This window comes from Ceratotherium simum, chromosome 30 (genome assembly GCF_057802395.1).
Source record: "Ceratotherium simum simum isolate JZ-2026a chromosome 30, ASM5780239v1, whole genome shotgun sequence".
Classification (NCBI taxonomy): Eukaryota; Metazoa; Chordata; class Mammalia; order Perissodactyla; family Rhinocerotidae; genus Ceratotherium; species Ceratotherium simum.
This window is the reverse complement of record NC_141929.1, coordinates 24,037,618-24,109,706: the sequence shown is the minus strand read 5'-3', so window position 1 is coordinate 24,109,706 and position 72,089 is coordinate 24,037,618. Positions and strand designations below refer to the sequence as shown.

At 38.0% G+C, this 72,089-nt stretch overlaps 1 pseudogene; it reads left to right on the top strand.

The window, feature by feature from the left end:
• Positions 1–28,674: 28,674 nt before the first annotated feature.
• Positions 28,675–70,127, top strand: LOC101400086 (PSME3-interacting protein-like; annotated as a pseudogene).
• The last annotated feature ends 1,962 nt before the right edge of the window (positions 70,128–72,089 follow it).

The window sequence follows — 72,089 nt, the reverse complement described above, 5'->3', positions numbered from 1 at the left end:
AACAACTAAGCTTCTCATACATTGTCTGTGGGAATAAAAAACAGTGCAGCAACTTTGGAATATAGTTTGGCCATTCATTATAAAAAACAGTCACTTATCATATGGCCCAGCAATTCCACAGCTAGGTAGTTACCCAAGACATATAAAAACTTCTGAAGACTTGTATTCGGAAATTCATAGAAACTATCTCCATAATAGCTAAAACCTGGATACAATCCAAATTTTCATCCACCGGTGAATGTATAAAAATATTGTGATGTATCCATGCAAAGCAATACTACTCAGCAATAAAAACAAAGGAAGCATTGAGGTGTGCAACAACATGGATGAATCTCAAAGGTGTTTATACTAAGTGGACGACGCCAGATGCAAATACTACATATTGCATGATTCCATTTATAAGAAATTCTAAAGAGGATGCAACTATAGTGATATAAAGAAGACCAGTATTTGTCAAGGCCAAGGGAATGGTGGGAAGGATGACACTTTGCAAAACGGGCAAGAAGAGACATTTTGGGGTGATGGAAATGATCTCTACGGTTACACCACTGGATACATTTGTCAAAACACATCCAATTGAACACTTAAAATTGGTGACTTTTACTATATAAATACTTCAGCACAGTGAAGCAAGTTAAAACAAATTAACGTCTGTTCTAACTAACTCATGAGATGTTTGGGGCGAGAAATGGATTATGCATGTGAAATGTAGAGTGTCCCTTTAACCCAGGCTTGCTTTGTTAGGTAGGGGCATAGCTGAGATCCAAAGAGACCCTGTCCCTGATGCCTGTTTCAAAGCACTTCCCTCCTGCTCGTGTGGAAAGGAATATGATTCAGGTAAGTGTTCTCCACTGCCCAAGATTGTTTTTCGGGAGGAAGAAATCAATGTTCAATGCAGGCAACACAAATACTTCAGACATTTGCTGATTTGAGGTTACTTGGTGAAATATTAATCTTCATTTTCATTAAAAGTTTAATGTTTGGCATTGGCATTGCCAATAAATCTAATGGATTAAATTATGTGGAAGAAATCACAAAATATTGATCGTCATTCCAAGGCTGAGATGGAAATTACTTTTATTGAGATCTAAAAGTCTGTACCAAAGTCACTGACTTTAGAGGGAGCTCCACGAGCCTAGGGGAAATATTCCTCTTAAATTTGCAAACAATTTACCTTAGAGAATTAGAAGACTGCAGTCAGAACTTGTATTTTCAGTAGACTGCATGAGATTTAACCAGGACTTTTTTTCCCAAAAGCAAATAAAGTGAAGCAAAATAAAATAAGATATAATAAAATACATTAGGACTTTGCTACACAGAAAACCCCTTGAAACTTCAAGCATTTGTGTCTTATTCCAGATCCCTTATCTCCTGAAATAAGTCTTATTAGAAATTCCAGAAGATAAACCAATTAACTTCCTGGGGAGAAAAAAAAAAAGAAAGAAAAGAAGTCAAAATTTCTCATTTGTTATTGATGAATATAATCTGCATTCCAGGCAGCCTCTCTGAGCAAGCAGCGGTTTATCAAAAGCAACCTTAAGAGGGTATATTGGAAAAGGATGCTTCCTCATTTGCACATGTTTCAAAGGTGACTCCATCATCATTGTCTGAAAGACAGTTGCCCCTCAGTAACAAATGATTACAACTAAATGAATCCCAGAGGTTTGCCACTAATGTAGAACAAAAGGGTACGGACACCAACGGTGGCTCAAGATCTATTTTTCATCACTGCATAATGTTTTGCTTCACTGATCTATCACTAAACAACAGCTGCTGGGCTGGAGGCAGTGTGAACTCCAGGAGTGACAAACACCTCTGCTACTGACTGGGAATCTGGGCTTGCCTCCGGCCTTGAACAAAGTCAGCGACTGAGGAAGGAGGATTGGTGAGTTCATGTTACCTTGAATCTTCTGCAAAAGGATTGACTGATGCTCCACACATCAGCATGACAGTCTGCAGCAGACCGAAATCCTCCTGGATGTGCATTATTATCAGTACAGATGTAGCTCATCCCTCTTGGAGGAAAGAGTCACTGGGAGGACAACATTTTTAAAAAGCATTTCCCACTCCTTCTATAACCGTGGTACTGAAGATTGTCTTTTTTTTTTTTTGCAAGCCATTCACATTTAGGATCTCTTCTCCCCTTTTTGTCTCATGCTCTTACAGCTGGCCCTATGTTTCTCCTCTCTATCCCTCCCCTGATCCCATACTACTATCCAATACCTGCTTACAAAGTGGATTTTGCTTCATCTATAAGTTATCCTAATTAACAAGAATCTCTGTTTCCATTTCCAGATGTTGGAGAATGACCTTCGCATCTGTTTTCTGTGTGTAATTATTGCAAACAGCTAGAATGTTTAAAAAAAAAAAAAGGTTTTCAAAACGAATTAATTAAGAATCATAGGAAATATGAACACTTTTTTTTCCCAAAGAGGCAATAATTTTTTGTTATTGTTGAGAGAAAAAAGCGCATGAGAAAAAAAGAAAAGAAAACCTTGATTGCAGTGTGTATTACCATTATTTGAAACGAACATTCCTCTCATAATTTACAGTATTAATTACATTTTAGGATAGATTACTAATTCCAAGAAAAAAAGCCATATGTTACATAACACTTCTTAGGATACTGTTTTAAAAATATTTTTAGTGAGGAGACATGCTGTCAGTTCAGTATAGAAAATAACAATAATAGTTTAAAATTTAAGTGCCTAATAGCTTATTTTTCTAGGATGATAGAATTATCTAGCATTAACATTAATTACAAGAGATTGTTATGACAGAGAAAATACTTCTTATCCCTACCTTTCCTTCTCTTTCTCATAATGTTGAAATCTACTCTTTTTGCAATGTGATCAAGTATAGAAATTTTATAACTATACCATAGGTCCATCTATTCTTGATAACAAATGCAGTAATCTCACATTCTGCAAAACTCTCTTGTTAAAAAGACTCACTTGGGGCCGGCCCCGTGGCTTAGCAGTTAAGTGCATGTGCTCCACTATTGGCGGCCTGGGTTTGGATCCCGGGCGCGCACTGATGCACCGCTTCTTCAGCCATGGTGAGGCGGTGTCCCACATACAGCAACTAGAAGGATGTGTAACTATGACATACAACTATCTACTGGGGCTTCGGGGGGAAAAAAGGGAAAAGAAAAAAAGGAGGAAAATTGACAATAGATATTAGCTCAGGGCCAGTCTTCCTCAGCAAAAAGAGGAGGATTGGCATGGAGGTTAGCTCGGGGCTGATCGTCTTCACAAAAAAAAAAAAAAAACTTATTTGCCTTATATATTTAAAGCCACGATATATCCATCCATTCTTCATTTGTTTAGATAATAAATGAATCATGATGCACTTATGATATGTCAGGGACAGTATCAGACACTAGAGTTGCAAAGATAAGAAGTCAGTGTCCATGATTCAGGATTAGGTTTTAATAGGAAGACAGATTTGCAAATATTAAAACCACTGTATACCAGGTAATTGCTTAAAATAGACCTAATGCACAAGAGGAGAATGGAAGAAGAATCTTGATCCTTTTGAAGTAGATTTAAAGTGGAAGTAGCATTTGAATTGAGTTTTGAAGAATAGGTATGAATTTTCTAATTTCTAATAATTTTAGGCATACAGAAGAATATTAAAAAGTGTAGAGTGGGGCCGGCCCGGTGGTGCAAGCTGTTAAGTGCGCACACTCCGCTGCGGCGGCCCAGGGTTCGCCGGTTCGGATCCTGGACATGCACCGACGCACTGCTTGGCAGGCCATGCTGTAGCGACATCCCATGTAAAGTGGAGGAAGATGGGCACGGATGTTAACCCGGGGCCAGTCTTCCTCCCCAAAAAAAGGGGAGGATTTGCAGATGTTGGCACAGGGCTGATCTCCTCACAAAAAAAAAAAAAAAAAAAGTGTAGAGTTGGGGAGTGGATCTTAGTATGTTCAGTTACATAGAAACGTATTCAGCATTGCCAGATACAAATCTTTGAGATGAGATCTGTAATAAGGAGTAGGATCAAGGAGTGAGAGTAGATAATTAGCCTGGGAGTTGATCATGAAGGACTCCGTAGGCCTGATTTTGAAGTTTAAATACTATCTTTCAGTTGGGAACCATTGAAGGATTGGGGGCAAAAAAGGAACATTATCACTCTTCAAATATAGAAAAATTGCTATTGAAATATTTCTATGACAAATTTTAAAAAAATCTTTGAATAAGAAAAGAAAATATATGTATATATACATATGTATTTAAAAAATCCTGAGTTATAACATATTTATGTCGAATATATTATTTTCTTAGATGATTTTGATACTCTTTTCTTAGATGATTTAGATGAGCAATAGCGAAGAATAAATTGTCATGAATTCTTCATAAAAATGAAACATTTTATTCTGATAAGTGCATTAGTCTCAAGTTTGCTACCACATTTGGAAAAGTATTAATTGAGAAATAGTTAGCTCCTACTTCCCAAAACACTTACCTCCATACCCCTATTTATTTTCAAGCTTTCTGACTCTTTCCTTTATCCTGGCTACTCTCTACCCTTCTCTCATTTTAACTCCAGTTTGTTATTCCTTATCCTTCCAAAGTAGCATTCCTGACCTTAATGGAATTTTGAGTGATATAGACATGTAAAATGAATAGATAAGGCTGGACAACAAGATTTTCTACAATTAGGAAAATCTTGCACATAAAAGTGGTTTGTGGGCCTGTCTGGTGGCATAGTGGTTAAGTTCACACACTCTGCTTCAGTGGCCCGTGGTTCACAGGTTCGGATCCTGGGCACGGACCTACGCACCGCTCGTCAAGCCAGGCTGTGGCGGCATCCCATATACAAAATAGAGGAAGATAAGCACAGATGTTAGCTCAGGGCCAATCTTCCCCAGCAAAAAGAGGAAGATTGGCAACAGGTGTTAGCTTATGGCCAATCTCCCTCACCAAAAAAAAAAAAAAAGTGATTTGTATTTTTCCAGGTAAATGAGATAATACATGCAAAAACACCTAGCATAATGCTTCGTATAGTCTCTTGTAAATGAGTTAATGTATGTAAAAGCAGTTCACATTTTCTCAGGCAGATAGCACATGGTGATGGGGATTCACACTTCTGTGTCTAGGAGAGTTCAATGCCAGTGTGAGGACAAAGAACGAGAAGAATGCACCATATTGGAACGTGCATCCCATCTGGTATTGCATTTATATGTTCTCTTGTGACTTTATTTTTCTTTATCTCAAATAGTAAGATTTTAAAAGACCCCAGTATTGGAAATTGTGATCCAAGGAAAGGAAACAAGATGATTTCAAGCCTAGCTAACATGTTGATTTTTATGGATATATAATATGCAAATTCTAAGGTGGTAACCTGGTAAAGGCAACTATGCAATTGGCAGTTGTGCAAGTTCCCATATACAGCATTGAACGTGCACCTTAGCATGAGGTATCAGCTAAACATGCCGACAAGAACTTCAAGGATATAGGTCTCAGATTCTTTTACAGTTGGGCTCCAGGAATGGCTGGATAAGGAGGAGTCAATCAATCTCTGATCTCCTCACTTCTACCCACACCTACCCCCACACACGTTGCAGTCTTATTGAACTCTACCAAGAGCTACCAAAATCTCAATTCCCAAAGTCCTAGATAAGAAGAATTTGGATTAGGGTATGGTCCTAGGATAAGAAATATTACAGATAATAATAATATGCGAGATGGAGGAAGAAAGAAAGATGCCGTGACTTGGGGTCACGCAAGCAGTAGGACTCACCCTTAGGGCAATGTTTCTAAATTCTGTCAAGGGACATGTGACATAGTGACATAGTTTCTAGTTCTTCCAGATGGTGAGAGAAACACTACTGTTGAATATTCTATTCTGATCAGATTTGACACAGAATTGGTATTCATGTGTATGTTTATGTGAGAAGGTATGTTCCTTAGCAGATCCAATTATGGATCTACGATGGGAAAAGATGGGGAAACTAAATAAGAACTGAAACATTGTACAAGAAGAAATATAAAGGCAATCTCATGCACAATTAGTATTTTTCTTTGGAATTACTAACTCAAATTCACACTGCCTAGTCAGTTCCAACATTTTAAATGACTTAATCATCTATTTAAGTAAAGAAAATAACTTGAAAAATGTGATTGAACCAAGAATTGAATTGAATTAAATCAAGAAGGTAAAAACTGTATAGATGAATTCGGCATCGTAAAAGATACACATTCTCAATCATGTATCATTCCCTTTATTTCACAAAACACTGGCCTTACAGTTCTACTACCATTTCACAATGTGGAAATGTGGTGAGGACTATAGTCCTAACAGAGAATTCATTTCTGGATTATCTTGAGTTAGCTTACTTCTTTAGCTTGAATTTCGTACAGCAGCTAGTTAATTAATGAGTCTAAAGACACGGGTGGGAAACAGTTGGCCTTACAGCAGTCCTCGTTTAATAGAAAATACGTTTAGAACATTCAATGTGCCTGATTAGTCTCCCAGTTAGAAAATCCTGCTTCAAGCCACATGTGGTGAGGTTTAAATAATTTTTCCCTGCCCTTGGGGGTTTGATATTCTTAATGACTAATTGTTTTCTGAAAAAGAAAAGAAAATGTAATGTTTTCCAGTAGGAAGTGTAGTTTAGGTGACAATTGCAAATCTAATTTGGAGATCTGAAGTAAAAATAATTTTTCCCTTAAATTCATTTGGATAATAATGTGATGAGGGCTTACTATGTGTGTAATGCTGTAGAAAACTATAAAGATGTGCCTCCCATGGTCTTTGCCCTCAAACATTCTGCTGTTTCATTAAGGAGATATGCTCAAGGAACATGTATTTATACACATGCAAAATAGCATATAATCAACTCTTATTAATAGAGGTGTATTTTGGGGTGAGGGTAGTAGGTTAGAACCATGTCTGGAATTGTCCTTGGAAAACAGTAAACACAGGCCATGATTCTTTTATGTGAGACAAAAATCATAAAAAGATAAGTAAAAAAGTACCCCTCTATTCTATTCACAGAACCAGGATTCCACTTGCTGAGAAATAAATCTAGATAATTATTCCAAGATTAAGCCATAGACTCTGGATTCTCAAAATGGGGTGGGAAGGGTGGTATTCAAAATAGAATACCATTTCCAAAAGAATGAGGAGGAATGCTAAGTGTGCAGGAACATAGATGTCTACTAAAACTGGTTTCATTCTTGGCAATCCTTATTCATCACTGTAGGAGTTTGGTCTACTATGACATCCAAACCATGGGATCTCTTCTTATGAGTTGCTCCTTTAGCAAATTGTATGAAGAAGTTCAGAGTCTTGTCTCTACCTATTTCCATGGCTCAGACTCTATAACAAGACCCATTTGTGTAGGATAGGATCTAAGCAGATCTTATAAGATCTAAAATCTTGGCTAAAGAGTGGTGAAAGAAGACATATATAGCTAACTCTAGAAATGTCAAGTCTATGGGACCAAGTACAAATTTAAATTAATTTCAGTTCAAAGCAGCTGAGGTTGGACCAGAATAAAGCATGTTCCAACAAGAGGTGTTATGTTAGATTTAATCAATATAGTGTTGAAGAATAAACAGGAAAGTAATAATTGGAAGGCAAACAGGTGTTCAAGGATCTCTCCCATCACACTAGACACTGCATCACAATGGCAAGCCTTATTTCAGAGCCAAATCTGCTGATACGCAGCCTTACCTGTTTGTAGGTATTAGAAAAGGAAGAGGGCCGGCCCCGTGGCTTAGCGGTTAAGTGCGTGCGCTCCGATGCAGGCGGCCTGGGTTCGGATCCCGGGCGCGCACAGACGCACTGCTTCTCCAGCCATGCTGAGGCCGCGTCCCACATACAGCAACTAGAAGAATGTGCAACTATGACATATAACTATCGCCTGGGGCTTTAGGGGAAAAATAAATAAATAAAAAATTTAAAAAAAAAAAAAAAAAAAAGAAAAGGAAGAAATTGTGGAAAGTAATAGGAACTTCAGCTTGGAGATGTTGGAAAATAAAAGTCTGTAACATAGGTATGTCAAATACTGGAGGGTTATAAGAGCTTAAGGTTACATCACAAGACAAAAGAGAATAGAGACTAAAAATTAAGAGGTCCAAAGACATGATAGTCATTTACACTGTTCTAGGAATTTTGTGAACTGTAATACATGATCTGTGAGCTATCTATAAGATATTCACTATATTTTGTGTAGACAAATAGAAGGACTTGTACTCCTCATTTAGATTACACAGACTAACTTTTGCTACTCAGTACAAAAGAACCAAGAAAAACAACGAAAAAAAAAGTAAAAATCTTTGGGAATTATAAAACTTTCATTTAATCAATCATTTGAATCCTTTGAACCTTACCCTTCATTCTCTAACACAGCCTGGCAGAGCATTAAAAAAATTGAGTGACAATAATCTAACATGAAAAGAAAGAAATAGTTCCTTTATTCACAAACACTGTTTTAATAATTGTAGGTATTGCAATGATTGCAGGTACAAAAATGACTCCTTATGAGGATAAGAATAGATGTCTGACTGCCTAAACTCTACATATTTATAGGTACCACAATCTTCACCCCCACCCAGGACTTGAATCATTCCTGATCTAAAGAATCAGCAGGTTGGATCCATGTCTTAATCATGGGAGAAAATGTTCCTGGTTGAAAAGAGTCTTTCCAAAATAAGCTGCTACCTATCCTCCATCCTCTTTCCTTTCTCTGTGTAGTTCTATCTGCCTTAGTTTTCTCATTACAATCCGGTCACCCCAATCTGTCCCTCTCCCCTCTAGGCCTTGACCTGGACCCAAACCTCTTTACTAGGATCTTAAATTATTGTTTAATTTTTATTAGCTAACAAATTGTGGTACTTTTAAAAAAACAAATAGAAGTCTTGGAACCCTTTTGCTTCCCATCACCTAAATGGTAGAATTGACCCTGCTCGGATCTTCCGTGGTTCTCCCCAGATTGATCAAACACACAGACAGGGACACGGGAAGAGAGGAATCTAATATCACCATATTAAAGATCATGAATTGGACTGTTTGCATATTCATAAAACTCGAGAACTCAGCGCTCCAGCCTGGATAGTATGCCCAGCCCAGCCTACTCATTCCTTCCCTCTAACGCATGTGTCACTGCTGTGCTTCCTAGTAGAGCTTGCATGAGTGAATAAGGAGAAAGAACTAGGAAAAGTTGAGTCACAAATTTCCAGAAACTCAGAGAGAGACAGATTTTTTTCTTAAGCAAGACAGAGCTCTGTGATGGGAGGCTTCATTCTTGAGGTAAAATGACAGTGATTTTAAAACACAGATTTACCAAGATTTGTAGGTATCTGGATAAAGGAATTTTTTGCTCACAATTCTGCTACTGGAAGGGGATAAAACTAGATAAGCAACAACATTTTTAAAAGATTTCTTTGACAAATCTGTTTGTTTTTTGTTTTGTTTTCATTTTTGGACATACTACAAATTACACTGATGCTTGAAATTCACCAATAGTCTCAGGAGGTGATCAAATTTCTTGTATCAATTCATTCTCTAGTGACTATGAGTTTAGGTTGAACATGTAAATACTCTCTGCGTCAGTTTCCTTCATGGGAATCATGCTGATGGAAAGTTGTCTGAACAATCTTTCAGAACTTAATAAGGGTTAAAGAAAGCTTTACAAATAAAATATATCATTTCTTTAACCTAACTTGCCAGTATGAAACAGTAACTGAATATACAAAATATAAAAACTTTTCTACAGGGCATTTCTATTTGAAACTCCCCAAGGTCATAGACAGAAATAAATAAGACAGATTCTATTAATTCAATTCAGGAGATGGGGGAAATGAGGCATGGGAAAGTTTAGTTATCTGCTCTCATTTTTCTACTTTACATAGTTTTATAAGATGCAAATACCAAATAATGCAACTTGCAGTCAAGCACTTAAAAGATTATGCTCTGCAGAACCTCAGTTTGAGGGGATATTAAAAGGGCCAACATAAGTTTGGGAAACTCTAGTTTAAATATAATTAAACTCTAATGTGGGGGGTCCTAAAAAAAGATATGCTAGATTAAATTGTTTTTTATCTCTCTTAGCTAGAAGAGTTGTCAAGCTTCACAGATGGGCAAGGACAGAAAATAACCTTGAAATAGACTTCCTGTTTTTGCAAATAAAAAGTTGAATGGCTTTTCTGAGATATTTAAGTATAAGTTTAGTCGGCTTCACTTACCTAAGATGAAAGTGTCAAAAATTTTTTTTAGATGATTAACAAAGAACAAAATAAAAGGATGATTCTAACCTCATAGAATTTGGTCATCAGGGAGCAATAAATGTGTGTGTATGTGTGTGTGTGGCAGTGAGGAGAGCTATAACATTTAGAGTTCAGCCTGTTGTGCAGGAAGCCCTTTTGAGCGATAGTAACATTTCACTCCAATTACCACGGAAAGGTCTTCAACATGGAGGGCAAAGAAGCACTCAGCTTTTCTCACTACTTCCAGCCTGCTATTCAGGAGTAGCCTCATAGGTATGCTCAGCTCTTCAGAGCTTGGTAGACCATCACTTCCACTGGAGACTGTAACCCTCACCACTTGACTGGGCAGCCCCATCTGCTCCACCAGAGACACTCAGCTGCCATTGGCTTTCTGAGGCCCCGGTCCCATAGTGAGGATTTCAGCACTCAGCAGTACTGATCCAACACAACAAGTATCCCCATAACATAATTTTGAAGACAACAGGCATAAAACCTGATCTACTTTCATTACGCTAAAGCAGCAAACATACCTCTAGAAAGAGCGAGGGACGGAATTGAAAGAGCTAGTTAGTTGACAAGTTTTCAAACTTCAGTGAACGGAACTCCCAGCCTTTATAACAGTAGCTGTCTGCTTCTATCAAACCTTGTGGCTGCTGTGGGAACCAGGGATTTACCCATTTCCTACCCTTCAAGCTCTGCTTTCCAAGAAAGCTCCCTTCAGCACCCATGCTCCTACCTTCTATACCAAGACCGAAATGAGCCAGGCTGAGTTCTTCCTATTGGGAACTAGTAAGCTCTCAAAACTCTTGGGCACATAATGAAGAAGGGGATAATCTGCTATCATTATCATTCCGAGACTGATGGTAATATGCAATTTTTACCCCAAACTATAAGCTAAACAAATAAATGAACAAAGAAACTTCTGGTTACAATTTATCTTGAATACAGGATTTTTTTTTCAGAGCCTTAAATATGCTAACATGCATTTTAGAATGCATTGCAAATCTCCAAATAAACAGTGTCCTATACTTGCAAGCATTTCATCACGGAGTCCTCTTTTTAAAAAGCATCTCATGAGACACGCTTCAGGAGGTGTTGGATTCATAATTCTTTCTGAGCTCTTGATAAGCCATTGGTGAGACTATGAAGTGCTTTTTTCCATAGCAATTGTCTGGGCCACTGCTGTGACTTAAATTCAAAGCCAAGCAATGAATGGTTTTCCTGTTGATCTCAAACTGCTCAGGTTTCTTTATCTTAACCTTTTCACTTAGAACTAGATATAAGTAGTTTCATTCAGTAAACAAACACCTTACCAACTATTTCACTCAAAATAGCTCATAAGAATTATTTTAATTGTTGACTTAGGAAACAGCTAATTGTTAAGACCATAAGCACACATTTTAGAGAGCCATAGAAGTTAAACTTCTGTGTCCCTTGTGCTATGTTTTATTGGGAGGAAAATTGACCCTTTCCCTTCTTCCCCCAGTGTTATTACACTTTGTGTGGAATATTTTTACTAAACAATGCTTATTGGTTTAGTTGCTTCTATTATTTCTGAATCCTTAGGCAAATATTATCAAGGACCATTATGAACTCATGCTAGACTAAATTTCTCTCTCTCTCACTCTCTCTCTCTCTCTCTCTCTCACACACATACACACACACACAAACCCACTCACTCAGGTTTTATTTTTCCTTCCTCCAAGACATATCTCCTACATATATGTCTTTCCATTTCAGAAACACTTTTTGCAGTTGCCTCTATGTTCTTCAATATTACATCTGTTTACTGAAGAGGTGGCATTCGAGGAGATAATTAAACTGATATCTATTAATCAACCATTTTATCACTTACTCTATGAGAGACTCTGTGTTATATTTTAATCTTTATTACAATCCAAGCAGGCAAGTGTTATTATTACCTAACTTGATGGAGAAAATGAAATAGTACACAGAGATTATTTTACTTGCTGAAAGTCATGAGCCATATGGAAGGATTCCTGAGATTAAATGCAGGTCTACAGGTCTCCTTACACTTATTTTCTGTTCAAAATCCCCTGCATGCCTCAAACTCTCTGACAAATTGTCTTAACCTAGTTCTTTTTGACTTTGATTGGATCTCTATATTCAGACAGTCTCTTCCTCCTGGACAAATACTAATCAATCTTCCCTTTGGTCAAAGCCAGAAAATATCATCTGGAGACCACATAATTAAAAAAAAAAAAAAAAAAAGACAAGTAAAGCAAATCCAAGGGAGAATTAGAAACAAGATAAAGGATATTTGGTACTAAGCCTTTAAAAAATTATGAATTAATATTATTCCCTCAGGTTTTATTAAGGGAAGAAATAGCTTTCTAAAGAAAAGGCTTCTCTCAATTTTGTAAGTAACATTTTATTGAAAATGATTTACTTCTATTTTTAAAAATTTATTTTGCCTTGTCTTAGGAGGGTTCTTGATCAAATGATTTATTGAAGGAGTATTCTCAAGAGAAACTTGTGAACAAAGTCAGAGAAATAGGATTGTGCAGGAGAAAAAAGGTGGGTGAAAATGTATTTTCAGCAGAAGGTTAACCTCAGCCTGTTCTCACAAGGCACTCTGGAGTATGACTTGGTCTATAAAATTTCCCACTAAGAGGCAGGAGACTGGGCTGTATATGTTAACATCAGTCCCTTATTTTTCACGAAGTATCCCAGGAAGAAGTTTGCATAACACCTCCCATGACTCTCTGGGCTACATGGTTCCCATCAGCCAAAAGAAATCCTCCAGTGAAAGATGGAGATATAAGATGCTCTGGGATGTGTGCACCAGCCTAGTAAAAGGGATCTTGGTGGGATGTCAACATTAACTGCTACAGAGAGAAGAATACATGTTAAAAAAAACTCAGGGCCGGCCCTGTGGCTTGGTGGTTAAGTGCGCGCGCTGCGATGCTGGTGGCCCGGGTTCGGATCCCGGGTGCGCATCGAGGCACCACTTCTCCGTTCATCCTGAGGCCGAGTCCCGCATACAGCAACTAGAAGGATGTGCAGCTGCGACATACAACTATCCACTGGGGCTTTGGGGGGAAAAAATAAAATAAATAAAATCTTTAAAAAAAAAAAAAAAACTCAGAGCTCAGAACATGGAAAAATCTTATTTGAGAAGCTGTTGTTTTTTTTTCTTTTTGAATACAAGAGGAAAATACAAGACCCATCACATTTCTCCTTATGCCTTGGCTGTCACGCATTTTGTGCTAACTTCTTAGCTGTAGCCATCTTTAGAAAAAGTTTCTAGTACAATTACTGCCCTCAGTTTCCCAACTCTGAACTATATACCTTTAGCCCTTTTATCATTATTTCAAAGGCCTGAATTAACTGTTTTTTTTAAAATTATGAGTCATTTAAAATCCTTTCTATAAGTAAACTGAATGAATAACAATTTAAAAATGAGAACTATATTAGTCCAATGACATGACACAAATATGGATAAATGTAATACCTTCGCGACTAGAGTATTTATGTAATCAGACTACATTTTTTTCCTTTGGAAGACTCCATTAAAAGTGACATTTATAAGACAAAATTTACCACAGCATTCATTTTGCATAAGAATACACACTAATTTCATCTTTAACATTTATTAAAATAATAATTCTTTAAAATATTTTTCACAAAACAATTATGGAAATATTATCAAGTTCAAAAATATTCTGAAAACCTTTTAATTTAAGAAAAGCACCCATTGGCTTTAGCAATGATTATTCTACCTAACCAGGCACTTAAAAATGACAGGGTCAAAGTTTTGGATGTGACATTTAAACCCTTTGAATGCCCTAAAACGAATTATTCATTATTCACAAATCCAAAATAAAATAGCAAGGTCAGGAAAGTGCAGCCCCCACATTTACAACCTGAACAAATCATTAAGCTTCTATAATTATCTTTGCCTTGTCAAAAAGCAACCAACCCTCCTCCCAGCCCCACTGCGGTGATCTAGGTCGTTATGCCCCTTTGCCATTTCTCAGAAAAATAAATAATGAAGAACTGTTGCCTCATTTAGGGACTGGAAAAAAAAAGGAAAATAGCAAATGGTCAAACATTATTAAGAAAAAGATCAGGGTGAGTGAACCCTGGGCAAAATTATGAAGTCAGTCCTTGATCGCTCTAACTTCTCTTTTCTTTTTTTGTGTGTGTGTGAGGAAGATCTGCCCTGTGCTAACATCTGCCAATCCTCTTCTTTTTGCTGAGGAAGATTGGCCCTGGGCTAACATCCGTGCCCATCTTCCTCCACTTTATATGGGACGCCGCCACAGCATGGCTTGCCAAGCAGTGCGACGGTGTCCGCCTGGGATCCGAACCGGCCAACCCCGGGGCTGCCGCAGCGGAGTGCGCGCACTTAACCGCTTGTGCCACTGGGCTGCCCCTCTAACTTCCCTTTTTTCTTTCCCACTGTTGAAGTCTGTGATCTGAAAAAATTCTGCGCTATTATTCCCATGAGGTAGAGTCTCAGCTATATCTGCTGTAGGATTCTAATGTCTGTGTGTGGACAGCTTTTTAACCAACGCGTCTGTGGCATGGGTAACCCCAAGTATTTCAGCTCTCTGAAATCATCATTTGCTTTAATATTCAATTAAAAGGCCTTATAACTCCATGCCGTTTACTATTGGAAGTCTATCTAGTAATCAAGATTTCTAAGGATTTCTCAGTGTGGAGAGTATATTTTCAAAGTAAATTCTCATATTACCAAAATCATTGGCTCACCTCCTGCTATCCACTTTCTGCCTCCCCCGCCCCTGCACACACAAAATCTTCCTTTATCTTCCAAGACAGTGTTAACACAAATTGTTGTAGGTATCAAAACTTTGCTACAGGTTTGGTGTAACATTGAGATTACAGAAGAAAATAACACCAGGTAAAAACTTGACATTGACTATGAGCCGTGTACGTTATGAACTCCTTCAAACCACTCCTAGCTCCATAAATTCCTCCTTTACTATTAATATATATTGATAAAATGTTAAAAAGGAACACTTCTTGACAAATAAATTAATAATAATAATTATGGAAAACATTTTTAGTATAGCAGACGTTACTGAGTATCTTCAAGAATTGCCTTATTTAATATTCCCAAAATTCATGGGGAGTCAATATTATCATTTTTATGCTTTGGAGGAGTAATAAACTGAAATGTATAGATGTTAATTAACTTGTCCAACGTCCAACTAGTCATAAGTGGTAAAAGTAAGAATCAAGACCAAAGTTTCTCTGACGTTAATGTGCCCTTTTTAAAAAATGGAATGGGGTTTGGGTAGCAGTGTACTTCCTGCAGAGGATGGATAATGGACAGCGCTATCATTTGAAAAATTTGTTAAAGTGCAAAATAAATATAAATGTTTGAACAGTATTTCATCAGCTTCTTCCACCCTGGTGAAGAATCAGGACCAGAACCAGTTTTGCTACACATCAGCAGAAAACCATGCCAATGCTTTTAGCAGCAACAGCACCATATGCAGGAAGTATTTTTTGCCATAGAACTTTGCTTCTATCATTAGCTTTATGATGACTGCCTCATGGTGATAAGAATAATGAAGACCTCTGAAGCAAACCTCATTGCTGAGAGATGGAAAAGATAGATCTCCTCTCTGGGCAGATTATATAACTTAATTGCACTTATTTCTTTCTTGTTGAAGCTGGTGGCCACTATCGGTCAAACTGAGTCTACCTTAGAGCTGTAAATTGATTGCCATCTCTAATATAGTTTAAACCCCCTTCTAACAAAGAAATTGATCAGAGATGGTCTCAGAAAAGTTAATCAACTGGCTGGTGGGGAGAAGGTGGGCTCTGATTTGTATCATTTGGCAATTTCTGTGATGTAAATACTCCCATGTTGGCAGATCCTAAACTACTTAGATGACATCACTGAGTGCAGAGTTGGGAAGAGACACACACAACCAGCTCTAAAGAGTCTATAAGCCTTCCAAAGAACACCACTGAAAGCCTAATGAAGAATTGATGTGTTCAGGATCACACATTTATTACTCTGGGATTAGAACTCAGGTGACCTGAATTCTAAACCAGAGCCCATGTTAACAGAAAGATTTGCATTTTCAGTCTCATCTTCACATTGTCCCATTAAGGAAAACCTAAGCATTGACAAAGTGGGTACAACAGCAGAGTGGATGGGGAGGTTGTCATCTCAGAGTCCTGAGGACTTGGAGAGCAGCCTGCAGGTATGTTGGGGAATTTGGATGGCTCTTTATCTCACTCATCCTTTTATGTACAAGGCTATTTATTAGGTCAGAAAAGCAAGTTGAACATTCTCTGATGGTAGAGGCCAATGCCAAATCAATTTCTTCCAGCAGGGAAACCCAAAACATAATCTAACAATGAGGCTCTGATACGCAGTATTGTGAATAACAGCATGGTATTTGGAGTAGGTCAGAACGAATCTCAATCACTGGTGTCACCATTTACTGGCAAGAATACTTTGGGAAATTTAATCTCTCAAAGCCAAAAAGCTATAAAATTGAAATATTCACTCAATAATGTCATTGATGAGATTTAATATGATCACGTATCTGAGCACGTGGCCTGACACACAGTAAATGCTCAATAAATGCAGGCACTATTGTTACTGGTAAGAATATTATTATTATTTTTATAGTACTGTTTTAAAAATAGTTCATTGAAACTCGAGAAGAAAGCTGTGATGCCTATATTAAAAACATATGTGGAGGAATAAAGTCATCTATCAGAATATTTGTTTGCCCCATAATAGTCTATCTGACTATACTTTTATCCCTGGATCTTCTATATTTTATTCCAAATTCCTTTTATCATAGTTTCAGGCCAAGTAGACAATGCTTAGTTTTAATCTAGAAATCACAGTTTTCCTTTCAAGGTGTGTTATTCATTATGCAATACTTAGAACCAGGTAACCTAGGGTAAAGTCTTTTAAACTTCCATTTATTTTCTTGCAGCAGACTCACCATTTTATATACATGAATTGCTTAAGTTTTTTGGTTTATTAAAATCACAATTAGACAAACTTTCAAGGTATATCGTTTCTAACAAAGCCTTTTTCCTCCAGAACAAAACTTATGCATATTCAAGGGATTGTGTTTCAGAAAGTGTCCTAGCTTAATATCAACTGATATATTCCACCTATGCAATCTCTCAGAAGTCCAGTGTTTGTTGGGTTCATTAAAATTTTCATTTTTTCCTCTTCTTTACAATTTGCCGGTTGGTAAATTAGGAAAAAAAAATGATATACACTAAAGACAATATAGAAGGTCTACACTCTCAAATCTTTTATTTAACAGGCTGTTAGGAAGGTTGGCCTAATTACATTTTCTCTCTTTAAAAATGTGCAAGTATGTTGGAGTTTAGTTAAGTGATTCTGATTTTATTATAAGCTCAATAGGAGAAGCACTCCAGGGAGGTTGGTTACAGGGCTTGGGCTGTCTGCTTAATTGCCTTGATTGCAGCAAATTTTCTAAAGCAACAACTAAAGTCTAGGTAGTGCTAGTCCTCTGTTAGAAGATTCCAGCTTATTTAAGTATTTGGAGACCAATTTTAAAGTAGTAATGACAGATATGGTCTGTGAAATATGCTAACTCTTCGTCCAGCTGGGTCTGAGACCGCGTGTGGTGTGGTTACAGGCAGAGTTTGAAGTTTGGCTCAGTCATGTGTAAGCAGCACAAGTAACTAAAGTTCTCTGATTTCCTCTATTCCTTCTTCTGGCAAATATGACCAAGTTGACTAATTTGCAAGTAAATTAGAATCCGTTGAATATCAACTAACTACAAAAAGACAATTATAATTGGCAAGGCAATGGAGCTCCTTTATTCTGATGGGATAACATAATGAAATTGATTCTAAAAATGACTCGATTTCTGAACCTGCATGACTGATCTTCTCCATCGGCATTGCTTACAGCTTTTTATATCTGCCTGGTCTGGAAGCAACTTGTGTGTGGTTACCGTGTCTTGATTTTGTTAGTATTCCTCCAGGTTGTACAATAAATACTTAATTGTTTACACCACGGTATAAGGAGACAATTTGATAATTTTCTAGTGGCATTGTGGCTCTTAAAGTGTATTCCTCTTCTGATCCAGTTCTAGCCATGGTGAGTGAGTGAGTGTGTGTGTGTGTGTGTGTGTGCGTGTGTCTACTGGGTAAGGGCAAGGGAGAAAATGGGAAATTTAAAGAAATGACACATCTTTAATCCTTCACTAACCTTGTTATAATGCTTATTCAATTTATTTTAATTCCACAAACGTATAATTAGCACTGTCTCTGTGTCCAGCATCCTTTTCCCTCTTGCGTGAAGTGCCAGGCCCTCGATAAGATACAGTAAATAATTAGTTAATACCTAAGTCAGAATCGAAATATCTTAGAAATGGAATGAGTAGAAATAATCTTGTTTTGCTCCCCTCAATTTACAGGTTTTGATGTTGTGGCTCAGATATTAAGATATGACTAAAACCACAGGGCTGTTGATGGCAGAAGTAATCAGCTCTGGAATCCAGGTTTACAGACCTTGCATCTTATTCCTTTCCTACAATATCACCATGGTTCTAGAAACACAGATATCTTTTCTGTGGAATACCTATTTCAAAGAGCACAGTAATTAAAAACACAGGATCTGAGTACAGGCTGTGGATTGTGGAATTTCATTATTTCCAAAAAAGATTCTTTGATTTGGACAGTTACCTATTAGACACTGGCTTCTGTCTCGCTTATCTGCTTCTGAATTGATATGTAGGCAATAGTCTCCTCAGGCACGGGAAGCAGTTGTAATTCTCAGCCAGGTGCTCTGCCTTTTACTCAGGCTGCAGGTGGTTAAGGTTCTCACCTGGAGCACACTCAGGTGAACATCTGCCACAGTATGTCAGAGCTGAGAGAGGCCCATCTCCCACTGTTTCATTCCGACAACATAGCATGAGATGAAGCAGCATATTTTATACCTACATGTGATAGATACTTGCAATCTTGAAAGTATTACCTTTTTTCCACCATTTTACCTGACTGGACTTTATAAATATAGTTCATCTTTATTAATAGGTTGGTGGGGGTATCCTTTATGTTAACCAAACAGAACAGTGTACTTAAATGAACCTTGAACTCAGAGAAAACTACTTGGGTTCATTTCCCAGGAGACCACATGCTGGGCAGGGAAAGTAAAGAACTGTATTCATGCTATTTCCTTACCAATAAAAGGAAACTCAAATATCTACCTATTTCAGAGAGTTATTTTGTGAAACTGGTAAGATTTCCTCATTCATTCATTTAACGATTACGTATTGAGTATATTCTGTCAGGAAATTCACTAGGTCAGGGGCAGAGAGTAGTAAAAATAATAACTGAATAATCAGAATCATACAGAACAATCAGAATAATACATATGTTATATGAAGTATAATTATAAAGATTTATTTTTCCCAAAAGATAATATATTTTTAAAAAGTAAGTTGTTCTCGGCCAAATCAAGAGTTTACAGGCATTTGGATATTTTCTTGCCAGATAAGCAAATGCCTTACAGTATAACAAATACAATTAATGTTCAAAATTATAGCCCTAAAGTAATTGAATATCTTGAAATGCCTTTTACACAAAAGGCAGTTTTCGCACTGTTAACTCCTTCATCTCCCTTAGTTGCTGTGTCTAATCAGTTTCCCAGTTGTGGAAATGAAAGATACTGTGCAAAATTTCTCACGTTAATCTCATTCTTTCTAGTCCCACGGCTGCCATTACAGTTTAAACCCTTCACTCACATGTAGATTTTGCAAAACTCATCCGGCTGAACTCCACTGCCTCAAGTCTATCTCTGTTTCAGGACATAAAATATCATGCTTCCTGATTATTCAGTAAAAAACATTGAGAATGCCACTTTACTACTCAAAAGCCTTCTAAATGTGAACTCTATCAATTATAAAAGATTCAATCTCTTAGCCTGACATTCAGTACCCGCAGAATTTTCTCAAGTATACATGCCAGTACTTGCCTCTTCAAACCTTATAGTTCAGCCAAACTCAAGCATTCATCTATCCATTTACTCGTTCATCTGTTAACTCAAAGTGATTATTAAACACCTATACGTTCCTGGCTCTGCCACCAAGTAGACCAGATATGCTATTTAACTTACCTTTCCTTCAGTTACAGTATCTTTAAAATGAGGATTACAATCACCACCACACACCATAGGCTAACTGTGGCGATTAAATGGCAACATGTACCTGAAGAGTAGGCATAGTTTACTTTGATTTAGATGATTTATATGATGTACATATAAATCACCCAATAATGTATAGCCCTTATTGTCCTTATTGTTGTAATTGAGCATAATCTTGTTATTTTATAAATGAGATTTTTATAAATTGGTTTAAATATGTTTATATTTTAGCACTTCGAAATTTGGCAATTCATTTATTGCAGACAATTCTCCTAGCATTTTCAAATAAATGGAATATAGTATTCGCAAACATTTTGTTCACTGTTCAATAGCAATGATTTTGTTCTTGTTTATGGTGTTCCTCTTGTCTTACGAGGTGGCAGCTGGACCCTACTAGTTGCTTTGGGGGCAGATGAATAGTCCGAAAAGCAGCTACAGACTTATGAAAATGCAGAGAAAAAGAGAACCAATGTTGGACCAAGAATCAGAATACAGGGTCAAATAATCACCGAGAGAAGCAATAAGCGTGTTGTCAGTTAAGAACCGAAAGGAACTGTTGGAAAAATCAGGCAGCTGAAAGGCGGCCATTGCTTGGAGAAAGCCCTAGGCTGAGGATTCCCCATGTTCCATTGATGACATTTTGTCTAAACACATTGGATCCTTTGAGGTTCAAACTTTCCTTTCCTTGAAATCGCTCAAATATAGGAGAGGTCCCCCAAATAAACATAATTTATTTGCATAAATGTTCAGGAGAAAAAGGAAGAGAGGGAGAGGAAAGAGGGAGGGAGAAAGAGATTGAAGTAACGTAGAATTAAGTAAGGAAGGTGAATTGTGGGAGATGTTTTTAGCCCTGCCACTCAAGATTTCCTCCCTCTCTCTCTCCCCTTTCCTCATTTCCTTCTTTCCTTCCTCCCTCCTTCCCTTCCTTCCTTCCTTTCTTCCTTCTTTCCTTCCTTCCTTTCCCTCCTTCTTTCCAACAGTACCCTGTCTCCACCATAAGACCAAGCAAAGAGCTTGTTAGTTAAAGCACCCCTGTCTGAGATGTCTCAGAATTTCTTACCAAGCCCACAGCCCCCTTCTCAAAGAAATTGACATACTTGAAACTTCTACAAAAAATAAGTTGCCTATGATGATTGACGATGTATTGTAAACCTCATTCGTATCATGTGACTAACTCCCAGGACACAGCTGATTGGACCGGAAATAGGCAGGCAACCTAAGGTCAAATTATTCTCAGCTGGTTAGCAGCCTCTGTGCTTTGCCCAAGAGTGATACAGTGGTAAACTGAACCAATAATATTCTCATTTCCAGTGAGTTTGAGTATAAAACATACAGAGAAACTAAACAAGTCAGATCAAGAGAATAAATGAAATGACCCAGAGGGAGAAAGCAGTAAAAAGAAGCCACGTGGTAGTAAAATCTAAGAGGCAGTGTAAGTCTTTAGTGCATGGAAGCCATGAATGCACAGGAATGATGAGATGGCCACCAGGGGAGTAAAGAGAAATGTGTACCAGCAAGACTCCACGAGCAGAGACAACAATCAGCTCCCTCGGGGCTGGCCCCATGGCTTAGAAGTTAAGTACACGTGCTCCGCTACTGGCGGCCCGGGGTTTGGATCCCGGGCGCGCACCGACGCACCGCTTATCTGGCCATGCTGAGGCCACGTCCCACATACAGCAACTAGAAGGATGTGCAGCTATGACATACAACTATCTACTGGGGCTTTGGGGAGAAAAGAGGGTAAAAAAGGAGGAGGATTGGCAATAGATGTTAGCTCAGGGCCGGTCTTCCTCAGCAAAAAGAGGAGTATTGGCATGAATGTTAGCTCAGGGCTGATCTTCCTCAAATTAAAAACAACAACAACAAAAAAAACTGATTAGCTCCCTCACGATGACAGCTGAACCCTAGAGCACAGTTACCTGAATGCCGACTGCTGAACAACCCCCAGAAATGCTCTAGCTACAGCTCCAGTGTGTCTTGAACAAAATTTCAGTTACTAAAATATATTCCACTTCTTTGTGTGTGATTACTGGTATCTTTTTTCTTTTTCTCCATGCGCAACTTTTTTTAAACATCTGAGTTTTTCTGTTTCTTTTGTAGTCGACTAGATTACTCTTCTGCAAATATTCACTCCCTCTGCGGGAGAAGCATCCTTGTCCAACCCACTGGTGTTGGGCTTACCCAGGTAACTTTGTTTTTGCCAGCCAAATGAGGGGAGAAGTGACAATGTGCTGGTTCCACATCTAGGCTTTGAGAGGCATCCTGTGTTTCTGCTTGCAGTGCTGGGTGCTGCTCACCCCCGTCATGAGAATACTATGCCCCCAGGTGGCTGCTGCTTCTCCAGTGTAGACCCCGGAATGGGACAGGTGCGGCAGACCTGAACTGGACCCACTGCCTGAATCAGAGCGCTGGTCAACCCAGAGAGCAGAGGAAGAAATAAATGCATATTATCGTACGCCACTGAGATTTTATTATTGTTTGCTAAGCAGTAGAAGCTCACAAAGTAACTTACAACTTTAAAAATCCTAAATAACACTTCTTTAGAGTTTAAAATAAAAAGCCCAAAATAGAGGAAAACATATTTTATGAACCTACATGTACAGAGTAACATACTTTATAGAAAGAAAAAGGAAATAATTCAAATGCTCAGCAAATTCTGGGTTTCTCACAGTCCTCTCTTCTCATGTCTGGATTAAATTCCTCTGTTTGAAAGACTTGGGATGGTTTGTCTCTTCCTGGTGGACCCTGGCTGAACTGATATGTCCTATTATTGTCCCCATGTTATAGAATAAGAATTCAATAATTAGAGAAGATAAGTAACAACCAAATAGGGAAAAGGAAAGCTGGTAAGTGGGAAGACAGAGACTGCCTGTCATGCTTCCTTATTTGGAGATGAGTAGTTTTCAAGGATGTAGGATGACTTCTTGGTCTTTGGAAAAGTGAGAAAATAAGACAAAATAAAGTTCATCACTTCATACTTAACCAGCTTCTTTTTTTTTCTTTCTTTCTTTTTTTTTGTGATTTGTGAATATGGACATCTCTACTAAGAAATGACTTTTTTTTGAAACAATATTGGTATATCTTCAGATATGCTGATGGTCACCACAGGAGGTCATTAGCCTAATTTTGATTTCTCTGAATTTAGAGAAAGAGAATAAATTTCTCCCTGCTTTTGTATGAGGTGAGACGGCTTCCCCAGATCAGATTCCAGCCATTCGTACTGAGAGATATGATCCGGCAACATTTTATCCTTCTCCAATGTAGTCAGCTACATAGGTTTGGAAACACTGGAGGCAAAAATAGTTACAGATGGGGGTGATGCCCAATCTTTATTGAAACTCATTTTTAAAAATGTTAGTCAGCTTCTCTGGCACATTTTGATGAGATACAAGTAGTTATAAAGAAAGGATCTTGGACTCTGCTACACTCTCTAGTTCCTGGCTGTAGAATTAGAAATGGCCCTTCTCTTGTGCTGGGTTTGTGGTGGGACAGTGCCACATGAAAACCAAAAGTGATTATTATGCATATTGGACGATAGGCAAATGTTATCACCAGAGTAGGAACCAAAAGTCCTTTGGTTGAGTCTTATTATGTTCATTTAATTATTATTGATTTATTTATATATCAACTCATATCCCTAAAGGGTTTAGCATTTACTCACCCAGTTACCTGAGGGAAATGATTTATTTGAGTAAATATTTATGCCCATCTGTAAAATGGAGAGGGACACCAGTTTTGCCTCCATCTCACAGCTGTGGATCAAATTTGATATCAGATGAGGAGAGGGTACTTTGAAAAATATAAAGTGACATACAGATGTGAGAAAATATAATACAGTTGTCTAATCTGTCAAGATGTCTATCAAAGTTTCTTTAAGATAGTTGTGTAAAATTTAAGAGTTTTGATTTCACTGCAGCCTGTAAGAACTTGGCCTAAGAAAACTTGTCACACTCTTCAATGTCTCATAAAATAAATGCCCCAAACTGGGTATAGGGACAAAAGATATGACCGTTATGGTTGTACTATACGGTACACCTTAGAGTTCTTTTAAAGCAGCAAACAACGACTATTTAGCATACTTTGATGACCCCTGTGGAGGAATGGAGAACCTTTCTATGAGATTTTCAAATGTATTAAGTTAGCAGACAGGGTTTTTTGAAATTCAAATCACCTAGGTTGATTTGACATATTTTTACTTGTTTCCTGTAGAAGGTCAAGTTTCCCTGCAGACAGACTCTGAGATGGAGATTAGTATGCAGGACATTTTAGACAATGTTTTCTCACTTTCCCTCAAATGTGGGGAGTAAATTGTGAGGATTGGACAGAGCAAGAAGTTAGGTTGCAACACCAACTTAAAAAAGGATTCAGTCTATACTATGGGAAGCTCGAACAGTGGTGTTCCTGCAGAATTATCCTGAATTGGGGCAAAGGGAGCACAACGAACTGAATGTGCCCCCACAAAACTCATATGTTGAAATCCTAACCCCCAATATAACGGTATTAGGAAGTGGGGCCTTTGGATGTAATTAGGTCATAAGGGTGGAGTCCTCATGAATGAGATTAGTGCCCTTATAAAAGAGGCCCCAGAGAGCTCTCCAGCCCTCTTTCTGCCATGTGAGAACACAGCTAGAAGACAGTTGTCTGTGAACCAGGAAGCTGGTCCTCACTAGCTGCTGAATCTGCCTTGATCTTGGACTTCCCAGCCTTCAGAACTGTGAGAAATAAATGTTTGTTATTTAAGCCACCCAGTATGGGATTTTCTTATAGCAGCCCCAACTGACTAAGACAAGGACCAAAGCCTTGATCCACTGCATCTACCAATCATTGGATACAGGATGACCCTGGAAAAAAGGCATGACTTTGGGAAGATATCATGAACTTGGGAGGGTTGATCAGGAGCATTCTTCAGAGGGGACTCAACTACAAGCTGTCAGTCAGCAACACTGTCATCAACTGATGGAATGAGTACTTTATTGAGGAGAGAAAGATCTAGGCTGTACATAAGAGTGCCTATTGCACTTCCGAAATATTTTCAGATTCATAACCACAACCCAAAGATTTGCTTTTAAATATCCAAGTGGCAGAGATAATGCTATATCAGAAAGGAAGGAAGGAAGGAAGGAAGGAAGGAAGGAAGGAAGGGAGGGGGAGAGAGAGAGAGAGACAGAGAGAGAGAGAGGAAAGGAGGAAGGGAAGGAAAGAAAGAAAGAAGGAGGGAAAGAAAGAGAATCAAGCATCAACTTTTAATATTTGCAGACTCACCAGCATCAAGGCTGGGAAATTGTTTACTTCTTAGAATGTCAAAGAATTTCAGTTAGTTAATTATGCTGCAGGTGGGCAGATGTATCTAGGAGCAGATATTTGCAGATGCAAATTGTGAATTTTGCATGAGTAAAGGTAAATAGCTAAAATGATTATTAAAGCACACTGGAAAATAAAATGATATATAAAATGCAAATGTGTGGTGACAAACACATGGAGGCATTTTGCTTGTGAACTTTGACTTCCAGTAGTCGACTGTTTCTCTGTTTCCTTCATTGCTCTGTTATTTACCATAATAAGACAGAATTTCAGAGTTCAGCCTCTATGCCCTGCAAATGACATTCACTTACCCAGGTCTCAAGGTTGACATTTTATAAATTACCACTTCAAAGCAGAAGTCACCATCTACACACAACAGGACTGAGGTGAGTGTCATGTGATATCAACCCTACCATTTTCTTATTGTCCCATTTCAGATTTTGTTAAACAAGGCTAATTCTCTTAGTAGCGTCAAAGGCTTTATTCAAGCAGAAAAATGAAATCTCCAAAAATAAAGTCTTTAGGATTTCTTTTATCTACTCGAGAATCTTCTTTGACTAGCTGGAATCTAATACATTAATCCTGAATGCAATTTCATTGCATCCAAGACCCATACAAACTTGTTGCCCACTGTGGTTCAGCCTTCCACACTAATTCTTTCAATCATGACCCCACACTTTGCTGTACACGAGATCCGCCTATTCCCATGCCATGTCCCCCCACTCTCCTAATCCTGTCCTTGCGTGTCCTTGCCTTCTTCCCTTCAATCAATGTCATTCATTCATTCATCTATTCATTTATTTAAAAATTATCATTGCATGCATACTTTCTCCCAGACAATATGTTGGGTACTAGAATCATAGAAATGAATAAAATGACTCGATCTCAAGCTTAGTGGGAGGCAGACCTCTACATCAGTTAAGAAAACATCTAAACTGGGTTTTGGAGTTTGGATAGGAGTATCTAATGAATGACTGATACTTTGTATTCTAGTAGAGAGGGGAACATGTACAAGACTTCATGACATTAAAAATATGGCAATTTCAGGGAACTCTAAATGTTCACTGTGACAGCAGCACAGAGTGCAAGGGAGGGCAGAGATGGGGGTGAAGATGTAGTCAGGGCCCACATCATAGCATCTTTACTAAAGCAAACCCTACATGCTTTAAGTCTCCATTGGAACATATGAAACTGTCAGCTCATATCAATATCTCATCCGTACTTTTTCTTGTAGCACTAATTATATAAACTGTACGTTAAGATATAATATTGTGATCAAATTGTATTTGTATTTTGTTTTGTTTGTGGGCAATGTGTGTTATTTCCTCAGTTATTTTCAGTTGATACCAGACTAGCTGATTATAATTAATCAGAGTTTGATCAGATCAAATTGAACTGAACCAGGGAAACCACCATCACTTCCAATTATGCAAAGAGGAGGAAATGGAATACGATCTGTTCCTTCATTCTGTTCATTGAGTGAAAATATCTCAAGTCAAAAATCTTAAATATCTAATTCACAATTAAAAGGCTGGATTTGAACTTGGAGTTGACACAGAGGCAGCCCCACCCACTGAAGGAGACTCAAGGCCAGCCCTGTGGGAGTTGTTCATTGTAAGTGTTTGAAGTATGAGTGAATGTCGGAGAGTGAAATTAGAGACTGTGGGCTCCAAAGGAAAAACATCTATCAGCAGAAGTTCTTACTGCATTTTAAAATGCAATTTGGAATGATTCATTTCTGAAGGCTTAATGTGGGGACACAGAGAGGATGCTGAGTCTCTTTAAGAGTGTTTGGAACTGGAACATCATACAAGTCTCTTTGTGACTGGTCTTCTTGCTCAGTGCTACAGGCACAATAAATGTTCTTCAAAACACCCAATCTGTTATTCTAAGCTGTCTTCAATTACATTCAAAACCAGTCTTCCAAAGGGCAAAACAACCAGAATAAAAGCTGTTGAGATGCAGAATTCCACGTATTCTTGAAACTGCTCTTTTGAACATGATTAAACTTGAACAGATGTTGCCACTCTACTCAAATATACCCTTCTTAAGGATGGAAAGAACAGCTTATCTTTTGTTAAATCGAATTTTTCCCATGGCAAAAGTAAAAAGAGCAGTGATTCTTTCCTTCTCACATCGCCACAATTAAATAAGAGGGAATTTAAAGTTTTTCAGATCAGTAACTGGAAGGCCTATACCGATATTGAATTCATTATTCCGGTTTTATGACAGAGTTGAAACATAGCTAAATTATCATTAGATGGACCATTACTTTACATATTAGAAAATTAAAGTCTATCAAGTAAAATAATTTGCTTGAGGTCATATGACTCATATATAAATCATTGCTGGAACTCTTTGTTAGTTTTGTGTTTTTGTGTGTGTATATGTGTCTGTATGTTCACCATATATAATGATGCTTCCTTCTATTAACTCATGCCAATTTCTAGAAAAACAATCTCTTGAAACAATCTGATTTTTCAAAAAATAGCTTAGACAGAATGGCATGTTTTATTGAAATAGGTCATAGCTTGACCCAAAATTATGGGATTACTCACTATGCCAGTTGGCATGGGCTTTACAAGGATTATCTCAATCTTTGATCTCAATAACTTTATCAAGCAGGAAGTTAGTTTTAACCTCATTTTTTTTTTTTCTGATAAGGAAACCGTGGCTTAGAGAGTTTAAATAATTTTTCCAAGGCTACCAGGCTGGTAAGCAGAAGAGACATTTTGAAACCCCATCCTATGTTCTTAAACACAAAATTTTCACATAGTCATCAATATGAGCAACAGAATGTGTAAAGTACCCTAATGGAAGAAACTGGGACACAGAAAGGACCCAGCCTTGGATTCAGGAGGAGGCGAGGATGTCTAGGAAGTGAAGGCAAAGTGTGTTGTAAATGGGGAGTAAGTCCCCTTTGAGGGGTCTTTAAGGATCCCGCCAACACGGCATATGAAATCAAAGGATTTATTACACTCACAGGTCCTAGAAGAGGGGGGCATGGCCTGCCACACAGGGGGCCATACGGGAGGAGTGCAAGGGATCAGGCTCAACCAAGCAGACGGGGAGGCGGGGGCAAATGCCTTTAGTGGAGATCAAGGTGGATTACACAAGCAAAAAGCATGGGAGATTTCATTGGCGTATTTCAATGTCACTGTGTCACAGACAGGGAAGAGCAAAAAGGGGAACTTGTGGCAGAGAGGCACCAGCCTTATCAGACTCGTACACCTGCTTGCCTGGGCAGGGTGCTCACAGCCTACTTATGGGGATGGTGAGGCATCAGGAAAATATAAAATTTTAAAAATTTAAAATACAAAAGGATTTTTCCAGCAGAGAAGCAAGGATATAGAGGTTCAGAAGAAAAGAGTGAATTTCAGAAATTGAAGAGGGTTTCTTATAGTGAGTACAGCTTGTGGGTAATTCAGGGGACTGTAACAAGAAATGAGAGGAAAGGTAGGCAGGGGCCAGATTATGAAGAACTAAAGGGTTCTGATTTTCTTCCAAAGTCTATGACGGTTATTGAATAGCTTTAAACAGGTGTGTTGCACCTGCTTGTGTTTTGGGAAGATCATCACGGCATTGTGGAGGGTGGAGTAGAGGGGCTGGGGTGAATGAAGTCGTTATAAATAATCACCACCCAGCAGTGTTTGTCAGCTCTACTTGTAGGTGGGAGGAGGGGTGCCAAATGGCAGAAGTCTGGATCAGTTTATTTAGTCCCTGAACTGTGGCGCATCCTGATATCCTGATGGCTGTGGCAAATCATTTTGGCCAGATCTGTGATGCCACAGTCCATTTATTTGGCATTTTTAGACATGCCCGGGAGACTGGCTTAACACTGGGGAAATCTGACTCAACACGAAATACTCTGTCAGATTTATTTTTCACTTTGGTTTACAAGAAATTGAGTGAGTAAGCAAGATGCCATGTTTTGCAATTTGAATTTGAACAGAAAAGAGATTTCTTTTTTTTAATGTTACTTATCCCTACAATGAAATATATCAAATTTCAACTAACAAATAACATGTTGTTTCAGTTTCTCTCCTTGGCACTCTTGTGGTCTCTATATTCTTCATCACTATAATTAGTCTTTCTTCTTAAACAGAGTGATAATTCATTGCATGATATTGAGTCAGAAGTTTTGTTGTTGTCAATAAGTCAAAGCTTATCATAAGGAAAAAGGGGGGAAAGTCTAATTTGCTAGAAGAGAACAGAATATAAAAATAACATGATCCGTTCAGTTGGATTGAAGTCTTGGCAGCTGCTCTTCAAAAATGTTGCTGACACGGTTTGTATTATATTAAAATTCAGAATGACTGCATTTTCATCAGTTTCTCTGTCTGCAGCTGGTATATCATGTTGTCAGCATCTTGGGATTTACAAGACTATGTACATTGTAAGAATGTTCCTTTAAATGGACATTTTCATAGGCATGTTTGCTAATTGATGTGCTGTGGTATTTTAAATTGTAAACATATGTTATGAAAGTCATAATGCTTTGCAGTGTAAGTGGAATACGTGAGCTGGGTTTTCTTGGCTCAATTTTCATTAGGTTTGCTCAAAAGCAAAAGAGTTCCTCTGGGAGGATTTTTAACATATCTTTTAATTTTCAAAGACATTGATTATTTCAGTGAGAAAAGCTGTTAAGAGATAAACTTGGAATGATGAATACATCCAAAATCTAAATTATTTTAAAATGGGCATACAGAATGTGTGATAATCAGATAAACGCTATCAAATAAAACACTTTCCATCTGCAATACTTTAATACTATATGGTGTCATTTTAATGGAATTATTAGTCTTATATTAAATACATAAACTGCTACTAACAGCATTATAAATACAGTTTGGAGAATGTTGGATTCTAATAGATTGTCGGTATTTTTTTTCTGTGCATAATTCAGAGTTCTTTGGAAACTATAATCAATTCTAAGAACTCGACAATTTCATAAGGCTTTCGATAATGTTAGAATATGTATGCTTACACGTGGATCCTGCAGATTTTTATAAGCACTTGTGTGGTTATGATGATAAAACTAAATTAACATATTCATATCGACTTTAGAGGATCCTTAAAAATTGGATTTGAGGCTAAATAAGGCTGAATGTCTTACAGATTGAAAATGCTTGAAGGAACTTTGTACCTGAAGAGCACAGCAGATGAATATTTGGATCTGAAAATAATAGTTTTGACTTTTCATACTGTCCATTTAGAATGCACGTGTGAAAGATCTGGAAACACTGGAGAACTGCACAGCATTTCCCGTAAAAGACATGCCCAGAGTGGACGCAGCCAGGATGTGCAGATCCAGGATTCCAACAGGAGACTAAGCGATGCTTGTACTTTTGTGTCAAAACTGGCTGCCTCCCATCTTAAACACACACACACACACTCACACACACACGATACTGGCTCTTTTTTGTACAACTGTTTAAGGACACAATATTAAATCAACCTCTTTATTTATTATATAAACCAACAACTGCCTAATCTCTTGTTATGACTTCAGAAAGAACCCATTAATATTCCTACCACTGGTGAGCAAAGCTAGTGAAATGAACTAGAAAAAGGCAGGTGCATAATTGCGATAGCTCAAAGTCCATTTTTGGCACGAACACAAATGGCTCTGTGGAATCAAGATGTTGACTGAAACTTTCCTGAAGCTGTAATTGTTTTTTTTCCTCCCCTCAGTGAAACTGTAGTAATTGCATTTCAATAGAATTGATATCATTAATTTATAATTATTACTTTCTTTAGTTGGAAAATATGAATGTGAAAGTTTTGGCCGAAGTGCAATCTCAGGAGGAAAATTAGAACTCTCGGTAATCAATAATAGTGGACCATTCTGAATCTCTCCTCGGTTTTCATTAGCTGGAAGGAGAGCACATTTAAAGGAATGCTAACAAGTATCGACGTTTAAATTTGATTTATCAATGCTATTTAAATGTATATCTGCACTGTGCCGTGTTTATTTTTCTACATTAAAGATTATTCAGTGATATCTCCTGGGTTAAGACAAATTCTAAACAAGATAAAGCACCTTGTGAATTAATTTATTTCAGAGAAACAAGAAAATATAATTTGTGTCTTCTTTTCATTAAGTTATCCTTTAGTATATTGATTTAACAGAAACCAAAAACTTATATAGCTAAGGAAACAAAACGTAGATACACCACTCTGTCACTGGGGTATTCCTTTTCTACTGAGGAAAGAATGTAGGGGTGTGTGTGTGTGTCTTTCTCTGTATGTTCGTGGTATTGCAGGTGCTGTTTTTTTTTTTTGCTGAAGAAGATTTGCCCTGGGCTAACATCTGTGCCAATCTTCCTCTATTTTGTATGTGGGTTGCTGCCACAGCATGGCCACCAACGAGTAGTGTATGTCCACACCCAGGAACTGAACCCGGGCCGCCAAAGCGGAGTGTGCCAAACCTAAGCACTAGGCCACTGGTCTGGCCCCTACAGGTGCTGTTTTATAAGAAAGCACTGTTCAGTTCCCTTCAGAAACAGACAAAAGAAGCACAATCAGTTCATATTTTCTACCTGGCTCTTTACATTTAGATAGTAGTCTATGTAAACAATAATATTATTGTGATTTTGTCATCAACTCAAATAATACAGATTGAGTAACTGTTTGCAAGTCAAAGATACAGAAACACCCTAAGGTCCCATCTGAGTCACCAAATAACAGCAATTTTTCTGACCCTTTAAATCAACAGCTAAGCACGATATGAGAGAATTTTAAAACTGAGACCAACTTAACATATAGTATTGTAAGAAGAAGTATGTATTTTGTGTGTGTGTGGATCTGAAGGCTTTATTAATTTGTTAATTTTTTCTGCACCAAAAAGGCGTAAATGACTATTTACCCAGGAAGTGTTTCGTCTTGTGAACCTGAATAGGTGCATAGTTATTAAATTTGGTCTCTTAAGAGCAGTTAAATTCTGATGGTAGCGCAGAGACTGAGCTGTATAAGCTATCATTACATGTTGAGAACTAACTTCTGTAATTAACTTGCAATATTACACATAAGGCTCCATTTACAGTAAAATCCAATTTTCCATAGTATACACACCAGGCAGCTTTGCTGAATATTAGATTTTAATGAGATTTATGACCTTATTCATAATCTATTCTTTAAGTTGGGAAAGTTTTGGTTAAAGTTCAAAGCAGTATCTCTAAGCATGAAAATAAAATCTATGCCAAGCTTTTCTTGGAGACATTTTACAATGAACTCTGAAATCCAAAAAGGATGTATCTGATTCTCAGAGCAACTCGTGGAAACTATTCTGGGTTTAACAGGGGAGAATTCCTTGTTGACCATAAGGAGCTGTTCCCTGCTTATACTCGGTTTAAGGATGATTGTTTATGACTTTTCCCCTCTCATTTGTTATCTGGCAGCTTAATTCTTGGCATAATTTAGTCTAGCATTGAAACTTCAACGTGCTTAGAAATCACTTGGGGAGCTTGTCAAAATCCAGATTCTAGTTCACTAGGTCTGGGTTGGGACCCATGAGTCTGAATTTCTAATAAATGATGCTGATGTTGCTGGTTTGAGATTCACAGTTGGAATAGAAAGGGTCTGCTCTGTACTAGAGACTGCTTATTTTTTCCCTCATTTTTCAGAGGAAGAAAATGAGGCTCAAAGATAGGAATAACTTTCCTTAGACAGTAATTCTTAACCAAGGCTGATTACTAAAATCACCTGAGGAGTTTTTAAACCTTAAGATATGTAGGCCCCACCCCAGACCAATTAAATCAGAAACCCTGGGGACATCAGTGCTTTTCCAAGTTCTCCTACGCAGTGCGAGTCAAGGATCACTGCTTAGCTCATATAGCCAATTAGTGGAAGGGCTGAGTCTAGTGGTAGGCTGGCAGATTGAGGGACCAATTGATTGACTCAGTGATTGATTCCTGCTTACACTCAGCACACATTTGTTGAGCTGTGCCCCAGATGCTATGGAGTCCCTTTAACAGACACAGTCCTCTCATTATTTAGGTCACACAGCAAATGTCATCAACTCAGAATGGCCTTCCTTGACCATGATATCTAAAGAGCTGCTCCTGTCTTATCAGGCCATCATATCATTTTGTTTTATTCATTTTCTTAAATTATTATCACTAACTGAAACTATATTGTTTTGTTTGTTTCTTTCCTATTAGAATGCAACTTTCATGAAAGCACAGACTTTGCTTCTCCGCTTAACCTCTGTATCTCACCCTTAAGTAAGCCTAGGGCCGGCCCCGTGGCTTAGCGGTTAAGTGGGCGTGCTCTGCTACTGGCGGCCTGGGTTCGGATCCGGGCGCGCACCGACGCACCGCTTCTCTGATCATGCTGAGGCTGCGTCCCACATACAGCAACTAGAAGGATGTACAACTATGACACACAACTATCCACTGGGGCTTTGGGGAAGGAAAAAAAAAGGAGGAGGATTGGCAATAAATGTTAGCTCAGAGCGGGTCTTCCTCAGCAAAAAGAGGAGGATTAGCACGGATGTTAGCTCAGGGCTGACCTTCCTCACAAAAAAAAAAAAAAAAGTAAGCCTAAAGTAAATGTTTGTTAAATAAACTAAATTTAAAGGGAAACAATACATTTTAGCAGCTGCAAGTGTGAGCTTTGAATCCAGGTAGACTGGCTTTGTTTCCTTGCACACGGTACTGACATCCCACAAAGCCTTGATTTCCTCATGTGTAAATAGATAGTAGCATCTTCTTCACAGTATTTCTATAATATTAAATGAGATGATTCATGCCCACTGCTTAACACAGTGCCTGCCATACAAAAAACATTCAGGAAACAGCACTATTATAGTATCATTTAATGACCACAAAACTGCTGAGAGTTAGATAGTGTGATTCTCATTTAACAAGTGGGAAATAGACCCATTAAAAAGAGATCATTTGCCCAAGATTGCAAATATAATTTTTGGGAAGGCTGGACCAGAATCTAAATGCTTATATGTGCAAAGCTTTGTGCAAGACCCTTCCCCATGATGGGGTTCGGGGCAGGCCGCCCCAAGATGTGCCACCCTGGTATGCGGATTATTTCTAGCTGAAGACAATAAAGGCTCAGAAGAATTGTGAAGGACATTTGACCTTCCCCCAAACAGCCTAAAAGAATTTAAGATAAGAGGCCTGTCCCCAGGACAGGCCATCACTATAGATAACTCTAGGTATCGATAAACTGGGAGGGTCCTTGCTAAACCCATTCTTATCAAAGTTCTGTTTACCAAATATTTACATTTGTAAAGGCAACCTCCATTTGTAAAGGTATGTCCCTCTCTGTACTGGGAAGAGAGCGGGATGACCTCATCCCTAGAAACTTGTCAATGTGGAAGGCAAGGACTTAAATCTGCATGATAACCTTATTCTTGTTTTCTGTGCTTTTCTGGTAATCTCCCATAACTGACTCCCCCCACCCCCAACATCCTCCTTTGTCTTTACTTGAATCTATTTACGAAAACAACCTCTACCATTTTGTCGAGAAGCCCGGTTTTTCCAGGTCTCTCCCATGTATACATGTTATAAAACTTTGTTTCATTTTCTCCTGTTATTCTGTCTCATGTCAATTTAATTTGTAGCCCAGCCAGAAAGGACCCAGAGTGGGTAGAGGATAGTCTTCCTCCCCTACACCCACATGTTGCTGGTTGTAGCCACACATCGGTTGAGGCAACTACCTTTGAGTCCTACTCCAGTGCTCTTTGGACTACGCCATTGTGCCACTGGATTGGCAGCACAAGATGCAGCTCTTTGCCAGATACACCAATCAGTGGATTCATCATCAGGCATGCAGTTCCAGGATTTACTGGTGAAACCAAGGGTCGAATGTGCCAGCAACACTGTTCACTACAACGTATTCAACTCCTGCCATGTATCAAGAACCCACTAATCCCCACTAAACTTCTATGATATCAGTACAACCATTCCCAACTTATAGATGCAGATATTAGCTGTCAGAGCAGTGAGGTAAATCAGCCAGGCTTACAAGTCCAGAAGTAGGATTGGAACTCACAGCTACGACTAATAAAAATAAAGGATGGAATCAGGGTGGAATTATTACACTTCATGGATGGTAAATGGTCCACTCTTTCTGAGAAGGCAAGCATACTGGAATCACTTGTTTTTCCTCTCTTTACTTTGGGGTCATCCCACTTTCTACACAGGAGCTTACCACATAAGAGAAACCTTACAAAGTCTGATTGTCTCCTAAACAGAAAGAAAGGAGAGTCAAGGAGAGGAGTTGAAATTCATTTATCAGTATATATTTGTGTGTGGGTGTGTGTACATATATTGAGTTCACACTAATTGTCAACCCCAGAAGACAGATAATGTAGGAGATACAATCCTTTGGTTTAGAAAACTCAGATTAATGAGGGCAACTTAATCGAAATATATCCATTGTAAAGATGAAAAGATATGTACTGTAGGAGAGGTAGAAACAGAGAGAAGTGGGGATGTCCAATGCCCTGAAGCCATTTGGGAAGGTCTGACTGAGGAAGTGTCATTTTATCTGCCTTTCAAATTGGGAGTAGGCAGAACTCCTTTTAAGTGTATCTCCCTTAGAAAAAACAACATGTGCAAATTCATGGAATATGAAAGAGTCTGGCATGTTTGAGGAATGCTAAGAAATAGTCTGTGGCTTGAGCAGAGGGTATGTGGGGGGGGGGTGTGCATAAAAATGAAAGAAAACTTAGAATTTTATCAATAACATACTTTTTTTAGGTTAAAAATAATCCCCACTGCAAACTTGTGAGTGAGATGCTTTCTCCCCTTTTCTCCCGCTGTTGAACAGCAGGAAGGCACCACAGGAAATATGTTTTCAGTTCTACATGCATATAGGTTAACAGTTTTGAGCGCTGCTAATACGACAACATTTTAGAACGTCTTAAAAGATTTTTTAAAATTTATTTTTCATATGTAAGGGATTGACATTTTCCCATTTCCTTTGCTTTCTGCTTGCTACTCTGTCAGTATTTACCCAGCTCGCTTACAGGCTCGAAGAATCACTTTACATATGCCCAAGGAAGAATGCAAAGATTTGGGAAGTTCCTGAAAGAGAGCATAATAAAATCCCACCTTCCTGTAGAAGTTGAGAAACTCGGCAGCTGGTGGAGGGCTGAGATCTCCACTGTGCCAGAAGAGGCCACCTCCCTCTGTACCCCTGTCCCAGGGATGGTCCTTGGCTCTCATGGCTCATACCATTCCTGATTCCTGTGTAATCAAACATCCATCCTCACCTATGGGTGGCTTCTGCAATGAGTCTCACCGCCATACTATAGCTATGTGGGGTCCCTGGGGTTAGCCACACTTTTGTCTCCAACCTAAAATAATTTGCTTTGGTATCAGAAATATTAAGCTTTCAATCATGTCTTTACCACGTTTTTCACTAGGTGACTGCAAGAAGCATGATTAGCCACTCTGGATTGTTGTTTCATTGTCTACCCCAAATTAGGATATTAGTATACCTCTTGCAAGATTGCTCTGAATACTAGCTGATACATCTATATCTATAGATATAGCGTGTCTATATATGATGTACAGATATAGTCTGTCTCTCTATATAGTGTCTAATGCAATGCAAATCAAAGAATAAAGTTCTCAATTAAAGGTAATTACGATGAGAATATATTGATGATAATGAGAGGGAGGGAGGAGGGAGGAAAGATGAAGGAAGAAGAGAAAGGAGGTGGAAGAAAAGATGAGTATTTACTAATGTAGTAATAGGAGATGTACTTATACTTTGATAAATCACTGTATAAATTGGACTGCTGCTTTGGTTTCAGAGTATTACTAGCCTCCAGGCATCTTGCCCTGAAAAGCAGAATATGGTACATCCCCCTGCCTTCTGTCCACTGCCAACAACTTGTTCTCTTCTTCTCAGGAGTCAGACCCCAGATTCTGGGCCCATAAATACTAGTTGGACATATATATCCTCTTCCCAAAGGCTTAAAGGCATAAATCTTTTATCAAACCACTTTCTTATGTTAGGTATTATTTTAGGCCTATCATAGAAATGAATCATCTAATTCTTACAGCAAATTTGTGATCTACCCAACATTTGGGCACAACAAAAGACACTCTTCTGGCATGCAAATCTATGACACCAGGGAAGTTACCATCCTTTCACTTTACTGACCTTTACCTTTCCTTTTCTATAAATTGCTAATTCATAATTTTTTTGCATTTCTTTCTGGTAGTGAGTGGTATGTCTTTTAAAACTATTTCATAGATATGTACACACACACACGTATATGTATGTGTGTGTCTGTACCCATCTATCTATCTATCTATCTATCTATCTATCTATCTATCTATTATCTATCTATCTATCTATCTACCTATCTATCTATCTATCTCTCTCTCTCTCTCTCTCTCTCTGTCTATCTATGATAATGTGTTAATTATTTGCTATATGTGTTGCAAATACCTTTTCCCATTCTACGTGATAAATTTGAAGTGGGAGGAGATTAAGAAGCTTTCTAAAAGTCAGGAGGTTTATAAGTAAGGTGGAGTGATGGTTCTGCACAGGGAAGTTCAAGACAAAACAAAGTTCAGACACACAGCCCTTGTGAGGCCCCTTGGCAGCCACTGGCCAACCTGATATCAATGCACCCTATGCCTCTATATATTATTATTTCAAACATCATCAGGAAGGTGAGTCACACCTCTCAAAAATAAATAAATAAATAAATAAATAGGCATTTAACTAAGAGACACGTACAAAGATGCTAAATAACTTAAAATCCCCACAATAGTTTGAGATACTGCCTTGGTTAAAGACTGAAAATCAGTTGAACACATCAGCGCTCTCTGTGGGTATATTAATTTTGGGAGTGGGGAATGAGGTGACAATGACAGCTTTACTCAAACACCAACCAAGATTTTTTACGAAGTTTTGTCTTGTGTAATTTTATTCTTAATTTTATTCATTTTACTCGTGATTATTAGAGTAATGCATTTTCATTTTAGAAATTCTGGAAACTAGATAATAAGTAAATTAAAAAATATTTATAATACTACCATTCAGAGTCAATCACTGTAAACCTTGTCTACATTTAGAATGTATTTGTTTCTTTTTGTTTGTAACAAACAAAGTACAATTCATAAGGACAAGCTGCAATAAATGCAATGCTTAGAACTCCTGAGGGCTCCCTATGCTTTCATGGCCACAGCTAATGGGGCAGGCATGGTGGGAGACCAGGGAATAGATCATCCAATACAGCACACCATCCAGCCTAAACAGCTCACTTTATTGTTCCCTCTCTGATCACTTCAACGGTTATGGAAATTTCTCCACCCCAAAGCTCCATTTCAGTATATTACATAATTGCCTGCCTGCTGAAGGAGCTATCTCCTTTTCTAGCAACCCAAAAACATCATACACAGGGCTCAGATTGGTAGACAGATTTGGGGAGGCCCCAAAGTACCTTAACAGGAATGATAAAAATCTTATCCCACCAGAGTGGAACAATATTTAGAGATGACTAGTTTTAGAAGCTGTTCGTTGACATAGTCCATCCAGGGGCCAAGAGTGAAGGAAATGATCTTAAGCCAAATGGATCCCCCATGAAATAGCCACTCAATATTGAGAAAAAAAATAAGCAGAATCCACTCAGCAAAGAACAGAGATGGCAAAGCCATATAATATTATTCCTTTCTGTTTTGATAACTACAAGTTCTTAGAAACCAGAGGTCCTTTTAACATTTTCTGGTCAATTTCTCACAGACACCCCTTCACAGATATATTTGTCCAGACAGATTGGGTGGCTTTCATTGTCCTACATAACACTCTGGGCCTCTTTTCAGGCCATACATAAAAAGGGAAAATACCAGCCCTCTGGTTCCCAGATTTACTTATGAGTGACTGTCTCTGTATGATTTCTTCCACTTCACCCTCTCCTGCTTCTCAGCAAATCCTGCAGCTGGATGGGGAAGAAGATATCACCCCATCTTTCAAGTATGGTGTTCAGAATGTCTTTCTTTCAATGTTCTTTACACTTCTTACAGATAGCCTAATCTCTCCTTTTGCTGAATCAGGCTTTTTTGAGGGTGTGGGGGAATATATATATTAAACACACACACACACACATATACACACACACGCACTACCCTATTCTCTTCAGTATTGGGACCTCTGAATCTCAACAGCAGCACCATGGACAGCACCCCCATAGGCCATGCACAGTTTCTGGCAATAACAACGGACATGAACGTTCATGTAACAAAAACTTAAGATATATAGTAATGAGTAATAGATATATTTGGCTGGAATATTAACCCTCTTCAAATTCTTAATAAATTATGTATTGTAATAGCAAATTTACAAGAATAATTCACATTGCCAACAGGGGGAAAAATAAAATACTGTTAACTATTAGCAAAACCCTTTGATCTATTATGATTCCTCTCAACTGATAACTGGGATGAACTATGCAATAGTCACAAAGAGAGCATAAAAAAACAAATATCTTTCTACACATTAGTCTTATAAGGTTATTTGTAGATACTTATGCTGACAATCCCCAATTCTCACAATTCATAGAAACAGTATTTACCACCCAAAGAGAAATTGCAGAGTGAGAAGTAATTTTACAAAGAGAGAACTAACTAAGAAAAAGAAGGGGACTTCCCACGTCAAATTGGAGCACTTACTTCTAGCACTGGTTTTCTTAGACCTGAGGATTGTTTGCATTATTCCTTCTTAGAGGAGATAAATGAACTTTGAGAGTCCTCTGGAGTTTACAGTGCAGTCAAAAAGCAGGATTTGAAAGCTGTGTTAGGATTCTGTTTGTTTTCAAGGAGGTGAAACTCAGGGTATCCAGATATTACTGAGAAAGTGTGCTGAAGGTGAGAAGTGTCACAAGTGGATAAAACCAATAGAAAATAGAGACACAAAATTGAACTGAGAGAGAGAGAGAACAAGAGAAGAAACAGTGTGAGAAAGAGAAATAAAATGTTGCAAACATGCAGGAGTATTTTCCTTATTTGTTCATAACTAAGTCCCATAACATATATAATCAGGATAAGAATGTCCAAGTAAGAGGCTATAGATTACAATTCAAATATTTTTATGTATTTTTTTTTAATTTTTAAACTGAGATAGGAATAAAAAAATTTTAAACTTAAAATATTCTTATCCAAAATATAGGGCTCTGCTTTTTCTGGCTAACAGAAGCATTCAGAGACATACGAAGTAGAAAAGAACTTGAGGAATACTCTTCTTCAGCAGAAGAAAGTCAGTCTTTGATCATACATTGAGAAATCATGGAGTCTTGGGGGATGTGAGAAGAGTACTCTTCTGGGAATGAAAAAATCTGGGTGCTAGCTTGGCTGTATAATGTTGAGGCTTTAGGTTACTTGTCTGCAAATAAAAACTGGAGTGAAGAAAAAGTTTTCTAGCTTTATCTAAGATTCTTGTAAATCCCTCTTCCCTTTCTGTCTCTCCCACTGCTTTGTAACAGGAGATCTCTATTTTATTTTCATGGCAAGACGTGCCCAAGACCAAATGGAGAGCTGTCAGAGGAACCCAGACTTCAAGTATTAATCACCTTGTATCCTGTGTCTCATCAGAACGTGATTCTCTAGCTTCTTCCTCACCTGGAAAAACAGAGGGCCCAAGGCAGCCTTATGTTTCATCCCAGACATGTGCGAGGATGGATCTCTCCACTGGAGTCAGCTTAGGGGGAAGTTTAGAGGATGGATAGCAGATGTCTTCACCTGCTACTTTGCAGCTTTCTTCTAAGGTGGCTGGGACTCAGGGCCTCAGGAAAAAACTATTACACAAAGGTATAAAAACAATTGAAACAAAGGTATAAAAACAAAGGTAGAAATGCAATTGGCATAACAAATGCAGCACGGACCATTAACACTAAACACTAGCTCCAACTAGGCATCAAGAAAATTGGTTCTAGCTCTTTCTGAGTGGACTTACTTTCTCTTGGGCTCTTTCAGTGTCCCCAGCTATAAAATTAGGGACTTAGATTAGATCATCTGCACAGATATCTCCACCTTTGTATACCTGTTATTCTCCCTGTTGATTTTGCCTTTTGTTTTCATAGATCGGATGATGTCTTGTGTTTTACCACTGTATTCATTTGTTCCTTAACTCCAATAACCCACACTCCCCCATACCTCCTCCCCTTAACACCCATTCCAAGAAAGAGAGATTGAAGGCAAGAACCTTGCTAACTGACTAGGAGTTAATTCTCTAGGTCAAGGAAGTCTATAGTCTACAAAAGAAGGTAAAACCCTAATTACTTAATTATTTTAAAGGGAAAAATGTGTTAAAAATAATATAATTCTAGAAGATGAAGAAACACCTGAGCATGTTTTGGAAGCATGTTTGATGACTCTACTGAAGCAGAAAGCTGAATATCCTTTAATGTATGGCTGAATTCTTTATGTATGCATCTAGTAAGTTGTAATGAATGCTTACTTTGCACCAGTCAGTGAGTGTATCTACGTTTCAGCTATCTATCTATCTATCTATCTATCTATCTATCTATCTATCTATCTACCTACCTACCTACCTACCTATCTATCTATGCATCTATACATCTATCAGAAATAAGTGAAGACATGCAGCTTCAATCAGAGGTGGTATGCTAGATCTTAGAACACTTCACTTGGCTGCAAAATGATAGCTGACAACTGAATTTATCAGTTTCTTTATATTCAATCATTAGTTTTTTTCAGCTCATTGGATTTTATGCACCCTACCTACCAGGCATTAGGCTAGGCCGTGGAAAATACAGCAATAAATAAAAAGTAAAGAGAATAGAATCATCACAGAAGGCCTCTTTGAGGAGGAGATATTTAAAGAAGTGACTTAAATGATGAAGAGGAGACATGAAGAAGGAGGGAAATATGGCATGTGAAGTGTGTTAGAGTATGAATGAGTGTGTGTAAACATGAGGTCATATATGGATGAATGAACACACGGTGTTGTGGAAAGTAGAAGAACATTGCAAGCAGAGGGGCAAAGTCTTGAGGCAGGTGAGAAAATTTCAGGAAATGAAAGACATTAAAATGAAAATCAATGGCCAACCATGAAGAAATTAAAAAACATAAAATTATTGGATATATTTCCAGTTAAGTTTACAATTAAGTTTCTCTCTTGTAACAAAGTGGAATCCTGGCTCTTAAGTAGAGAATTCTTGAGATACATGTAAGATATGATATATGTAGCATTGTTTTTATAGAAATAGTTTTCAAAATAATGTACACAGATGCCTGGGATTCTCTGACATCACTTTAGGGGGTCTGTTTTATATAATTATATATAATTAATATATAATGAATAATTAAATATAAATAATTATATTTATAATGAAATTAAGATGTTATTCTCTCTTTTTCCCGTATTGACACTTACACTGATGGTGCTAAAGCAATGGTTGATAACACTACTGGGGCCTTAGCACCAACAAAGGCGGTAACATTAAACTATACTAGTTGTCAAAGTATTCTTCATGATCACGCACCTACAGTTTAAAAAGCCAGTTTCACTTAAGAATAGCACTTGACGTAGGTCATTTTCAGTATATTGTGCAAAATATACGGCCCTTCTGCTGCATCCTGAAGTATGATGATTGCCCCAGGGAAAAACTCTTATGCAATTGTCTGTGAGCTGAGCTAGCTGTATTTGTCATGGAACACTGACTGTTTTTGCTTGAAAGAATGACTAACAAATTGTGAAATTAGAAAGAACAGTGTTCACAAGACCACCCAGCTTCTGAGACAAATTTCAAATTCAGAGGTTCCCAAGACTACCCTTAGGATCAATAATTTGCTAGAAGGACTCAATAACTCAAAGAAAGTTGCTATGGTTATAGTTTATTAAAACTTAAGGATATAGATTAAAATCAGCCAAGAGGCACATACAGCAAAGTCCAGGAAAATTCCATACACAAAGCTTCCAATGTCTTCTCCCCATGGAGTGGTGGACAGTATTACTTTCTGGCATCAATGTGTGACATATGCATGGAATATTTCCAACCGGGGGAACTCACCCTAGCCTTAGTGTCCAGTCTTTACTGAGGCTTGGTCATGCAAACCTGATTGGCTGCCCACATGGATAAACTCAATCTCCAGCCCTCTGAAAGTCAAGCTGATACAGCCTGACCAAAGCCCCCTAAATCACATTGTTGGTGTGGCCCAAAGCCCCAACCCTAAATCACACTCTTATTATTTGGCAAGGTCCCAAGGCCTCAGATAAACAAAGACAATCATGTAGGCATGATATTCCAAGGTCTTGGAGATTACCTCCAAGAAGCTCAGAACATAGACCAGACCTCTCTTGGGGCAAGGTTAAATTCTTCACTGCCCAAATTAAAGTTTTAAGCAAACATTAGACTTTGGAAAATGTGTATCCACAATCACGAGTTTGACAGCTTCAAAATATTTAGAGACTTTTCTGGAGAGATCAGTGATGATATTAACAAATGTTCATTGATATGATTTTTCATAATCTAACTTAACAACTACCATTTAAGAAACTACCACTTATCAAGTTTTGGTGTAGTATCATAAAAGAATATCCATAATTATCTGATAAGGCTATTAAAATACTCCTCCTTTTTTCAACACATATCAGTGTAAGGCTGGATTCTCTTCATATAATTTTATCAAAATAATGTGCTGTGTTTCACAGATTAAATGCAAAAATGGAAATGAGAATTCAGCTCTATTCTTTTAATCCAGATATTAAAGAGATTTGTTAAAATCTAAAAGCACACTGCTATCATCAATAATTATTTTTTTGTTTTGTGAAACAATTATTTTTTCATAAATGAATGTCATTTACATTAACATGAAATTTAATTATTTTAAAATTAATAATAAATATATTTCAAAATTTCTCAGTTTTTACTTCTAATATGATAAATACTGAGGGATACAACTCACATAAAAAATCTATTTGCTTGCTTCAATAATTTTAAGAGTAGAAATAGTTCCTGAGACCAAATGTTTGAGAATAGCTACTTTTCGAGGAATATTTTTCAAACTGAGCCTTATGATCGCTTAGTTGCTATGATCCCATAGTAGGAAAACTACTGATTGTGGGCCAAATCTGAACAACTGTCTGCTTTTGTAAATAAAGTTTTATTGGAACACAAATATGCCCAACTGTTCCCATATTACTTATGGCTGCTTTCACAATGCAATGGTAGAATTGAATCACTGCAGCAAAATTCAGTAATTATGACAAAGACTCATATGGCTCGTAAAGCCTATAATATTTACTCTCTGGCCGTTTAGAGAATGATATTTACCAACTTTGGAGTCTGTGAGCCAGGAAATTAATTTTGTGGTTTTGGACAAGCATTCTTATAAAATAAAGAAAATAATTAAAGAGAACAGAGAACAGAAGTGAAACAGATAGAAGCAATAAGACAAAAAGTATGTACCACACTAATAATTACTATTTTTGTGAAACATTTGTTTCCATTGTGTGTGTGTGTGTGTGTGTGTGTGTGTATGTGTTGGGTTTGGATGTAAAGGATTTTCTTACTGTGGGTCATGGTCAAAAAATTTGAAATCTGCTGATTTAATGGACAAGCTAAATACAATTAGGATTCTCAGAGACACATTGCTAAGATTGTTTAAACTGTTTTAACTTCTCCAAGATGATATGTGGCATATAAATCCAAAATAGGTAAATTGACACATTTATATCAGTCTTACAGAAGATATTCATAGATATTTATGATAAAAACAACTTCAATGATTTTTATAGAGTGTAAAGTTCCCCCAACTTCACAGATTTGGTTATGCTTCATAGCCCTTTATTTTAAGAACTCCACAGTTAATGTCATTTTCTCTACACATGTCATTGCTGATATGAAGTTTGTTTCTTAACCTGAAATTGGTCTTTTTGTGTGGTGTGTTACATTCTTATTGTTAATGTGCAAATGACTTCAGAAAGTGAATTCCTTTAAAATTATTTATTGACGTTTAGTAAACATATTTTATGTACACAGCCCATAGGTACATAGTATCATGAAGTTTGAAACTAAAATACTCATGTAACCAGAGGGAGTATGTATTCTTTACATTACACATTGGAACACATTAGAACTGAATTATTTATTGAGACTGTTCATTCATTGCGCATGTTGTTAGGCATTTTGAGACATAAGAACATAAACAGAGCTCTTCTCTGTCATCAAAGAGTTTAAAATTAAGATGAGGATAACACCTGGATATAGTTAAATTCATGTGTATTTGTATATGTGTGTAGAGTACAGTTTTGAAATCTCAACATCAAATAGAAAGAGAACACGCTTTGGATTCAGAGAGTTCAGGATTAAAATCCCTGCCTGAGGATAAATACCCGTAAGACTTTATAAAGTGTGTACCACAGAGCCTGGTATACCTCGTGCAATGGACTGCATGTTTGTATCCCCCTAAAATTCACATGTTGAAGTTGAAACCTAATCCCCAATGTGATGGCATTAGGAGGTGGGGACTTCAGAAGGTTCTTAGGTCATGAGGGTGGAACCTTCATGAATGAGATTAGTGCCCATATCAAAGAGAACCCAGAGAGCTCCCTCTCCCTTTCTGCTACATGAGGACACACGAGAAGATGGCTGTCTATGAACCAGGAAGCAGGTATCTCCAGACATCGACTCTGTTGGCGCCCAGACTCCAGAACTGTAAGAAATAAATTTCTGTTGTTTATAAGACACCTGGTCTGTGGTATTCTGTTATAGCAGCCCCTACTAAGACCCCTTGGGTGCTAAATAAATGTTAATTTCCTCAAATTGATGAAAATAGCAGCAGCATAAAGATCCGGGCTTTGTGGCTATTTTTACAGTGTCCCTTTCTTGGAGGAAGCACTTGTTGCAGCAATATTGACAGACCCAGTGACAACCTGAGTGAACAGATCCAGTGTAAACAACACCAGAGAGTAGAGCTTTGGAGATGCAATATCAGCAGAACAGATAGAAGCATTGGGTTGGCATCTTTCCAAATTTTAAGGTGGAATTGTGAGCAGAAGCATTTGAAAGTTGCAATTACTCGAGTTATTACACAAATTTCTTCTTTCTCTCCTCCCCTTAGAGTGCCAGCCTGTGTTCTCCTAAACCATTTACAGTGCTACACATTGCAAATTTTATCTGCTGAAGTTTCTACCTCCTTCTCTATCAGATCCACAATCAGGAAAAGAAGCAGTAAACTTTTGTCAAATCTGAGTTCTCCTTACACAAAATTCTACCATCATAATATAACAGACATTGTCAATTGCCTAATCACCAACCACTATTATTTTCTTTCTTGAAAACAAAAACCTATTTGGTTCAATAAAATGATATACTAAGCCCTAGCAGAGATTTTAACTTTCCCAGCTTCCCTTGTAGATGTAAGAGAGGCCATGGGACACAATCCTGGCCAATTAGATATAAGTAGCTGTCAGCTAGGGTTTCTGGAAAGCCATCTTGTTTCCCTAAAACATCCTTTCAGTGTTTTTAGCTTTGAAATTCAACCACAACAGTCATATTATGATTATGAAGTACAAACATAGACATAGACCAAAAGAATCAGAATTGCCAGCCTGCACATTAATAAACCACTCAACTGCTGTCAGCAATCATCCACCAACAGACCTCTTGTTAAATCAGAAAAAAAAAATCGCTTTTTGTTTAAGTCACTGTAAGAAAAGTTTACTGTTACTTTGAAAATGCTCCTAATTGAATCATATGGCTTAACCCTGGTTATTGTTATCAATTTTGTTTCCAATTTATGCAATTGGACAGTCAATTCCTTTAAGTATAATTGTAAAAAAAAGAAAACGAAAAAAAATATCAGAGCTACTAGAGAGTGAAAAAGACATAAATGGTAGGCAGAGATTATTTACTATAAGACCTTCAGAGCGACTCAGGAAGCTACAGGTAAAGAACCATGAGACTAAGAACCACAATCTCATGACATCTGTGAGGACGTAGACAACTGAGGCTTGGCAAGGAGCTGTATTTAATTTATGGATTAGACTGAGACTATACAACTCTGATGTTTGCAAGGAGATTGGAGAAATGCCTTCTCAGCTTGTTAAGAGAAATCAGACACATCTTTGTTTTGTCATCATGAGCATCTACACTGCAATTGGCAAGCTGCATGCATCAACGACCCTGATACATCAAATCACCATCACTACAGGCTCTGCTCCAGAAAAAATACCATATGGGATAAATCCAATCACTAATCTGTAAGTAAGTATGTCACCACTTGCTTTGAAAATGTAGTATTTGCTAGCTTAACATGTTTACCTCTTTATATTGTGAATTTTCTGCTTAATCTTGGGCTTGAAGTATGAGAGAGTTATTGGGCTCCTCTTTGATGTGCATCAGGAGAGAATGTTAATTGCAGTGTGCTTCATAGGGCAAGAATAGGGGGAGACAGAATATACTGGAGAAGTATCAAAGATCAAGCTACATATTAAAGAGAAAAATCTGCTGCTGGTTTGACTTACCCATATTTTGCCATGTTTTATTCCATTAGACAACACGATCCTAATGGGAGCTGATTAACCTGTGATTATTATGAGCCTCCAATGGGGTTTTGCAGAAGTAAAGTGGTCTGCTCTAAACAGAGAGTCTGTATTGGATAGTGACTAACCAATCCGATCATATCTACTTCCTTGAGGAATTTGAACATGAGGCACACAGAGGGATATTTTTGTGTCTACAGCATCAGAGAGACATATGGGATGAAGGAAGTAAGCAAACGCCAGAAGAGAGTAGAATCTATAAATAAGCCAAAACCACGAGATGGTTGTGACAGGGAAGACTCATATAACAATACTACTGACAGCTAACAATTGTGGGAAACTTACAATAGCCAGGCACTGTCCTGAACACGTTAACTTCGTTAATCTTTATCACATTCCTGAGAAGCATGCATTACTATCTCATCATTCTAATTGTACATACAGTGAAATAGAAGTATGGGCAGATGAAACATCCTCCTCAAATTTAAAGAAAGGGTACATGAATAAGCTGATCTTTGAATACAGGCAGTTTCTCTACTCTGGGTTACACCGCTTTACCTCTTAAGTAAAGTGAGTGACTGGGGCAATGTAAACTTGCTGTGGCATCTTAGAGAATGTTCTGTAAAAGACCTCGAGGAGAAACATTTTTTGTGCTTCCTCCTTTGCTCTTGTATCCTTAAATAACCGTTGGCTGCTTCCCTCTGCCTTTGCAACACATTCATGAGCTCTTGGGCCAAGTTCTCTTGCTTATGAGAGATTTTACCATGGGACAAGCATTTAAATTACCTGATCCTTGGTTTCTCTTCTGTAACCTAGGGATAAGAATAACAACAACAACAAGGTGCCAGAGGTGTATGGTATACAGTAGATGCCCAGAAAACACTGTTGGGCACAGACCCTTTACTGTCTACCAGGAGACTTGGCACAGGGGCTTAATGAAGTTCTTTGATTAAACTCATGAGAACTCGAAATGCTGAAAAATAATAATAAATTTTCATTAAGACTCCAGAGTTCTTTCTATAAAAACCTACTCTGCTTTTTTTCTTTTTTTTTTTTTCCTATTATATTTTAGCTGGATTGCACAGGGAATTACTTCGATGCTACAAAACAAATCTTGCACTCAAAGGAAAAATTGAAAGTGGCGGTACGTTCATCATTTTGCTGGTTTGAAGGATTTTTTTGTTGTTGTTGTTGTTTTTTAGTTTTGGTTCTACATTAGCTACATGGCATCAATATCATTTTTTCCTGAAGGGACAGATCTTACAAATCACTTCTCAGTTTCGAACAAATATTGTAGTGAACAATGCTGCTGGGAAGAATCTTGCCTCAAGGGACTGTACTTATTGTCAGCGAGCTTCCTGAGTAGCTGAAATAACGTTATTTTGCTCAACCGTCACCTTTAGCGTCATGTTTTTGAAAGTATAGATGTAAACACAGTAGAGAAAGGATACCTTCTTCTTTTCTTTTCTTTTACAATTTCACAAACCTCTCCATACATGTCTGTTCATCCATGCCTTCACACAGTCTGGAGCATGAGCCCATGATTCTGAATTATTTTTAAAGTTTTCTGCATCTCTCCTAAGTTAATATAATTTTATTCCACATAAAAATAAAAATAGAGACAGAAAATCATATACACACACACACACGTATATATGTGTGCATGTGTGTTATTTTAAGTCATTAGCACTAAAAGTAAATCTAAATGAAGATAGCAAAAGACTTTCATGAGAAGGTAAGAATCATTTTCTGTTTGTTTTTGAGTATCTATAACTAGCCAGACAACAACGTTAGGTGTGATATCTTATTTAATTCCTAGCAACACTTCGAGAGAAACATTTTTAACTTAATTTCACAAATGAGAAAAATGGTTGAGGCAAGTTACACCAAAGGTCATACAGAGGATAAATATGTTTAGAATTTGAATTCAAGTTTGTCTGATTCAGTTATCTATATTCTTTTATCATTATTATTATTATTTATTTGCTAGTTCATTCATTCAAGTAGTGTATTATGTCTTTTTGTTAAACAAACATATAGAGTTTTTCTTTAAATCTAAATTAACTCTGGTCACTCCTGACTTCTAAGCAGGGTGGCATAATTTATATCATTAAAGAAATATACATAATATTTAACGCTGCTTCCAAGTTACTTTCCCTGCAGAGAATTAGAGGCAAATACAGAAATTTAGAAGCGTTTGTTATTTTCTTTTTGCTGTGTGCCTAAGAGATAACACCCCAAATCGATGACCATTTCTTAGTATAGCTCGTTGTGGACCCTCTGGATTTGCATAGGCAAGTATAATGATGGTTATAGAGCCAAGTTTCTTAGCAAAATGAAGTAAAGGGGACTGAATTTCCAATAAACCTGGAAGAGAGGTGTCTCAGTCAGTTTGGGCTGCCATAACAAAATACCATAGACCGGGTGGCTTAACCAATAGATATTTATTCTCTCACAGTTGCTTTTTTTCCCCTCTTCCCAAAGCCCCAGTATATAGCTGTATATTCTAGCTGTAAGTCCTTCTAGTTCTTCTGTGTGAGCCACCACCACAGCATGGCTACTGACAGATGGGTGGAACTAAACCTATGCTGCCAAAGTGGAGCATGTCAATCTTTAACCACTAGGCCATCAGGGCTATTCTCTCACAGTTTTGGAGGCTGAATATCTACTGTCAGGGTGCCAAAATGGTCAAGTTCTGGTGAGAGCTCTCCTCCTGGCTTGCAGATGGCTGCCATCTGACTGTGTGCTCACTTGGCCTTTCCTAGATGTGTGCACACAAGGAGAGGGAAAGAGAGGGAGTCAGTTCTCTTGTGTCTCTTCTTATAAGGAAACTAATTCCATCAGAGGGCCCACCTCCATGACTTCATCTAAACCTAATTACCTCCAAAAGCTCCATATCCAAATACCAGCACATTGGGGGTTAGGGCTTAAAAGTATGAATTTTGGAGGGAAAACAATTCAGTCCATAGCAAGAGAGACCAAAGGAAAAGGAAAAGCCATACAATCATAGAGAAATTAGGGGGCAAAGAGATGGTGAGGGACTAAAATCTATTTTTAAAAAAACAGAAGGGGCAAATTAAGAAAATTTGCTTGGCTGACATGAACAAAATCTACTAAAAGTTGAGGTACCTGATATTCAGTTCTAGGCTCTTTATGGTGGCTGCCATAATTCTTTTATTTCACCTTAAGCTCCATGATTGCCTCATTTAGTGATATCACAGGGAAAATTCTAGGAAAAAGGATTATGTTGTTGGCAACGCCAAGCAGAATAGAATCTAACTATAGAGACAACAAGGCAAGCCATCGACGAAATTAGCAGAAGCAGGAGCTCAGGAATAAAGGGGGAGTTACAGCTGACCCCTAAATCTCTGGAGAGTTAGTGAGAGTAAATTGGAGTGGACACTGTGTGTTCCATAGTATTCACCTGACTTTCAAAGGTCATGGTACTTAGTTGACATTTGGGTTTAAGAGATATGTCTTGAGCGTCTACTATTTCCCTAGTACAGTGGTATTAGACCTAGTGGGGACTTTTGGGGTCCTTCTAAGGAGCTTTCATAACAATAACAGAGTGATTGCAACTAAACAAAGATGTCATTTAAACTCGTGACTATTTCAGCAAAATACTGACAAGAGAGTTTATGATTGCATCACAGTAGGCATATTAGTTTGCGAGCACTGAAGTAACAAAGTACCATCAACTGGGAGGCTTAAACAACAGAAATTCATTGCCTAATATTTTTGGAGGCTAGAGGTCCAAAATCAAGGTGTCAGCGGGGTTGGTTCCTTTGGAGGGCTGGCAGGGAAGGATCTGTTCCAGGCCTCTTTCCTTGGCTTATAGATGGCTATCTTCCCTCTGTGTCTCTTCAAATCATCTTCCCTCTACTCATGTCTGTCTCTATGTCCAAATTTCCCCTTAATAAGGACACTAGTCTATTGGATTAAAATCTATCCTAATGACTTCACTTTAACTTGGTTACTTCTGTAAATACTTTCCTCCATATAAGGTTACATTTTGACCTACTGGGTGTTAGGACTCCAACATACCTATTTTGAGGAGACATAATTCAACTCACAACAATAGATAATAAATATGACTTTAGAGTGATGTCAGCATCATGGTGGAGTGAGCTTCCCCCATTGAACTCTCCCCCTCTAAGACACAACAAAAAGGACATTCATATTCCAACAGAAGCTATTCACACAACACAGGGGACGTCTGAGGCACCCAGGCAGCCATACACCAGAGGACTGAGATGCTGGAATCCCCAGAGTAAGTGGAAGGAGGTAAGAGGAGCTCCCTTCCATCCCCAAGGACTGCGACCCAGAGACTGAGACCATGCGGCTCTCAGAGGAGGGGGAGGGGTGGCTCGCCACGTGAAAAACGGCGCTCTCCAAGACCCCTCACAGCCCAAGGGGAGCCCTCTGTGGAGGGTGTGGAACTGTTGCAAGGGTAGTTTCAACAATCTAGCCCCTTAGGAGAGCAGAGAGCAACAGCAAGGCGAGAAGCCTCTGAGATTGGGGAGGTGAAAGTAAACGCCTCTCCCTCACCCAGCCTACCTGACTGGTGCTTCAGCACAGCAGTGCTTCAGCTCAGCCCCATCCCCAGAGGCAGCGGCCCCCAGGCACTTGGCCCGACCAGCAGCGGGGCAAGCCTGCACCCCCGCACCAGAGGCAGGGCAAGCCTGCCCCCCCCCACACCAGAGGCAGTGGCAGCTTAGTCCCCACCACACCACAGCCCCAGCTGCTCCAGCTGGACCAAGCCACAGCCCCAGCTTCCCCGGCTCCACCGTGCCACGGCCCCAGCTCTTTCAGCTGGAACATGCCCTGCCCCCAGCTCCTTCGGCTTGACTGCCCCCCTGCCCCCGGCTCCAGCTGCTTCCACTTGGCCTGTGCATAGGCTCCAGCTGACTCAGCACCAGCAACTTTGGCCCACCACACTCCAGTTCCAGCTTCTTTGGCCCAGCAGTTGCCCAGCTCCTCCTTCTTCGGCTCAGCGCACTCCAGTTCCAGCTTCTTTGGCCCAGTGGCCCTTCAGCTGCAGCTGCTTCAACACACCCACACCTGAGCCCCAGCTGCTTCAGCCTAGCTGTGCTCCAGCTCCAGATATCTCCATGTTTCTCCCCCAGTAGCCTCCACTCAGCCACACTGCAGATCAGCCAGGGGTCAACAAGAGTGCCCACAGATTGAGGCGGGCCAGAACACACAGCCCTTGACCCCCACCCAGCGGCAGAAAGAGGAAACTGCGACCATATATTTTCACTATGAGGAAAGGTAAGCCAACACTGATAAGGCACCATGCAAAAATATATTAAATCTCCAGACTAAAAGGAAAATGACAAGCACCCAGAAGTCAACCTGGAAAGCACAGAAATGTAGAACCTTAATGACAGAGAATTCAGAATAGCCATCATAAAAAACCTTAATGAAATACAAGAAAACACAGACAGACAATTCAGTGAAATCAGTAGTTTCTTCATAAAAGAGATTGAAACTATAAAAAAAAACCCCAATAAGAAATCTTAGAGATGAAAAACACAATAGAGGAGGTAAAGACAAATCTGGAAGCCTTAAGCACCAGAGCTGACAATATGGAGGAAAGATTAAGCAATATTGAGGACAGCAATGCATAAGTGCTCCAGATGGAGGAGGAAAGAGAACTAAGACTAAAAAGAAATGAAGAAACTCTCCGAGAGATATCCGACTCAATTAGGAAATTCAACATGAGGATTATAGGTATTCCAGAGGGAGAAGAGAGAGAAAAAGGAGCAGAAAACTTGTTCAAAGAAATAATATCTGAGAACTTCCCAAACATGGGAAAGGAGCTGGAAATAACAGTGAATGAAATCAATAGATCTCCCAAATATATCAACATGAAAAGACCCTCTTCAAGGCATATAATAGTAAAGCTGGCAAAAGTCAACAACAAAGAAAAAGTATTAAGGGCAGCTAGACAAAAAAAAAATAACATACAAAGGATTTCCTATCAGGCTCTCAGCTGATTTCTTGACAGAAAATTTACAGGCTAGGAGAGAGTGGAACAATATATTCAAAATTCTAAAGGACAAAAACTTTCAGCCAAGAATACTCTATCCAGCAAAAATATCCTTCAGATATGATGGAGAAATAATAACTATCCCAGATAAACAAAAGCTAAGGGAGTTCATTGCCACAAGACCCCCACTACAAGAAGTGCTCAAGAAGGCCCTCATCCCTGAGGAAAAAAAGAGAAAGGGGATTCAAAGTTTTGAATGAGGAGGAAAATAGGACGACAAAACTAGCAAAATTTTAGTCCTCTATCAAAATAGATTAGCAAACACTTAATTATAAAACCAAAGATCAAGGGGAGGTAAGCACCAAGAATAAATATAACCTCATCATGTTAAACACAAACTCACAACACAAGAAGGAATAAGATGTGACAACAATAAATTAGAATGGGAAGAGGAAAGGGATTGAATCAACTTAGTCTAAGGGAATAAGAGGCCATCAAAAAAGGCACTATCACATCCACGAGATTTTTTTATACAAATCTCATGGTAACCACTAACCAAATAATCAGAACAGAATCACACATGATAAAGAAAGAGAAAACTAAGAGAACCCCCATACAGAACTACCAAACTGCATTGGTAGTCCAAAACACATGGGACAAGAAACAAAAGAAATGCAAAAGAACTGGAAAAAGAGTGATAAAATAACAACAACAAGCCCCCATACATCAATAATTACCCTAAATGTAAATGGACTGAACTCTCCAATTAAAAGACACATAGTGGTGAGATGGATTAAAAAACAAGACCGAACAATATGCTGCCTCCAGGAAACACATCTCAGATCTAAAGACAAACATAGGCTCAGAGAGAAAGGGTGGAAGACAATACTCCAAGCTAATGGCAAACAAAAGAAAGCAGAAGCAGGTGTTGCCATACTCATATCAGACAAAGGTGACTTCAAGATAAAACAGGTAATGAGAAACAAAGAGGGACAATATATAATGATAAAAGAGACACTCCACCAAGAAGACATATCACTTTTAAATATATATGCATCCAATACAGGAGCACCAAGGTACATAAAGCAACTATTAACAAACCTAAAAGGAGATATTAACAACAACACAATAATAGTAGGAGATCTTAACACCCCAATCTCATCAATGGACAGATCATCCAGACAGAAAACAAATAAGGAAATAATGGACCTAAATGAAAAACTAGATGAGATGGACTTAATAGACATACACGGAGCACTCCATCCAAACACAGCAGATTACACATTCTTCTCAAGCATGCATGGAACATTCTCAAGAATATACCATATGTTGGGAAATAAGGCATGCTTATATAAATTTAAGAAGATTGAAACCATAACAAGCATCTTTTCAGATCATAATGCCATGAAGTTAGAAATCAACTACAAGGAAAAAACCAGAAAAGTGACAAAGCTGTGGAGACTCAACAACATGCTACTAAACCACCAATGGATCATTGATGAAATTAAAGAGAAATCAAAGCATATCTGGAGAAAAATGAAAATGAAAATACACCATACCAACTCATATGGGATGCAGCAAAAGTGATCCTGAGAGAGAAACTCATAGCAATACAGGCCCAACTTAACAAACAAAAAAAAGCCCAAATAAGCAACCTCAAACTATGCCTAACAGAATTAGAAAAAGAAGAACAAACAAAACCTAAAGTCAGCAGAAGGAGGGAAATAATAAAAATCAGAGCAGAAATAAATGAAATTGAAATTAAAAAAACAGTAGAAAGGATCAATAAAACAAAGAGCTGGTTCTTTGAGAAGATGAACAAAATTGACAGACTCTTAGGCAGACTCACCAAGAAAAAAAGAGAGAAGGTTCAAATAAATAAAATTAGAAATAAAAAAGGAGAAATTACAACAGATACCACAGAAATACAGAAGATTATAAGAGAATACTATGAAAAACTATATGACAACAAATGGATAAATTCCCAGACTCATACAACCTCTCAAAACTGAATCAAGAAGAACTAGAGAACCTGAATAGACCAATCACAAGTAAAGAGATTGAAACAGGAATCAAAAACCTCCCAAAAAATAAAAGTCCAGGACCAGATGGCTTCTCTGGAGAATTTTACCAAACATTCAAAGAAGACTTAATACCTATCCTTCCCAAACTATTCCAAAAAATAGAGGAAGATGGAACACTTCCCAACACATTCTATGAGGCCAACATCATCTGATACCAAAGCCAGGCAAAGACAATACTAAGAAGGAAAACTACAGACCAATATCCCTGATGAACATAGATGCGATAATCCTCAACAAAATATTGGCAAACCGAATACAGCAATACATTAAAAAGATCATACACCATGATCAAGTGGGATTTATACCAGGGACACAGGGATGGTTCAACATCTGCAAATCAATCAATGTGATACACCACATTAACAAAATGAGGAATAAAAACCATATGATTATCTCAATAGATGCAGAGAAGGCTTTTGACAAGATCCAGCATCCATTTATGATAAAAACTCTCAACAAAATGGGTATAGAAGGAAAGTACCTTAACATAATAAAGGCCATATATGACAAACCCACAGCAAACATCATACCCAATGGGGAAAACTGAAAGCTATCCCTCTGAAAACAGGGACAAGACAAGGGTGCCCACTCTCACCACTTTTATTCAACACAATACTGGAGGTTCTGGCCAGAGCAATTAGGCAAGAAAAAGGAATAAAAGGAATCCAAATAGGCAACGAAGAAGTGAAACTCTCACTGTTTGCAGATGAGATGATCTTATATATAGAAAACCCTAAAGAATCCATTGGAAAACTATTATAAATAATCAACAACTACAATCAAGTGGCAGGGTACAAAATCAAGTTACAGAAATCAGTTGCATTTCTATATACCAACAACAAACTAACAGAAAGAGAACTCAAGAAGACAATCCCAATTACAATTGCAACAAAAAGAATAAAATATCTAGAAATAAATTTAACCAAGGAAGTGAAAGTCCTATACAATGAAAACTATAAGACATTATTGAGTGAAATCAATGATGACATAAAGAAATGGAAATATATTCCATGCACTTGGATTGGAAGAATAAGCATAGTTAAAATGTCCATAGTACCTAAAGCAATCTACAGATTCAATGCAATCCCAATCAGAATCTCAAGGACATTCTTCACAGAAGTAGAACAAAGAATACTAGCATTCATATGGGGCAACAAAAGACTCCATATAGCTAAAGCAATCCTGAAAAAGAAGAACAAGCCTGGAGGCATCACAATCCCTGACTTCAAAACATATTACAAAGCGATAGTAATTAAAACAGCATGGTACTGGTACAAAAAGAGACACATAGATCAATGGAACAGAATTGAAAGTCCAGAAATAAAACCTCATATCTATGTGCAGCTAATCTTTGGCAAAGGAGCTAAGGACATACAGTGGAGAAAGGAAAGTCTCTTCAATAAATGGTGCTGGGAAAACTGGACAGCCACTTGCAAAAGAATGAAAGTAGACCATCTTCTCTCACCATACACAAAAATTAACTCAAAATGGATCAAAGACCTGAAGGTGAGACCTAAAACTATATAACTTCTGGAGGAAAATATAGGTAGTACACTACTCACCATCAGCCATAAAGGGATCTTCTTGAATTCCATGTCTACTCAGACAAGGGAAACAAAAGAAAAAATAAACAAGTGGGACTTCATCAGATTAAAGAGCTTCTACAAGGCAAATGAAACCAGAATCAAAATGAATAGGGAACCCACCCACTGGGAAAAAATATTTGCAAACCGTATATCTGACAAGGGATTAATCTACATAATATATAGAGAACTCACACAACTGAATAACAAAAAAACAAACAACTGAATCAAAAAATGGGCAGAGGAAATGAACAGACACTTCTCCAAAGAAGATGTACAGATGGCCAATAGGCACATGAAAAGATGTTCAACATCACTAGTCATCAGGGAAATGCAAATGAAAAGCACACTAAGATATCATCTTACACCCGTTAGAATGGCTATAATCACCAAGACAAAAAGCAACAAATGCTGGAGAGGATGTGGAGAAATGGGAACTCTAATCCACTGCTGGTGGGAATGCAAACTGGTGCAACCTCTATGGAAAACAGTATGGAGATTCTTCGAAAAATTAAAAATAGAAATACCTTATGATCCAGCTATCCCACTACTGGGTATCTACCCAACGAACCTGAAATCAACAATCCAAAGAGACTTATGCACCCCTATGTTCATCGCAGCATTATTCACTATAGCCAAGACATGGAAGCAACCCAAGTGTCCCTCAACTGACGATTGGATAAAGAAGATGTGGTATTATATATACCATGGAATACTACTCAGCCATAAAGAAAGACAATATCGTCCCATTTGCAACAACATGGATGGACCTGGAGGGTATTATGTTAAGTGAAATAAGCCAGAGAGAGAAAGACAAACAGTGCATGATTTCATTCATATGTGGACCATAAACCAACACACGGACAGATAGAACTGTTTGGTGGTTACCAGGGGCAAGGGGGGTGGGGGGTGGGCACAAGGGTTAGAGGGATGCACTTATATGGTGACTGACAAACAATAATGTACAATAAAAATTTCACAATAAAAATAAATAAATAAAATATAGAAATATAAAAAAAGGGGAAGATAAAAAATAAATAAATAAATAAATAAATATGACTTTAGAAAGTCACTCTGTGTTATGAAAGCTCCTTGGCAGGTCCTCAAATTTACTCCATTCCACAAGACAGCCCTTGAATGTAGGAAATATAGAAAAAAAATGAAGATTTGGCCAGGTACTAATGAATGATAGTGGTAATTTCTTTATTTTCCCAAAAGTCACAAGGCAATTATTTTTTCTGATATTCATTTTTTAACATAACTCAGGTATTGCATATGTAACTGACTACCTAAATTGTTTCAATAGCACTAGAATAATTTTACATCCTGCCAAATGGGGTACATTTGAAGGAACAGCATCCATCTGTAATTCAAATGATGGCTAGTTTACTGAAATATAAGTCCTGTTATTTTATTCTATAATGACATCCTGAATGCCCTAGCTTTCTAAATGGGATTTCTGACCATATTTTGAATTCCTGGAAATTTTTAGTTTAGTATTTAATTTTTCTAATCAAAGATCATATCACTTAATTTGTGAGGTTCTACTCAACGTTTAATGATTGAAAGTTTTATAATTATGATAAAACTTTACACAACAGGGCATACAATAGCATAGTGAAATTCTTTTTAGGTAAAGTATGTGGTAAGACTAAACTTCAATAATTCTGTGTATTTTAAAATAGACTTTTTATTTCTTCTTTTCTGAGAAGATACTAGTAGCTCATTGTCTCGGATGCATAAGAACACTGATATTTAAAATACTGAAGTTAAAAAATTTGCATTATAATGAAACTGGTAACTGTCCAGTGTCTTATTCTAAACCTCAAAGTTCAAGCATTCTACCTTTAGGGGCAAAAAGTCAAATTTTCTACCTAAGATAAAGAGTTGAAAAAAAATCATAAAGTTTAAATGTCTTTCATTATAATTTTTTAAATAGGTCTATCTCATATTTTCTTATTTCTACATTGTCTTCATCAATGTAAGCCTGTGACATAAATTTTAATACATGATTTATGGTTATACATTCATTTTTTCATTCTCATTTATTACAGGGTGTCACATTTTATCATGCCTGCATTTAATCATCTCCTGTCTGCATATTAATGGTTACAAATATGATACCTGGGTAGACCTAAGAAGCCAGGAGCTTAGCTGTCTCAGAGTGTAACAGTTGAGTGCCTTGAAAAGTGGGGTTGGGAAAAAAAAACTTTAGATGTCTTTGTACATGCACATGCCTTACAGAACAACTCAGGTAGTGAAAAAGAGGGTTTTCTACTGTGTAGAGTCAATTTGTGTAAATTGATTTTTCATAAGCCCCCATAATTTGTACATCCATAACTGTATTGAACATATAATAAGCCTTGTGTCAAAATCAGATGAGATCATAAATAAGACATTGCTAAGTTTTAGTGTCAAGTTTAGACCAATAGGAAATATATTAATGCCTCTAGGTACTTTCATTCATATTGACACATTTTGTGTATCATTGGCTAAAATACATAAATGACAAGGCATGTTTTTAGGAAGATAGAGTTTGATGACATGAGATTTTGGGAGCTGAGTAGGAAATCTGCAATTAAACCTGTTGCTACTGAAGTACGTGTGCTTGACAAAATATATGTTTGATTAATGAATATGTATTTTATTTTCTCTTGCCAACAAATAGCACCTGGGAGCCACATCTGGTCCTAAAACAAACTGAGTTGCAATACCATCCATAAGGATGGTATGGTGGGCTAGGTGTGGAGGAGGAACTGGGGCTGAGTCCTGCTAACAAACCACAAGAAAAGGAGAAACAGATCATGGGCAGAGAAGCAGGTACAAAGAGCAAGACCAAACCAAGATCAATGAAAAGCCACAAATGCCTGGGAAGAAAAGGAATTATGAGAAGCTTAGGAGGCGAGGTAATTTGGGATGTAAAGTACAGAGTGTTAATATAATCAGGAAAAAATAAGTCTGTGATCAGCGACAGAGTGTGTTCCATTGACTATGCAAATTGAGGTTAAGTTTGAGGACTTCAAGAACCCATGAGGCGGGAGGGAGTGTATTAATTAAGAGGAATTGCATGCATGATTGGTATTGTAGTAGAGAAACAGAAATAGGTAAATTGTCATCCTTGGCCTCGAGGATGGCTACATGGGAAGATGCTCCTGACTCACAAAGAAAATCAGAAGACAAAATCATTGAGGACAAGCTAATGTGTAGAAATGTAATGAAAAGAGAAAGTGGTTTGTCCAGGATATCTAGGTAGCCATATTTAAAGACGGAAAATAAAGGCATATTAACCCTTGTTTTCAAAATAGGATATTGGTCTTTAAATAAACTGGATCAGCCTCCAAAATCTGTAACCCTAATTTCTAATGTTACCCTAGCTTTTAAAGGAAAAAAACTTCCAGATGGAAGCTTCACAGTCAGAAAATAATGTACCCAATCTTCCTTTGATTCTATATTTTTCTGTCTTTTTAGGCAAAACTTGAAGTCTAAAACAGTGTAATAAAATTTCATAAGGCCTATGAAGTTGATGAGGCCACTCCACTTATAGAAATGTAGATTTCTGAGACAGAAAAGAAACTATGCTTACTTTTTCCAGAAAATCGTGATAATGATTTCTGCCTTTTCAGACATGATGACGTTCACATGACTAATAACTCCTATGAATGTTAACAAAATTGACAATAGCTTTGCAAGGAAATAAATTCTACAGTTCGAAATTTCAACAGCTATTAACAGTGTAACAGCATTGCTCTCTAAGCACTGGGGAATTGCCAAACCTTTAAGTTATATGCGTTTTCCCACATCCTGTATTTAATTCCTCTCCTGTTGTCTTCCATTCAAGAAAGCACATCATTTCCAACTTTGCAGGTGATTGATATTATTATATTGGTAACTTAACTCTGCTCTGTTGTATAACTACCATTGGTTTAAAATAATTTACTTGTGATGGTATAACTTAGGCCATGATTTTAATGGCTGAAAACTTCCTCTGTTGCACCTTCCTCCGAAGAAGGAGCAGAATGGGGCTTTATAAGATGTATTAAAGCAAATTGTGGAAAATATTGATATTTGTTTACTTTGATTGACAAGTATATAGGTATTTTAAAATATCATTAGACTATTTGCCTTAAGCGGCTCAAGAACACCCACACAAAAACGTAAACTGAGGTCTTTTTAACAAGAAAACAAAACAAAATATATAGTTGAAATAGTCATTTTTAAATATAGAAAATATTTTATCATATAAAGTTTTTCTTAAAATCTATTTTTACTTTACCAATTCACCCAACACTGCCCTCTCATTGTTCTCTTGTTTGCAAGTGTCTTTTTCTGTAGTTAAAAAGGCACCAAGTATGGCACAAGAAGACTTGGTCTCAAATAACTCCCACTCTGGCCCTGTTTCACTGGGTACCTTTCGACAAATTGCTTAACTTCGCTAAGCTTCTCCTTTTTCTCATCTGTAAATTAGGGTTGGGAAAATATTTATAGGGGAATTAAATGAAATAAATAATTACGAGATGACTTGTAGATTCTGAATTAAATATTATATACATAATATATTATGCTGTATTAACATACAATATGTAATATGTAACTTAGATACCACAAACTTGAGTAAGCATCAATGATTTGGGTTTTTTAAATCAAATTTTGCAAAATCTGTCAAAGTTAATGACTGATGCTTGAACTTTGCTCTTTCACCTCATAGAAACTTTCAGAATACTGCATTAAAAAAAATAATCTACGCTAATGATGCCCAAATTTCTCTCTCCAGCACCAGCATCTCCCCTGAAATCCAGAAGGATATATCCAACTATCTCTTAAACATCTTCACTTGGATGTTTCATAGACATTTAAAACTTAACAAGTTTAAACAAAGGTAATGATTGGCCCTGTCTCCAACCTGGTCCTCCTGCATGTTTCAGCTCTGTAAATGGCAACTTTCATTGGCTCAGGCCCAGTCTTAGAACGTTCCAGGAAAACCTCTCTCTCTCTCATGCAATTCATCTGAAAGTCCTGAACACTTTAACTTTGAATTAGATCCTGATCTGAGCACTAGCCCAACCACCACCTTGATCCTAGTTCACTACTTTTATCTGTCACTTGGATTATTGCACCTCTTAACTGATTTTCCTTTTTTACCAAATTTACGCCCTTGTTATTTATTTTTAACAAACTATCCAGAATAATCCTTTTAAGCCTTAGTTCAGAATATATCATTCCATCCCTAAAAACTCTGTAATATTTTCCCCCATTATGCAGCCCAAAGGCTTCAAATGGCCTCAGGCCACAAGTCCTTGCTCCTTCCTGTCTCTCTGACCTTGTCTCCTACCAATCTCGCCTTAGCTAATTTCACCCTGCCTGCCTGGTCAACTTGCTAGTTCTCAAACATGTAAAGCCTACTTCCACCTCAGGGACTTGATCTTCACTTTTCCCTCTGCCTGGATAGCACCTCTCTGATATATCTGCATGACTCTCTTGCGTCTTTGAGATCTCAGGCCAAATGTCATCCTATTAAAGATGACTTCCCAAAAACCCTATATAAAACTAATAGCCACCCCCTACACATATCCACTTTCTTCCGCTTTACCCTGATTAACTCTTTTTCCCCTTTTCCATTTATAATCAAATCATATATTATTTATTATGACTTTCTAGAGATCCCTATATAAAATTGTAGCCCCAAACTTCCTTCTCCTTATCTTGCTTAACTATTTTTTTTCTCTTTATAACATCACCAAAAGAACATATTATTTAACTGGTTGTTTGATTGTTGTGTTAGTTTTCTATGGCTTTTGTAAGAAGTTATCACAAACTTAGTGGCTTAAAGAAACACAAATTTATCATCTTAGAATTCTGTAGGTCAGAAATCTGACACAAGTCATGCTAAAATCAAGGTGTTGGCGGGGCTAGAATTCTTTTACGGAGGCTCTTAGTGAAAATCTGTTTCCTTACCTTTTTCAGCTTCCTTCAGTCCTTGGCATGATCATGGCCCGTTTCCACCTTCAAAGCCAGCAATGTCTGGTTGAGACTTTCTCATATCATACTGTTCTGACTCTGACATTGTGCCTCCTTATTCCAATTTAAGGGCCCTTGTGATTACATTGGGCCCATCCAGATAATCCAGGAGGATGCCTCGATCTTAAGGTCAGTTGATTAACAAATTTAATTCCATATATAACTTTAACTCCCCTGTACCATGCCACGTAACATATTCACAGGTTCCAGGGATTATGACCCGGATATTATCAGGGAGAGCCATTACTCTGCCTACCACACTTGTTTATTTGTTTTCTCTCTCCTGGTCCCCAAAAGAATAGCAGTGTTGGGAGGACAGTGATTTTGTTTCCCTACTGAACTTCTGCAGCAGGATTGTTCACGGTATATGGTAGTAGCCCAGTAAATATTTCTTGGACAAACATAACAGCGAATAACAGGAGCAACGAGCAGAAACTCTAAGATGTAACTGCCTCTTGAATTCTCAATGGCAGTGGTGGCCTCAAGTCACACTATCAAAGTGTGGTCTGTGGACAGGAAGCATTGAAATCATCTGAGAGAGTGTTAGAAATGCAGAACCTCAGGTCCCACCTTTGAACTATTGAATCAGAGTTGGCATTTTTACAAGATCTTCTGATGATATATAAATAATGTTCGAGAAAGAGTGGTCCGACAAATATAAAAACCAATGAATCCATCGATTGGCCCATCTAAAGGAGTTTACAGAGGACTTATTCTCCGTGGTTGAGGTGTGGAATGATTGGACACTCATTTCCATTGATCCAAGCACGCACATTTGCAGAGTCTCGTTTTCCCCACATACTACGTCAACTGATCTCTGAAGTCCTGAAATCCAAAACTTGGATCACTATTGTTGACAAGCCTCACACACAAAGGTACCAAACAAAGGGGCAAAGAACACCTAATAGTCCCTCTACACCTTTGCCAGCACAAAGAAAATTGACCAAACCAGAAAAAGGCACTCAACACATAAGAACTACATGAATCATTTGAACTCCTTTGGTGAGGGGGAAAAAAATTAAAAATACCATTTTCTCGAAGCCTTTCAACAACAGCAAAAGCTTGCAGGAGAATTTTGAAATACCACTGTGTTTCATCAAGTCTTTTTGACTACTACAGAGGATCAGGCTTTATTTTTTTTTTATTATTGATTATTTCAGGTGTGTGTATAGGCATGTATTTTATTATTATTTTTTAATTTTTTGTTTATTGCAGTAACATTGGTTTATAACATTGTATAAATTTCAGGTGTACATCATTATACTTCTATTTCTGCATAGATTACATCATGTTCACCACCCAAATAATAATTACAACCTATCACCACACACATGTGCCAAATTATCCCTTTCGCCCTCCTCCCTCCCCTCTTCCCCTCTAGTAACCACCAATCCAATCTCTGTCTCTATGTGTTTGTTTATTGTTGTTATTATCTACTACTTAATGATGGAAATCATACGGTATTTCACCTTCTCCCTCTGACTTATTTCACTTTGCATAATACCCTCAATGTCCATCCATGTTGTCACAAATGGCTGGATTTCCTCGTTTCTTATGGCTGAGTAGTATTCCATTGTGTAGATATACCACAGCTTCTTTATCCATTCGTCCCTTGATGGGCACTTAGATTGCTTCCAAGTCTTGGCTATTGTGAATAATGCTGCAATGAACACAGGGGTGCATGTATCTATATGCATTGGTGTTTTCAAGTTCTTTGGATAAACACCCAGCTGTGGAATAGCTGGATCATATGGTAGTTCTATCCTTGATTTTCTGAGGAATCTGCACACTGTTTTCCATAGTGGCTGCACCAGTTTGCACTCCCACTAGCAGTGTATGAGAGTTACCTTCTCTCCACATCCTCTCCAACACATGTTGTTTCCTGTCTTCTTAATTATAGCCATTCTGACGGATGTGAGGTGATGTCTCATTGTAGTTTTGATTTGCATTTCCCTGATAGTTAATGATTTTGAACATCTTTTCATGTGCCTCTTGGCCATCTGTATATCTTCTTTGGAGAAATGTCTGTTCAGCTCTTTTACCCATTTTTTAATTGGGTTGTTAGTTTTTTTGTTGTTGAGATGCATGAGTTCTTTATATATTTTGGAGATTAACGCCTTATCAGATGTATGGTTTGCAAATATCTTCTCCCAATTGTTAGGTTGTCTTTTCGTTTTGTTGATGGTTTCCTTTGCTGTGCAGAAGCTTTTTAGTTTGATGTAGTCCCATTTGTTTATTTTTTCTACTGTTTAAGCATGTATTTTAAAAACACGAGAAGCAAAAGAGGAGCGAGTAATTAGGCAATATACTAAGAAAACAACTTTTGATTTTACGTAGCTCACAATGGGATTAAATATATGTTGTAAGAAAAGGTGATTACATTATTTTAAGTAAATTGATCATTGTGGCCTGAAGTCTGTGGCCTTTGGCTTTCCCTTTGGTGAGTGGAACAGACCAGCAAAATCCTGAAATTCAACAGATTTTTGTAATGTGTTTTCTCTTCCAGACGTGCATTGGAAGCCTGATGAAGTTTGTTTGTCTTCCAAAACCAGCTATGTCAGTAGGAATGACTGACAGGCAGTTTTTTTGGAGGGGGGGATTGTCATATGGTGTCAGGGACAGACACAAATGCATAGAATAAAATAACATCCTAATTCCCTTAAATGCAATATTATGCCATGTAATGTTTAATCGGTTACAATTTAACAGAGATTCATGTCGAATTGCACTGTGGACAATCCAGAGATGTTGACGACCATATGCTGAATTCCTCAAGGTGCACTGAGAGGGGCTCATGTGCTTGTTAAGGACACGCCAGCCCACTGGTAACATGTGCACTGGACAGCTTCATGACTCACGTGCTCTCAGGGGGCAATTATACTCGAAAAATCATAGTCTGAAAGAGGAATTTGCATCCTCTCTTGTACAATTGGAAAGATTATAGTTTTGTATTGAAATTCAATAAAGCCTCGAACTGCTTGTTCTTGAGCTATGTATAGAGTTTTTCAGGCATCTCTTTAGAAATATTCAGAAAGATTGTCAACTTTGTTTCTTTAAGATTGTGTCTATCTTTGGGTTGGGTGGAAGTGATGAAAGGTAACTGTCCCTGTCTATGAAGAGATCATCACATGATGATGATGTTGTCATCAACATCATCACAAATTTCAAGTCATTATTTATTTAACTTATGCTAACTGTTCTGATAACCATTTTAAGTGCATGATCATATTTAATACTCACAACACCACTATGACATTTTTATCACTATTTTATACATCAGGAGACTAGTGCTTAGAGAAATTAAGCAGCTTCCTCAAAGTCACACAGCTAATAGATGGCCTAGCCTGGCTTTTGAACCTGACGCTATAGCACAGGTTCTTGTCTATATTGCATATGAATAAGTGAAGAGAATACACATTTTGAGGAATTTTATGGACAATGTGATGAAAGTTGAACAAGTCTATATCATAATTTTGTATCAGGACTATGAGTCTTACAGAGACTTGAAAAATAAAATTGCATTTGTCTGTCATGTAAATGAAAGCCAAGACTTGTGTGGCAGCACCATGGTCATGAGTTCACGAGTATCTCAGCTTTCTACTCCAACATCTGTATCGTATGCCTCTTGCCCTCACAATCCAAGATAGCTTCCAGCACTCCAGCCATGAGTTCCATACTCTAGGTGGCAGCGTGGAGAAAAAAGGAAAAGAAAGACATATCATCTTCTTTTTGAATATCCTTCATGGTTGCACTTCGTTAAACTTACAGTGATATCTTTCTCGGTGGCACATGGCCTCGTCTAGCTTCAAGAAACATTGGGAAATACATCCTATTATGTGCAGCAATATGCCCAGTTGAAAAGTATGATTCTGTAACTTCAGCTGAAGAGGACAGTGGATATTGGAAATCACTAGCAATATATAGCAAAAATTTAAAGAAAATAATTCCAAAAAATCATCCAAAATTATTTCCATTTACAAAAATAACTTAGAAAATATTAATGTCTGTATATTATGGGTAATCTGGATGACTAGTTTATAAAAAAAATATTTCCATAAGATTTCAGGATTCACATTTGTATTCTTGGTTATAAAATTGCCAGTAACAAATAGAACCGTTTTAATTGTTAGGCAGTAATGAAGAAAGAATTGTAGCAATTCTACTACATGAGTGACACACGTATGCCAAATGAAGGTCAAATTACATCATACCACACTATAGGAATAACAGTTTTATAATAATTTCAGTAGAGAAAAATGATCACAATTTTGATTCCCACAGCGTACATGGTACAATTGACATTTCAATTGCAAAAGAACCTGTGCATAGTAATCACATGCCAAGCAGGGACTTTATTTCAGCCGAACAATGTCACCTGTCAAGAAAAATCCATGCTTGTTATTGTGAATTTTTTTAATGTGAAATTTTTTATGTATTTAATTATAAATTTGTGGTTTTGTAGTTGTTTATTAGCTGTAAGTCTATGAATTTTCTAACTAGTTTTATGTTTATTGCATGAATAATCTTATAGTGAAACTAATTTAAATCAGCATAGGTTCTCTTGTTTTTTTTTTTTTTTTCCTTCCTTTTAAACATGTTCATTTACACATTATTCAAATTTCTGAAACACAGACAAGTAGAAAGTGCTTGGTAAATGTAAACCATCACTTGTAGTGGTCAAGTCGAGTTTACTTCCTAGTCTCCTCAAAAGCAGACTCATCCGCTTCCTTCTATGCCGTGCGATCTCCAGCCTTAGATTAGTTGGCACTTCTCTCTCTAATTTCCTCTTCTCAGTACCCATCACTTCCTACGGTGTCTTCTGTGTCCTGTGTCATTGATCAGGAAAGGTTTAATATCAGTACTCTTGACTGCTCGTTTTGAACCTTTGTGAAATGCAGGGTCTGTGGAAGCCCATTTGGGCATTTTGTGAAAGAGTAACTGATGGACTGACCAACTGCCCCCATGAATGAAAGCACTGAGTCGGGGTGTAGATGTGGCAAGAAGAATGAAAGAAATTTTGAAAACATGAAGATCCAGAAAAATGTCCAGAGTAGGTTTATGACCCTTGGTCCCTATATGAAAGGAGATAGGAACAGAGACAGAAAGCAGCAGGAGTATGAGGAGCAGTTCAAATTCAAAAACATGGGAAGAGGCTTAGATGAAGATGAGACCAAGGTCCTTGATGAGGAAGCAGAAACTAACAGAAGAGCAATGAAGAGAAGAAGAACTGAAGGAATACAAAAGTAATCTCAACAATGTTGGAATTTTCCAGATAACAATAAAGAAGTGGAGAAGAAACTAGCTGTGAAACCTATAAGAACCAAGAACACATTGTCCCAGGCAAAGCTGTCAGCAGGAGCTGTGAAGCATAAGAGCTCAGAGAGTGGCAACAGTCTGTAAAGACTGAAATCAGACCCTGACCAAGATGACAAGAATCAAGAGACTCTGTCCTGCGTGTCTTTTGGAAGCACCTCCCTGAGTGGTCCCTCCATCCACTGCCTCTCTGCTGTGCTACTGCACAGTTCCCTTGCTTGATGCACATAAATGGCCAATTAATTATGGCATCAGCTTTGGGGGATAAATCAACTTTATTCTATGAGATCGATCTGCAGGGAAACAGGGGGCATGTGCCCTCAGATCTGTCTCCCTGATTCAGGATTTGGGGCAAAATTTAAGAGGTTAGGGAGAGCAGGCTGGCATATGGAAGACCTGGCAGGATAGGTTTTGATTGGTAGGCTTCAAGCATTTATAATGAGGTTCTAAACATTTATGACAGGGTTCCAAACATTTATGATGAGGCTCTAAAGTTTTATGATAGGGTTATAAACATGTATGATGAGGTGGGGAAGGAATTTTAACACCAGATCTTCCTGAATGACAGACCTCTCCCTTCTGATAAGAGTCTGACTTTCAAGTCCTGGTCGTGTCCCAGTCCTTTGGGTCTATGGGGGGAAAGATTTTTGGTTCTGCAGTCATTTCAGGTCATGATTTCTTCTTCTGCGCATGCTCTGGCTATGGGACTTTGTACGTTTTCTGAAAGGCAATTCTTAATCACTCTGTTGATAAGAGATGGGGTCAGATGAAGTCGTCCCGGGGGGGCCTGCAGTTACAGCTCCAGTCTGTTTCAGCATCCTCCCAGGCCTGGGCCCCTACTCTGGGAGCAGTGACTCTGGGTCCAGCACAGACAGCGAAGGTACTATTAACGCCACCAGCACGATCGTCTCCTTCCCTAGCAACACCACCGGCAAGATCGTCTCCTCCATCTTCCAAACCAACACCTTCCTCGAGGCCCCCTAGCTTCAGGGAGCTCCTCTTCAAGAGTAGACCAGATGGTTCATTCTCTCTACAGACATTACCTCCCTCAGAAAACTCCTTTGCCTGTTTCCTGCACACACTGAGACATTTTAACCCCATCTAAAAATGTGCCAGGAAAAAAAAAATTAGGCAGCAAGGACAGACTTGCTGCCCAGAGGCCAGGGGTGTCATCAGCTCCATCAGGGTGAGCCTCAGCTCCAGGGAGCTGCTTCACTGAACTCACTCTCTCCCTGGGCTGCCTGTGTCCAGGGACCCAGTGCGGCAGGCTATAAAGGTCACGCCATTTTAGTTTGTTGCAGGACAGCACTGAGTTGGCTGAGGTTGTGCTGGGTTTGCATTAGAGTTCAACTTCTCCCTTTGCCCAGTCCTGCTTCTTTCCCCTTCCTTTCACATGTAATGATCTTGTAGGGGAGGAAAAATAATTTTCCCTCTATCCTTCTAGGTGCCTGGCTGAGACCCTACTGCAGTAAAAAGATAGATTAACAGGAGAAAAACAAATGGAATTTTAATAACATGTATACCTAAATATTTAGGAAAACTGAATAACTCCTCGAAATGGCTCAAGCCACTACCTTAAATACTATCTCTAGCTAAAGACAAAAAAAGAGGTTGAGGGCGGGGTCGGAGGTGTGATTCAGTTATAGGAGGTTATCAGGCAAAGCACAGTAAACTAGGGTACGGTTGTAATGCAGATTTGTCACTGCCTTCTCCATTGATAAGACTTTCTAGAGACTTAGTCTTCCTCTTCCTGGTAGAGAGAGGGAGACACTCTTACACTTGGAGATTTCCCTTATAATTATAAATGTCTCTGACAAAAGGGTAACTTCTGCTGAGTTTTCAGAGCTTCTCCTATGTCTGCTTGTTTTTTAAATAACCAGCTCAAAATAATCCTTATGCCAAAGATGCATATTTTGGGGTGGCATATTCTGCTCTCCTTTAATCTCTAAGAAACATCTTGCACCCCAAGCTACATCTCATCATCTACTGCTGGGAGCCCAAGCTGTGATCCTGAGAAACTACTGTGTTGCAAGTTCTAGGTTTCTGGTCTCCTCTCCCCCTTGGTTTGTTTCCTCTGATTGTCTAGTAGTCTTCTGCACTAAATACTGGTATTATATTCCCATTTTTCATCTAAGTATAGTGAAAATTAGAGAAAATCACTTCCATCATCGAAGTCATACAATTGGTAAGTTGTAAAGCCAGAATAGAGTCAAGACTTCAAATCCAGTAGCCCAGCATTCATTCATTTATTAATTTTAAAAACTTTCAAAGATGATTTAATGAGTATTTAATTTATGCCAGACTCTGTGCTAACCCCTGAGTAGGTGAATGGGAAAAATAATGAGAGCTAAAATGTACTCCCTGCCACCACTACCCCTGCCTTCGTGAAACTTACGATCTAGTGGGGAAAACAGACATTTCCCAAATAGTAGAATTCCAAGAAATTACAACGTGTTGCATCTAAAAAGAAGCACTTATGGTCAGGATAATCTGTAAAGGGAAACCTTGAACAACTGCAGGAGGTTACAGAGGGCTTTTAGTAAAAAAATAATATTTCAGTTGATATCTAAAGAATGAGTGAGATTTGTCTGGACAAATAAGCAAGGAAAGAAGATTTAAGACAGAAAATGGGAGGTGCAAAGGCCTTGTGACAGAAATTAGCACGATAAAAAAAGAAGATCTCTGTAAGTGGATCATAGAAAGAAGGGATTAAGTGGTCTAAAATGAGACCAGACAGATACTTATGCAGGATAAGGAAGCCCAAGGTAAGGAGTTTGTCTTTATTACATGAGTGATAAGAAATCATCCACTAATTTTAAACACTTAGATTTGCATATTGAAGTCATCACTTTTCTTCATGGCAGGGAAAAACCATTAAAGATGGTGTGAGTGGATGTAAGAGGCCATCTAGGAAGCCCAAGCCAGAGTTGTCAAGAGCTTAAAATG